This window comes from Drosophila ananassae, assembly GCF_017639315.1.
Source record: "Drosophila ananassae strain 14024-0371.13 chromosome 4 unlocalized genomic scaffold, ASM1763931v2 tig00000256, whole genome shotgun sequence".
NCBI classification, from domain to species: domain Eukaryota; kingdom Metazoa; phylum Arthropoda; class Insecta; order Diptera; family Drosophilidae; genus Drosophila; species Drosophila ananassae.
Window position 1 is genome coordinate 482039 of NW_025319050.1, and position 72089 is coordinate 554127.

Consider the following 72089-nt stretch of genomic DNA (forward strand, 5'->3'; position numbering starts at 1 on the left):
AACAGGAAATTCTCAGTAAGATGTAATGCTGCCATGTCCGATGATTACATCATCAGTGCCGGAGTTCCAGTCTACGTGTTAGGACCAACAGTCTACCTTATCTACATTGCGGACATCCCATCGAGCATGCAACTCACCACATCCACTTTTGCTGATGACACAGCGATCCTAAGCCGATCGAGATGCCCCAAGCAAGCAACGGCGCAACTTGCTAAACACCTGGTTTCAGTGGAGAAATGGCTATCCGACTGGCGAATCAAAGTTAACGAACAAAAATGCAAACACGTAACGTTCACACTTAACAGGCAAGACTGCCCCCCACTTATTCTAAACAACACAGTGGTTCCGGTAGCAAATGAAGTGACATATCTTGGCGTACACCTCGATAGACGTCTTACTTGGCGCAGCCATATTGAAGCCAAAAGAACTCATTTAAAGCTCAAAGCCAGCAACCTCCACTGGCTTATCAATAGCCGCTCGCCCCTTAGCCTGCACTATAAGGTACTCCTATACAACACAGTTCTGAGACCAATCTGGATGTACGGCTCTCAGTTGTGGGGGAATGCCAGTAACAGCAGTGTGGACATAATGCAAAGAACACAGTCGAAAATTCTCAGAACCATCATCGGGGCACCGTGGTATGTTCGGAATGCAAACATTCACAGGGACCTTGACATACCACTCGTCAGAGAAGAGATAGCACAAATTACAACAAAGTACTACAACAGGCTATCAGTACATCCAAATCATCTCGCGAGAGCCCTCACGCGAATTTCCAGCAGTTCCCGCCTACGCCGCAACGACCTTCCAATCCAGCGCTAATTATTAGGACCATGTAGTCTCTATTCAGTTAAATTAAACTGTTCGTTAACGTATTATTTTAAGATTTGCAACATTATTGTTGGACTCATAAAGAGAAGATCCAATAAATAAAATCAAGCTTACAAAAAAAAAAAAATTTTAAATAAATTAACTAAAATCTGAGAAGATATACTCCATATTTTTTAGGGTATTGACCAAATATATGCAGACTCCAAAAAGCAAAGTTGCCAATCAAATACACACACATGTATAAGTAAATGCAAGCTTCACAGGAGGCTGCACAAAATGGGTAGCTGCACTTACAGGACTATATCTTGAGTTAACGGATTTTGCCAGATATGAGCGATATATCAAAAGTTGCGTCATCTCAAAAGCTATCTCCTCGTGCAATATAAAGGATCAAACGAGCAAATTTTGAAAAATAATTTTTATACCCTTGCAGAGGGTATTATAATTTTGGTCAAAAGTGTGCAACGCAGTGAAGGAGACATCTCCGACCCTATAAAGTATATATATTATTGATCAGGATCACCTCCTGAGTCGATATGAGCATGTCCGTCTGTCCGTCTGTCCGTCGGTCCGTCTGTCTGTTTCTACGCAAACTAGTCTCTCAGTTTTAAAGCTATCGAGTTGAAACTTTCCACACACCCTTCTTTCCTTTGCAGGCAGTATATAAGTCTGAACGGCCGGGATCGGTCGACTATATCCTATAGCTGCCATATAACTGATTGATCGGAAATGCCATAACTTTGGTATTTTTTAAGTTGGAGGGTTGAGACTTTCCACACATGTTATATTTGACCAAAATATCTTGTGTACAAAATTTCATAAGGATCGGCCGACTATATCCTATAGCTGTCATAGAACGATCGAAATTGGCATAACTTTGTTGTTTTTTAAGTTAGAAAGATGGGATTTGGTACAGATTCAATTTTGGGAAAAAAATCTGATTTGTCGAATTTCATAAGGATCGGCCAACTATATCTTATAGCTGTCATATAACTGATTGATCGGAAATGCTATAACTTCGTTGTTTTTCATGTTAGAAGCATGGGAGTTTCAATGGATTCCTCTTTTGGCAAAATAATTCGATATGCCAAATTTCATAAGGATCGGCCGACTATATACGATCCGCTATATATCTAATAATACAAGATGCGTAGCGCCACCTAGCGGACTGCGACTCAACTGCAAGGGTATATTAACTTCGGCTCCGCCCGAAGTTAGCTTTCCTTTCTTGTTTTTCTTAAAAAAAAGTGAAAAGTGAAATAAAACAAGAAAGGAAAGCTAACTTCGGGCGGAGCCGAAGTTGATATACCCTTGCAGTTCAGTCGCAGTCCGCTAGGTGGCGCCACGCATCTTATATTATTAGATATATAGCGGATCGTATATAGTCGGCCGATCCTTATGAAATTTGGCATATCGAATTATTTTGCCAAAAGAATAATCTGTACCAAATCCCATCTTTCTAACTTAAAAAACACCAAAGTTATGCCAATTTCGATCGATCTATGACAGCTATAGGATATAGTCGGCCGATCCTTATGAAATTTTGCACACAAGATATTTTGGTCAAATATAACATGTGTGGAAAGTCCCAACCCTCTAACTTAAAAAACACCAAAGTTATGGCATTTCCGATCAATCAGTTATATGGCAGCTATAGGATATAGTCGACCGATCCCGGCCGTTCCGACTTATATACTGCCTGCAAAGGAAAGAAGGGTGTGTGCAAAGTTTCAACTCGATAGCTTTAAAACTGAGAGACTAGTTTGCGTAGAAACGGACAGTCTCTCAGTTTTAGTCTCTCAGTCGGACAGTGTATCTTATGTACAAAATTTCATAAGGATCGGCCGACTATATCCTATAGCTTTCATACAACGATCGGAATTGGCATAACTTTGGTGTTTTTTAAGTTAGAAAGATGGGACTTGGTACAGATTCTATTTTGGACAAAATAATCTGATTTGCCAAATTTCATAAGGATCGGCCGACCATGTACGATCTTCTATATATCTAATAATATAAGATGCATGGCGCCACCTAGTGGACTGCGACTGAACTGCAAGGGTATATCAACTTCGGCTCCGCCCGAAGTTAGCTTTCCCTTCTTGTTAATATCTTTCTTAATTATAAAATTATAAATTTTTTAATTAACAAAGTTTTTTTTAATTTTTGGACGTCAGCTTAAGGTATTTCAAAAAGATGTAGAACAATAGTTGTCATATGTGTGTAACAAACATTTTCCAATTTTTTTTCAGGACTGTTAAGAAAAAAATAGTGCAAATACACAAACCGACAAACCGACGCAAACTGGCTTCATTTTGAAGAAGAAAAAAAATCGAATTTTTCGAATAACTTCTGAATGAAATGTCGATTGAGGTACCAAATTTGTCCACCAGACCCACTTTAGTGATTAAAAATTTTTTTACTTTCACCCTAATTTCTCCCAAATCAACTTTTGGAATATGTTTCGACAAAAATTATCTAATTGAAACAATACTTTTCGATTGGTATATAATTCATTTAGATCGGTTGCCTTCAGAAAATTTTTAATTCTTCGTCTATATATAGAGTTTCCTCGCGCACGCCAAGGCATGCAGGTCGTCACCTCGTGGACTTCCGTCCATAGTGATTTATATTTTTATAATTCCACCAAAAAACTATCAATAATTTAATTATAAATTCATAAATTAAGTAGTTTTATTTATACGGAGACATTCGGTTATTAACTCTGTCAAATTTTCAAAGTTTTGAGCAACGAAACTGATACGAAATGGCATTTACATAAATATATTAGATTATTTTATAATCAGGATGAAAATTGATGTTGGTACCTTCAGACGAACATGAAAGGGATGGCGATATCGGAAGTAAAAGGCCTTGACGTATGACAACATCAACACCTGATCTTAAACATGCATTTTTTTCGTGTCCCATATTTATATTAATTAATCTAGATTCTCGTGTCTGACGGTTTAAATTCGGTGGGATATTGTTCAAATCTGAAGCAATTTTACTGACAACTGAAAATCCTGTATAATTCTGTGGGTATTTTTCATTAGTTGCATGGGTAACAGCTATTGCCGCAGCTGTAGCCTTTGACAAAAGGTCAGAAGGCAAATTAAAAATTGAAGATCACTGAAGACGCGGCCAGTAATTACTTCCCGTTAGATCCGATACGTTTTGCGCTGAAATTTGAACAGGCACCGAGACGCCTGCAGATATGACACCTGAAACGAATATGTATGAGTTTCTTAATAGCATATATTTCCACAACTTTAGTCAGTCATACCTGTATTTGATGAGACCATTGATGAACTATTTGAATAAACGGCATGCTGAGGTGGCTGTTGATGCGCAGCTGCTGGATTACAAGTGGGATTTCTGTGATGCGTTGAAGCATATGGAGATCCTAACGATAATGGATCATGAAACATGTAAGGATACGCGTCCCTTTGCTGCAAGCATGTGGGTGTCATTGATCCTAAGGGTGAGCTGTGGATTAATGAAAAATGACTACATCATATAGCTGTATTAGGATCGAGTAAAATTTAAAATATCCTATAAAATATATATATTCTTGATCAGGAACTTTGGTGTTTTTTAAGTTAGAGAGTTGGGTTGAGAGAGTTTCCACACATGTTATATTCGGCCAAAATATCTTATCTACAAAATTTCATAAGGATAAGGGTCGATTATATTCTATAGCTGGATATAGGCACAACCTTACTATTTTCAAAGTTGCTTGATTGATTCGAAGGTGAAATTCTCATAAGGATTGGACAACTATAAACGATCTGAAATATTATAATAATAATATAAGCTGCTGCTTAACTGCAAGGGTATATCACCTTCGGCTATCACCTTTAGCTTTCCTTTTCTTGTTTTGTATGGAATACAATAAAGATCAGGTCTTTCCCAGCGGCTTCAAAATTACTGATGAAAACCTATAGATCAAGGAACACCTTCCGGTTAGTAGACCAGTGAAGATCCTCAGAACCACAAGTACAAGAACCACTGAACCACAAGCAAAACCTGTATCTAAACAAAGACCGACTGCCACCTCCACGTTCGTTATGACACCAGCCAATATCCCAAAGTTTGACGGGGACAATCTGCAATGGGCTCGATTCCACGACAACTTTACAGAATTGGTCCATAATCAAGACCACAGTTATGTAAAAAATTTCGACATTTGGAGAGTCATGTACCTGGAGAAGCCAATTAATGTACCTAATCCCTATAACGATTGGCGAACCATGCTTTCGCAATTCTTTCGAAAACATATTCAACCTATCAAACCATATCGCTAGTGGAGCGCATATGTCTAAAGATAAACACTGAACTACAACCAACCCATCCAGTTTTCCAAGATCATCATACAGCGGACACTCTCAGAGAACATGTTTCCAGGTCTCTTCTCTCGAGCTACACTGGTATTCCGGAATATCTGCCAGGTGCCAAGTATGCAAGAATGTATGCCGAGGACATAGCGAGACATCTGAAATGAACATGTAAGTGACCCACCCATACACACTCTCATCCCATCGAGTTTACCAGTCTGACAAAACACACTCATGCAACAAATTTCATTCAATGGCCCTAATCTTTCCAAGTTTCCTTCAGTTATTTTCATCGCAGCCCCTTCTTGAGCTTGTAGCTTACGGCTCTACGCTGTATCTCTGCGGGGAGCATACATCCCAACAAAATCAGCCTGTGCCCACTAAGGATTCTGCCTGTATCTCTCAAGACTGCCTCGCTGCACAATCAACAAAATGATCATATGCCATATGTGGTGCTGACAGCTCTTCTGCTCAGGTCCCATTTACTTCTTAAAAATCGGCGGAATATCCCAACCATACTGACTAATCCATCGTTCAGATTGGCAAGGTGTGCTGCGAAGCATAACCGATCACCAAAGGTCACGTCTAGGTACTTCACCTGCTTCCATACCTTATGTTGGAAGCATCGAGCCTCCAACAAAAATTGGGGAACAATGCTGCGCAATTTTTAATCTACCAAAAATTCTAAGCCACCGTACGAAGCTTATTCTTGAGGACCAATCGCAGTTCATGCGATTCATACACCATGCTTCCACTTACAAGTCTTCAATTTACAAGTTTTCAAGAACACCTTCAATTTTTAGAATTAGAAAATGTAGCTATTGTAGTGAAAACCAAACAGCTAAACAAAAAACAAGGGTATAATAATATCAGCTGCGGCTTTAGTTAGCTTTTCTTTCTCATTACAAATAAAACTATTAAGATTTACAAACATACTTATAATTTTCCGCCATTGTAGCAATGGGTTGCGGGATAGATGGGTACATTGTATTAAAACCAGTGTTCAGTGGAATTCGCGGTGCTACCGATTGAATTGGTGGACTTTCTGAGCTCGTATGTGCAGAATTAGCATCCCCGCCTAGAACCTATGAAGAGATAAGTTAAGCCATCGCTCAATACGGATGAATGAACAATATATAACATACGCTTGGTCCATTAGGTGTTTCACTAAGGTTATTTGTGGTAATGACATCTGATGATGGTCGTTCCGAACCGGAAGCTGTTGAGTTTATGATACCTGGTGTAGAATTGTTAGAAGTTGTCACAGAGGACGATGCTCCTCCGGAAGTGTTGTTTGCTACAGTACTAGATCGAACACTGCTATTCCCAATGTTATCCACTGATCGCCTCTGCGTTCTCATTTTCTCCTCACGGCGCCATTTTGCTCGCCTATTTGAAAACCAAACCTAAAATAGATAACAATTTTTAAAATTCGTTATATTTATATTTCTTTAAAATATATATATATTTTTTTTTAATTGAAACAACCCAAAAAATACACTAAAAAATAATATTAAAATTTATTTTAATATTTAATATTAAAAGTTTCATATGCAAACGGAATATTCACAAAACGGAGAGTAATTTTCATGAAAAAAACAAAAAGTTTCCCGACTTCCCCGGGGTTTCTTTTATAAAAGTTATTTTTAATTTAACTAACCTTTAAATGTATAGATTCTCAAAATAAAATTCTTTTGGGTACTTTTATTTGTTTAGGAAGTAAGAATGGAAAATAATCCACACCTAGCATAAACAAAAATTTATAGCTCTTTAAGTTGTTGCTAAATTTTTTATAAATATATATTAGCTGTTGTAAAAGTTTGGTATAAAAACTATTTAAATCAAGAAAGGGAATCTAACTTCGGGCGGAGCCGAAGTTGATATACCCTTGCAGTTTGGCAAATCAGATTATTTTGCCCAAAATGGAATCTGTACCAAGTCCCATCTTTCTAACTTAAAAAACACCAAAGTTATGCCAATTCCGATCGTTCTATGACAGCTATAGAATATAGTCGGCCGATCCTAATGAAATAAGATTTGTACATAAGATATTATATATAACATGTGTGGAAAGTCTCAACCCTCTAACTTCAAACAACAAGGTTATGGCATTTCCGATCAATCAGTGATATGGCAGCTATAGGATATAGTCGACCGATCCCGGCCGTTCCGACTTATGTACTACCTGCAATGAAAAGAAGGATGTGTGCAAAGTTTCAAGTCGATAGCTCTAAAACTGGGAGACTAGTCTGCTTAGAAACCGACAGACAGACGGACAGACGGACATGCTTATATCGACTCAGGAGGTAATCCTGATCAAGAATATATATACTTTATAGGGTCGGAGATGTCTCCTTCACTGTGTGGCACACTTTTGACCAAAATATCCCTCTGCAAGCGTATAAAAAAAAACATTTTTAAACGTGGTCTACTGCGAAATTTCATTTTTGGAAGCGGTAGAGGCCAAAATGTTGACCCACACTTGTAAACAGCTGAGCAACAGTCAAATGTAGGATAACAGAAGCTGTTATATAACACAGCCACACAAAAAAATATATTTTTTCGGGTCTGGAGGTCAGACCATGTTTACGATTTGTTTTCGGAGTCGCTGAATCCGAATCCGGAGATGCCACAAGCTAGTGGAAACGTGAGTCAACGAGAGGAATCGGTGACGTCACAAGCAGCAGCTATTTCACAACTGCAAAATGAAATAACCGAGCTGAAGAATATGATGGCGCAGTTGGTGAGCATGCAGAGGCCAAATGCAGATGATGGAGTTAATAGGCAGCAACGCACAGAGGAAATCAGGAGGAATATCACAGGAGACGATATTCCTAATCTACAAGCTAGAAACAACGTGAGACAAGCGTCGGTAATGGAAATCGCAGACACTTTGCCAGAGTTTGATTCAGGAGACGAGAACGCTATATCAGTGAACCAGTTCATCGATCGTGTCAACAAAGTGGTTGGTGCGTATCATTGGGACGAGACGTTTTTATTATTGACAATTTATACAAATATCAAGGCAGCGCAATACTTTTCATGCAATCACGGAAAGTTGCCAAACTGCAAAGGTGATGCGCTTAGGAGCAACAAATCAAGACAAGTTATTCACCAAAATAGTCCGAATAAATTCAAAGAGCTATAACGCATTTATAGATACGGGTAGCCAAGCTAGTATCATTCGACAGTCAGTTGCGGAAGAATTGAATGCAGATCGGCATGAGTGCTCTATGAGGATTAGAGGAATTTGTGGAGGATCGTGTATTCTTTCTAAAGAAGTCGTTACCCAGATGGAAGTTGAAGGGAAGACCATTGATGCCTAGTTATACGTAGCAGATGACAAGTTTTTGCAAGAAGACCTATTGCTGGGACAGGATATCATTATTAGCGCCCAGATATCCCTAAAGTTTACGGCAGAGGACGCTGAAGTCAAGCAACCGATGCAGCAACCAGAAACCATTGGAAGCGAACGTGGTACTCATAAGCTTCTTGTTAATATGCAAAACGATCAGGAAAGAAGTCAAATGAGTCAGTTGTTGAGCAAATTCGAAGATGTCTTCTCTACAGGATTGCAAAGAATAGGAAAAACAACCATTGTCCAAGCCAAAATAGATGTTGAGAGCAACCAAGTAGTTTCCCAGCCACCATACTGAATTCCCGAGCCAAAGAACGAAGTTGTCGCCAAGATGTTGAACGAGTTATTGCAGGAGGATATGATCCAACAATCTACGTCAGAGTATGCTAGCCCTGTGGTACGCATCAACGGCCGACCAAAAAGCCGAACGGTAGTGACCGACTATGTGTTGATTACCGCCGTCTGAACAAGTTGTTAAAGAAGGAGAATTTTCCGGTCCCGAATATCGAAGAGCGTCTTCAAGAGGCGAAACGATTTAAGAATTTCACCTCACTGGATTTAAAAAGCGGATATTACCAAATTGAGATAGCACCTGGAAGCCGAAAGTTTACAGCATTCATCACCACGGATGGACTTTACGAGTTTAAGCGACTCCCGTTTGGGCTAAAGAATGCCCAAGCAATTTTCAATCTTCTCATGGCAGAATTACAAAAGCGAGTGCATAAGGGAGATACGATTCACAACATGGACGACATTCTTATTGGTAGCAATAATTTCGAGGAGACGTATGCCAAGCTAGAGAGAGTCCTTACAGTATTGCGAGAGTGCGGACTAACTCTAAATCTGGATAAATGCAAGTTGTATGAACAGTCTATTACGTTTCTAGGACATCAAATTCACGATGGAGGTATCAACCCGGGAGAAGTAAAGACGAATGCTATTTCCCTGTTCCCCACACCGACCAATGTCACCGAAGTACGTCAGTTTTTAGGACTCACAGGATATTTTCGGAAATTTGTCGCCGGATATTATATAAGAGCCGTTACGTATGCTGTAGCGAAAAGCACAAACATTCAAATGGGAGCAGCGCCAAGAGGATGCGTTTAACGAATTGAAAAGATGCCTAAGTCAAGACCTATTATCACAATTTATCGCCTAAATTCAGAACATGAATTACACACAGATGCCAGTGCTGTGGGTTTGGCCGCCGTACTGATGCAAAACGAGGAGGGGCAACAAAAGCCAATTGCTTATTTTAGTCGAGCAACATCAAAGTCTGAGAAAAATTAGCACAGTTACGAGCTGGAAGCTCTAGCCGTCGTCGAGTCGTTGGATTTAAGTATTATGTTTACGGTAAAAATGTTAGAGTAGTTACCGATTGTAATGACCTGAAGTCTTCAATGGATAAGAAGGAACTTATACCCCGAATTGCACGATGGTGGTTAAGGATTCAAGAATATGACATCGAGATTGTACATCGCGCCGGAATACTGATGTGCCACGTTGATGCTTTGAACCGAGCACCTTTTAAAAGCGCACATGAAATGGAGACTGCCTGTCTGAAGATTTCCTGATAGACGAAGCTGACTGGTTATTCGCAATACAATTGCAAGATGAGAAGATCCAGAACATCGTAGCTGATATGACAAGTGGGAAGCAAACCGAGAACGATGAGTACGTAATAGAGCAAGATCGCCTATTTCGAAAATACGACAACAAGTTGCTATGGGTACTCATGGATCACCTCGGACCTTTTCACTTCGAAAGTCGAACCGTTCGTAAGGTCGTAAGGACACCGAGAGCCAACGGTCATGCAGAGAGAACGAGCAGAATTATTTTGTCCATGCTACTGCCTTCGAATGAGAACGAATAGCGATGGGACGAAATGCTACGATCTATCCAGTGGAGCATTATTACCTAAATTAAATAATAGCTAACTAAATGTTCCCCATTTCAGCTTCTTTATGGATAAGAGCCCAGAGATATTTTAAAGAACACACTGACCAGCGTTATCCAGAATCAAGAGCAGATGCTGATGACAGATGTCGAGTTGGATAAGCTACGAGCAGACGCTGCAACTAGAGTCAACGATCAAAGAGCTGCAGCCAAGAAACGGTATGACGCAAGACACGCTAAGCAAACACCATATAAGCTAGGAGATATTGTGCTGGTGGAGAACGAGCCAAGCAGCACGGGTACTTATAGAAAATTGGAACCTCGCTATAAAGGACCTTTTATTGTCAACAAGGTGTTGCCAAACGACAGATATGTAGTGAAAGATATTCCCCAGGCCCAACGAAAGCAGAGACATTATAAGTCGGTTTATGCATCCGACAAGATAAAGCGCTGGTGTGAACTTCCAGAAGATGACCAAGATGACGACGATGACTGGAAGGACGACCCCACCTACGAATCTCGCGAGGACGCTGAAAATTTTTTCAGGAAAGGCCGAATGTAAACAGCGGAGCAACAGTCAAATGTAGGATAACAGAAGCTGCTATATAATTTATCGAATAGTAGAACGAGACTGTTAATAAAGCTGCGAGTAGTTAGTCTTAAGCAAGAAATAGAACAGAAACGACGCATAAGTTAAGATCAAATCTTGTATTGTGTAAAACTATATCTAACATATCCACACATTAATAAACCTATGAGACCACTAAAGAAAACCATCCTCTCACACTTAATATGCGTGGGTACCATTGTCAACGTGCCAATACCGATAACTCTTCACACGTTTAAAAATCAAAAAAGCCAGTAAGGAATCACAACCAACATAAAAAAGTGAAAAAGATAATACAGGTTCAACGCCCCTTATATATAGGTGTTAAATCAGCGTGAAATTTGCAGATCAGCAGTCAAAGAAGTCGCAAAATATAGCCTTACAAAAAAATTTCAGCTGTAGTTAAATCTGTTTTGTTTTATGTTGAATTAATCAGCTAATCAGCTTAATATTTGCTTATTTAATAATAAACTCATATTTTTTTCAAATAAAAACTCTAAGCTTCGGCGCTCGTCCGAACAAAAACGAAGCGTGTAAAAATGAACAGTAGTGCGGAAGCGAGTGTCAAGAAATTAGAGATTCGAAAATTTTAAGTTGGCGCCTTAGATGATTCTAAGCATTTTCTCAAAAGTGAGCTTGTCGTAAAGATAAAATTCAATTGCACAAAAGAGCGAGAGCAAGAGAGTAAATACGAAATTAGTAAATACGAATAATAAGAAATTAGAGATTCGAAAATTTTTTCTGCAACCGCTCGACTCTATTGGAACTTATTTTATTTGCGAGGCTCCAAATAATAGAGGCATATTCCAGCCTCGACCGGACCGGCGTAAACACTGAGCTTCGCGTACGGGCTCTTGAATTGGTCTGTGTGCCTCTTCACAAAACCCAACATGGCATACGCCTTAGGCATTATAAAATCTGAATGGCTGGAAAATTTTAAATTTGAGTCAAAAAAGACGCCAAGATCAACCACCTCCTTGAGCTGCAGGTTATGGTTGCCAATTGCATAGGAAGTACATAAGTCTAGCGCCCTCTTACTGCAACGAATGAAATGACATTTAGCTAAATTTAGAGGAAGAAGATTGAGGGCGCACCAAGAAGAGACTCGGCGCAAATCATCCTGCAGTAGATAGCTATCTCTAATGCAGCTAATGGCTTTATACACTTTAAGGTTATCCGCGTATAACAAAAAGTTCGAATAAAGAAAGCAAAAGGAGATGTCATTGATGAAAATGATGAATAGGAGCGGCCCCAAAGCCTCCCTTGCGGCCAGATGAGGCAATAAAGGGACTCGAGAGGGCATCACCAATGGGAACGTGGCATGGTCGGTCTGCCAAATAAGACTCCAACCAACTTAACATGGAGGAATGAACACCTAATCTGAACAATTTAGCAATTAGGGCTGCGTGGCAAACTTTATCAAAGGCTTTAGAGAAGTCCGTATAAATGGCATCAACCTGACATCGGCGTTCAAAGGTTTCCAGGCAGTGCTTAGAGAAAACCACTAAGTTGGTTGTGGTGGATCGCCCAGGCAAGAATCCATGTTGATTGTGAGAAATAAAGTTACGAATCAAAAATGTTAGCTTTTTGGTGACTATACGCTCAAGTAACTTGGCAATATTACATATCTTGGCGATAGGCCGATAGTTAGTGACGTCTGCCCTGCTGCTACCTTTATGAATAGGCGCGATCGAGGTAATTTTCCATCGAAAAGCAAACTTACCCGATGATAATGATAAAGAGTACAGAAGTTGCAGAGGTGTGGTTAAGGATGCAATACAACTTTTAATGAAGAATGGGGAGATACCATCTAAGTCAGGTGTATGCGACTCATTAAAATGACTAGAGGCCTCAACAATGTCACAATCTAGTGTGTCCAAGCTTCCAACCTCAAGAAGAGGCAACATTTTTTGAAGAACCTCCTGCTCATCCCAGGAGACCTTCGGCTCAAGGTTTGAGGCAAAATATTTCGCAAAAAGTTCAGAAATGCCCTTATCGGAGTTAGCTTCCAAACCTCCATAAGACATGGAAGAAGATATATCAGAGGATGATTTTTTCCCGTTCACAAATCGTCAAAAAGCTTTAGGGTTGGATATGAGGCTCGCTTCAACATCAGTAATATATTGGTTGTATAAAAATTTATTGAGGAATTCAAACTCCCGCTTATATTGCCGGTACAACTCACCAGCCATTTGTTCCCCTGTCTTTAAAAATCGCTTATAAAATTTGTCCCTTCTATTCTTTAAGTTTTTTAGACCCTCTGTGTACCAAGGCAGATTGCACGACCTTCGAACCCTAACGAGCAATTAAAAACTTAGTATAACACTCATCAATCGTGCCACCCGAAAAAAGGGAACCCCAATCAAAACTTACAATAGCGTTATTAATAAGTGAAAGGTTAGACTTATTAAAGTGATAATAAGAAATAGGTGAGGGGGAAGGTAGAAAACTATAAAATTCAATGTGTATCAACAATGGCTTATGGTGCATATCACACGGACTTAATGGTACATTACAAATTTCTACTTTACTATGAACGACATTATTTAAAAATATCAGATCCAGAATTTTCGATACATCATTATAAATATTATTTACTTGGGAGAGGCCCATGCTAAAAATATCATCCAAGACAACGATTTCATGCGATTGGAATGCGCTGTTTGGTGGGATATACGATCAATGATGATAAAAGGGACCTGAATGCCCTGGATTTGGACGGGATTTGGTCCGCATTCCAGATATATTTTGGAAGAAAACTTTTAAGCTCTTATTAGAGCCCAAGGCAGCACGATCCATGCAGTCCACTGTAGAAATTGGGCGGCAGTGTGGTATATGTGAAGGCACTGGCAGGGTCCTGATGCTAGAGGCCCCATATCCCAAACGCATAGCTTCCAAGATAGCCAACGTGGACACACATAAATTTTCCTTAATCTCCAGATTGGACCTATGAATGTCCAGTCGCCCTGCGAATCCAGTGACAGGTAAAGATAAAGATATAGAGCTTATATAGTTTTAAGCATCCACTCGTAGCGATGCTCTACGCTCCAGACCAAGATGTAAACAAACATTTCCCCCAGACGCCGAAAAGTGAGCACGAGTGGTCAGTCTCACAGTGGACAACCCATCCAAGAATGATAAGATAAACAGAGAGGGGCTCACAATAAGACGATAACGAACCATTTGTTGTTGCTGGAGGTCGAACAAGCGAAGATAATATGCAAACAGCCCACCTTGGGATCAGCTGCTGTTGTTGGAGCAAATAGTGCATTAACGGGAGCAGAATATCGTAGGAAGTGACATCAACAGTTTCCATAACTGCCAGCGCGGAATGTTGTTGGCGGCTCAGGAGAGGGAGAATATGATGACCAGTCGAAGAATATGAAGAGGGAAAAATAACGGCTCCAGTGGCGCCGCTTACTGGGGGTTTTTTGACGCTCCAGGGTTTGATCGAGGGAGTCTCGCAGGGAGGTCAATAACCTTAGCAGGCTCTCTATGAAGAAAACGAGTGACAAAAATCAACATTGAAGACAGCGGGGAAATGTTGCTCGGGAACTCCCAATTTAAAGTTGACGAATTTTAGAGCGTTGATATCAGCATCTTTTTTAACCAATCTAGCACAGGCTATATCACTGGGGTCCAGGTGAAACTTATCAGCGACATATTTGCACAGTGCCTCCGGTTGGGTAGCCGTGGCAAATTTACCAATGTGCAGGTATTTTAAGGTGGAAAGAACTTGGAGCTGCGCACAGCTGGGTGCATGTCCAACAATACGCCTGTTTGGGTTATTCCTCTTATTTCTTGGGACAGCCACTTTTGACCCAGTGGGGATCTGGGCCAATGAAGACTTTTTATTTTCAGCATTAGTAGAATTAGTAGGGGGTGTCACAATTTGAGACCCCTCTGAAGCATCCATGGGTCCAGACGAGCAAGATCCAATTTTGCATTAATGGTCATGTAAAAAGATTCCAGATCCAAAACCTTCAAATTTTTGAATGAGAGTCGTTTCCAATGACGCAACTATCACATTGCCACAGTAATTTTGGAATGTTTATTAGAAGTTTTATAGAGCACCTCAGAGCACCGAACGGCCTCACACCCACGAAGCTGCGTAGCAGTAACTTCCCCACTGCACTCCGAACAAACGAGCGGCGACATTAGCAGAAAATAAACGTCCGAACGCAAAGAAAGCTACTCTGAGGCTAAAATATGAAGTGAGGACCTCAGCAGGTGATCCTGATCAAAAATATTCACTATTTTGCACACCAAAACCAAAAACCCAAACCAAACCAAAATTATAGAACCCTCTGCCAGGTTATAAAAAAACAAGAAAGGAAAGCTAACTTCGGTTGCATTATACTCTATAATAATGTAGTTAATATAACGTTAAATCGTTATATGGGGGCAAGAGCACAACTTTCGAAGAATAAACTGGCACAGAAACGAGAAAAACAACGAAAAAGGATCACAAGAATATAAACGAAGTACCAACGGAAATTTGTGTTTTTTGTGACGAAACATGGTTCCGTTCGCATGTAAGTGGATTAAACATTCTCGCTATGTCTTCTTAATTTCTCATTAACGTTGGCAACGATTTCTATTTGTCAAGAAAATTTTCCAGTCCGTCCGGCAAATATAACTATTGTCGCCATGCCAACTCTTTAGGTCTCTTTAGCTCCCACTTCCCAGAAATCCCGAGTGCCTAAAAGGACTCATCTCCTTCGAAAAGCGCCTTATTTCTTTTTCTTATGAGAGTCTCTTTCATGAGCATAAGTTCTCTCGGCTTTGAAAGGCATTGCGGTTTTCGAGGGGCAGTATTAAAAATTCCAATTTCAGTTCCGGACATTGTGACTGCGCTTCCGCGCTCTTTCGATTCTACCCAAGTCACCCATTTCACAATTTATTGACAGAATCTATATAACCCGAAACTGTTGACAGAATCTGGTCCTTGAACTGTACGGTACTACAGCACATTTTAATAATCGAATTTCATTGCGCATGTATTTGATCGCGAAGCAGAAGAGCAACTTCTTCAGCAGCAACACCTATCTTAAAACGCTGCAGAGCTCGAAGAAATTTGAAGTCGAGGAGGCCATGAATCATTATTGCAAAATAATGATAGTGTATTGCATTGACACCGGGAGAAGGCCATCGCTCAATAAGCTTAACGCTTGTTGCCGAACATGATGATGGCTTCGGTCTGCACCTTCCCTTTGGGAGGCTGAAAAAAAGAAAGTAATAGCTATGATTTGACAATTCGGGTTGTCAATGTTTTTCTCTTTCTTTCTCATAACTCATAAGGGTCGGCCGACTATATACGATCTTCTATATATCTAATAATATAAGATGCGTGGCGCCACCTAGCGGACTGCAACTGAACTGCAAGGGTATATCAACTTCGGCTTCGCCCGAAGTTAGCTTTCCTTTCTTGTTTAGGATAAAATACTCACAATGATCGGTAAACTATAGCCGATATACTGCAAGGGTATATCAACACCAGCTCCGTGCAAAGTTAACTTTTCTTTCTTTTTCTTGAAAAAAATATCTTTTTAACAAGAAGTCGAATCAAGATAGTTCAATCAATCGACGCATATTCAAGAGTAGAATGTTAATAATAAACAAGAAAGGAAAGCTAACTTCGGGCGGAGCCGAAGTTTATATACCCTTGCACTTGAGTCGCAGTCCGCTAGGTGGCGCCACGCATCTTATGTTATTAGATATATAGCGGATCGTATATAGTCGGCCGATCCTTATGAAATTTAGCATATTGAATTATTTTGCCCAAAGAGTAATCTGTACCAAATCCCATCTTTCTAACTTAAAAAACACAGAGTAATCTGTACCAAATCCCATCTTTCTAACTTAAAAAACACCAAAGTTATGCCAATTCCGATCGTTCTATGACAGCTATAGGATATAGTCGGCCAATCTTTATGAAATTTAGTACATAAGATATTTTCAAATATAACATCAAATATAACATCAAATATAAGATCAAATATAACATGTATGGAAAGTCCCAACCCTCTAACTTAAAAAACTCCAAAGTTATGGCATTTCCGATCAATCAGTTATATCAGCTATAGGATATAGTCGACCGATCCCGGCCGTTCCGACTTATATACTGCCTGCAAAGGAAAGAAGGGTGTGTGCAAAGTTTCAACTCGATAGCTCCAAAACTGAGAGACTAGTTTCCGTAGAAACCGACAGACAGACAGACAGACAGACAGACGGACATGCTCATATCGACTCAGGAGGTAATCCTGATCAAGAATATATGTACTTTATAGGGTCGGAGATATCTCCTTCACTGCGTTGCACACTTTTGACCAAAATTGTAATACCCTCTGCAAGGGTATAAAAATGCTTTAGTCTTAACAAAGATTTTACTTTAGTCATGCCGTCAAGCAGACACGCACCCCTCTGTGAAAATTGAAACTTAAATATAATGACAAAAGGGGTGGTGAAACAGCATTACTATATTTGTATGCTTAAATATTTTCTTGATGACATTTATGTCTGAGCGGTACTGTTTCCGGTGCTACTTGAACCAACATGTTTCCACTTGAGTTCTTAAACGTAGTTCGGTTTCGCCCTCAATAATAGCAGAGAAAATTTTATGAGAAAAGTCGCAGGAGTTTCAAGTGTTTTCACAGTCAAATTGTTTTTATTCACTTATATAAATAATTAAGGCCAAAGCGCAAAATATGTATCTCACACCATGATTAAAGCATTTATTACAAATAGTACAGTGGCCTTGGGGATGAAAGGTTGAGGGTTGACTTCTCAAAAAAGTATGTGTGAGTTATCGTTAGCTGATTTTCATGCATAAAATGGTAACGGGACATTTTGTTTATTTTTGTGTATAAATTAAATTATGTCGGGCACATATGTACATATATTTTGAAATCCATGTTAGGGAATCGGATGCAAATTCTGGCCAGGTATTTAACTTTGGTTGGCTGTTTAGCAAAAAAGTTCCGCCTTTAAGTGAGTGATGTTTCATTGTTTGCAATGAAACTTGGACACTGATGCAACAGGCATAAAACATATGGTGTACTCGAATCTTGCCAATTAATCATTGTTATTACCTATATTTGTATCCTATAATTTTAATGGTTGTTTGTATAGGTTATACCTATAAGTATAAGTATAAACATGTAAAAATAGATCAATCGTCAATCGTGTTCTCCCGAAATTTCAACAGATGGGGCCAATGTGCAGAGATGCATTTGCAATGTATAGTTTTGCTTGAAATTTTACAAATGTAACGCTAATGCTAAGGGAAAATGATTTTCCTTTATATATTCATATATTGTTATACCCTTGCATCATAATTTTGGTCAAAAGTGTGCAACGCAGTGTCTTAATTAAGACTTAATTAAGAATTAATCATTGTTATTACCTATATTTGTATCCTATAATTTTAATGGTTGTTTGTATAGGTTATACCTATAAGTATAAGTATAAACATGTAAAAATAGATCAATCGTCAATCGTGTTCTCCCGAAATTTCAACAGATGGGGCCAATGTGCAGAGATGCATTTGCAATGTATAGTTTTGCTTGAAATTTTACAAATGTAACGCTAATGCTAAGGGAAAATGATTTTTATACCCTTGCAGAGGGTATTATAATTTTGGTCAAAAGTGTGCAACGCAGTGAAGGAGACATCTCCGACCCTATAAAGTATATATATTCTTGATCAGAATCACCTCCTGAGTCGATATAAGCCTGTCCGTCTGTCCGTCTGTCTGTCTGTCCGTCTGTCCGTCTGTCTGTCGGTTTCTACGCAAACTAGTCTCTCAGTTTTAAAGCTATCGAGTTGAAACTTTGCACACAGCCTTATTTTCCTTGCAGGTAGTACATAAGTCGGAACGGCCGGGATCGGTCGACTATATCCTATAGCTGCCATATAACTGATTGATCGGAAATCCCATAACTTTGGTGTTTTTTAAGATAGAGGGTTGGGACTTTCCACACATATTATATTTGATCAAAATATCTTATGTACAAAATTTCATAAGGATCGGCCGACTATATCCTATAGCTGTCATACAACGATCGAAATTGTCATAACTTTGTTGTTTTTTAAGTTAGAAAGATGGGATTTGGTACAGATTCTATTTTGCGAAAAACAATATGATCTGCCAATTTTCATAAGGATCGGCCGACTATATACGATCCGCTATATATCTAATAATATAAGATGCGCGGCGCCACCTAGCGGACTGCGACTGAACTGCAAGGGTATATAAACTTCGGCTCCGCCCGAAGTTAGCTTTCCTTTCTTGTCCTTTATATATTCATATATTGTTATACCTTTGCATCATAATTTTGGTCAAAAGTGTGCAACGCAGTGAAGGAAACATCTCCGACCCTATAAAGTATATATATTCTTGATCAGGATCACCTCCTGAGTCGATATGAGCATGTGCGTCATATACTGCTAAGATAAACACCAAAACTTTACTCCATATATTTTGATATTCAAGAAAGTGAAATAATTAAAAACCTTACCAAAGATGTTAAGTATATTTCGATAGTTTCAGTGGTTCTGAAGTATTATGACGTATTTATAATTTAACAAGGATTTGGAATTTGGAACGTTAGTTTAAAAAATTTAACTATCAATTTGCCCCAAATTCAATTAAAAATTATTCAAATAAATAAACAGATGAGAGGCCGACCCTTATTTGAGTTTCACTATATAGTAAATTATAAAAACAAAAAAATGTTGATAAAGCCCCAAACTTCTATCTTCAAAAATACCAAAGTTGTGGATCGTTCACTTATATGGCTGGTAGAGGATATAGTCAACCAATCTTGGCTCGATCGACTTATATACTGCGTATAAAATAAGGAAGGATATGTGTAAAGTTTAACATCGATAGCTTTAAAACTGAAAGACTAGTTTGGGCAGAAACAAATAGGCAGACAGAATGATAGACGGACATTCTAGTATCGGCTTAGGAGGTGATCCTGATCAAAAATGTATATAGTTTACAGGGTCCTTCACTGAGTTGCACATGTTTGACCAAAATTATAATACCATCTGCAACGGTATAAAAACGGGAAATTTGTTTTTAGTATTTTTAGTTCGTTAGTTAGTTTGTTTAGTTAGTTAGTAATCGACTAGCATTCGATAGAATTAGGATTAGTGATTAGTAAATTTAATCAGACGAAAATAAAAAGCTCCAATGTTCCCAATAGTAGCTCAAATTTTAAGAAAATTTTAAATATATCTATTTTTTCCAAATACAAGTAAAAAGTAATATTAAATAATAAAAATATGGGAAGGATGGGATGGGACTTTTTATGGATTCTAATTTGGGCAAACGCAAATCAGATTATTTTGCCCAAAATAGAATCTTGCCAAATTTCATAGGGATCGGCCAGTTGGAAATAGTTATATCCAATAGCCGCCATATAACCGAACGATCGGAAATGGCACAACTGCAAGGGTATATCAACTTCGGCTCCGCCCGAAGTTAACTTTCCTTTCTTGTTTTTAATAAAATTACTAAATCAATTCGAAAATACATATAATAGTCTTGTTTAAATTTATGGTTTTAGTCACATTAAATAAATGAAATGTTTTTAAGGTGAAAGATCTACAAGAAACAACTGATATCAAATAATACAAGAAAGGAAAGCTAACTGCGGGCAGAGTTGAAGTTGATATACCCTTGCAGTTAAGTATTAGCTTAATTTATTAAATATGTATCGGATCGTATTTGGTTGGCTGATCCCTTTGAGAATTTTACTACCAGTTCAATTACAGTCATATCAAATCAAGTAACTGTCATTTCCCATCGTGCAGCTGTAGGATATAGTCATCCAATCCTTTGGTAGATCGAATTAGTTTGCCTATAGTCCATAAAAGTCCATAGAAAGTAAAAAACCAAAAAGTTATGGCATTTCCGATAGTAAATACGAGGTGTAATCAAATAATTGGACAAAACCATTCAGTTTGGACAAAGGCTGAATAGTTAAAGAGTAGCATTGTTGAACGTGAATGGACCAGGTTGCCTTCCCAAGTTTTACCTCTTTGAATAAAAATTAGTTCAATAAAAGGGTTTAAATTATGTTAACTCAATTAAAAAAATAAAGGTTTTTTAATTACATAAGGTTTTTTTTTTATAATTGAAGAAATTTTTGGATTTATATTAGGGATTTTTTTTGTTCTTGCAAGAAAACAAGAACAAGAAAGGAAAGCTAACTTCGGGCGCAGCCGAAGTTGATATACCCTTGCAGTTCAGTCGCAGTCCGCTAGGTGGCGCCACCCATCTTATTTTATTAGATATATAGCGGATCGTTTATAGTCGGCCGATCCTCATGAAAATTGGCAGATCAGATTGTAAAATAGAATCTGTACCAAATCCCATCTTTCTAACTTGAAAAACACCAAAGTTATGCCAATTCCGATCGTTGTATGACAGCTATAAGATATAGTCGGCCGATCCTTATGAAATTTTGTACATAAGATATGTTGGTCAAATATAACATGTGTGTAAAGACCCTCTATCTTAAAAAACAACGAAGTTATGGCATTTCCGATCAATCAGTTATATGGCAGCTATAGGATATAGTCGACCGATCCCGGCCGTTCCGACTTATGTACTACCTGCGCGGAAAAGAAGGATGTGTGCAAAGTTTCAACTCGATAGCTCTAAAACTGAGAGACTAGTTTGCGTAGAAACCGACAGACAGACGGACAGACGGACATGCTCATATCGACTCAGGAGGTGATCCTGATCAAGAATATATATTCTTTATAGGGTCGGAGATGTCTCCTTCACTGCGTTGCACACTTTTGACCAAAATTATAATACCCTCTGCAAGGGTATAATAAAAATTTTTGGAAAAAAAGAGAAAGAGCAATTTTTTTTCTTGAGTTAATTAAGTTGTTTTTGGTCGACTTTCAAGTGTGTTTGTACATGGTTTAAGTACGAATTTCTTGGTGTTTCTCTGAGTGTATATACAACCTATATATTACATATGGGGTTGTCGGTGGTATTACGTTTATTGAATATTAGAAATTGATCCTTGTCGGAATTATAAAAAGAAAAGAAAAAAAATAAAATGTAAATTTACAAACGGTATATATTTACGTAACCTTGTTTTTTTTCGAAAGTGTCAACTCACTCACTTTTTTATTGTTTAGTTGTTCACTTACTAAGCACTAACTTGCCTAATGTTTATTGCTTAATTGTTTAATTTAGCTGCTTAGATTGCTCTAAGTTATTCAGATAAATGTGGTCTTAAAATATTTGAACTGTTGTTTTCTTAAATCCTTATAATCATATTTCGCTTGAGTATTTTCGCTAGAGTATTAAAATGAGTTTAACACTCCTAATGAGTATTAAAAACAACAAGAAACAACTGATATCAAATAATACAAGAAAGGAAAGCTAACTGCGGGCAGAGTTGAAGTTGATATACCCTTGCAGTTAAGTATTAGCTTAATTTATTAAATATGTATCGGATCGTATTTGGTTGGCTGATCCCTTTGAGAATTTTACTACCAATTCAATTACAGTCATATCAAATCAAGTAACTGTCATTTCCCATCGTGCAGCTGTAGGATATAGTCATCCAATCCTTTGGTAGATCGAATTAGCTTGCCTATAGTCCATAAAAGTCCATAGAAAGTAAAAAACCAAAAAGTTATGGCATTTCCGATAGTAAATACGAGGTGTAATCAAATAATTGGACAAAACCATTCGGTTTGGACAAAGGCTGAATAGTTAAAGAGTAGCATTGTTGAACGTGAATGGACCAGGTTGCCTTCCCAAGTTTTACCTCTTTGAATAAAAATTAGTTCAATAAAAGGGTTTAAATTATGTTAACTCAATTAAAAAAATAAAGGTTTTTTAATTACATAAGGTTTTTTTTTATAATTGAAGAAATTTTTGGATTTATATTAGGGATTTTTTTTGTTCTTGCAAGAAAACAAGAACAAGAAAGGAAAGCTAACTTCGGGCGCAGCCGAAGTTGATATACCCTTGCAGTTCAGTCGCAGTCCGCTAGGTGGCGCCACCCATCTTATTTTATTAGATATATAGCGGATCGTTTATAGTCGGCCGATCCTCATGAAAATTGGCAGATCAGATTGTAAAATAGAATCTGTACCAAATCCCATCTTTCTAACTTGAAAAACACCAAAGTTATGCCAATTCCGATCGTTGTATGACAGCTATAAGATATAGTCGGCCGATCCTTATGAAATTTTGTACATAAGATATGTTGGTCAAATATAACATGTGTGTAAAGACCCTCTATCTTAAAAAACAACGAAGTTATGGCATTTCCGATCAATCAGTTATATGGCAGCTATAGGATATAGTCGACCGATCCCGGCCGTTCCGACTTATGTACTACCTGCGCGGAAAAGAAGGATGTGTGCAAAGTTTCAACTCGATAGCTCTAAAACTGAGAGACTAGTTTGCGTAGAAACCGACAGACAGACGGACAGACGGACATGCTCATATCGACTCAGGAGGTGATCCTGATCAAGAATATATATTCTTTATAGGGTCGGAGATGTCTCCTTCACTGCGTTGCACACTTTTGACCAAAATTATAATACCCTCTGCAAGGGTATAATAAAAATTTTTGGAAAAAAAGAGAAAGAGCAATTTTTTTTCTTGAGTTAATTAAGTTGTTTTTGGTCGACTTTCAAGTGTGTTTGTACATGGTTTAAGTACGAATTTCTTGGTGTTTCTCTGAGTGTATATACAACCTATATATTACATATGGGGTTGTCGGTGGTATTACGTTTATTGAATATTAGAAATTGATCCTTGTCGGAATTATTACAGTTGATAAAGTTTTATTCTGAGGAAAAAACTATCGAGGAGCGTTTCATTTCTCACCAATGGAGTTCGATAAAAACATCCTTGAAGCTATGGAACTATTTTGAAGCCTGATGAAACACAGCTTTCAGAAAACCATATGTCAAGTCGAACAAGTAGGACCGGAGATATCAAATTTAGCACATTTTCCAAAAAACCCCACTGCAAGGGTATTAAAACAGAATACAATTGAACAGAACAGAAAGACAAACCTGAATACGTGCCTCTGGCAAACCAATTTTATCCGCAAGTCTCTCTCGGGCAAAAACATCCGGATAGTGAGTTCGCTCAAATTCTGTAAAGTAAATTTAAAAAAAAAATTATTTTAATATTGTTGAGTTTCTCTAAGGCTGAAAAACTTTATTCCTAAACTGACACAACCAAACAAAAAAATTAATCTAACTTCGGGCGGAGCCGAAGCATAGGTCGAAGCAAAAATATCGAATCTAGTCAGAAATAAGAATGTAAGTATCAGTTTAATTACACAGGCCAACAGAAAAAAATCGCCACGCATAATTTCACCTGCTCCATAACCATTAAGCACCCCTGAAACAAAGTACAGAACAAACATAGGTATAGTTTCCGCGGTACACCTAAGAGAAGAAATTGATCAAATTTTACCATGTATTGAATTATGTAGGCTGTGTAATGGCGATGACCATCATTGTTTCTAGTACATATCATTTTTGAAATGAATGTGTACCAAGCAAAATTATAAAATGGTTTCTAACAGTTACCATATCTTTAGAATACTCATCCAAAGTTAAAATCTCAGATTTTCTACATTAATTTTTGGTCTTCTATGATTTTTCCCCAATCATTTTTCTATGGAAGATTTTTATTTTCTTATTAAAATCAGTAGATCATACCATGTTTAAAATTTGGATTTACGGAAAAACTCAAATAATTTTATTAAATTTATTATAGGTGGTTAAACAATATTTTCTTCAATTAAATTGGAGTTTTTAATCTGATATTTTCAAAAAGTCATGGCTGAGAGGAAAAAAAAGTTTGAAATTGTCGGCCTGTGCTATTTTATGGCAGCAATAACCGAGATTCTGGATTGAAATGCAAAAAAATACGTTGTTGATAATATTTTAAAGTGCCAGAGAGTGACAACTGAGGTGGTAGTGAGTAGACTTCTGGTAGTGGAGTGAGAAGGGTAATAAGGTCGAACCGAGCTTGAGAATTTTGCTTTTTACACCTTTGGTGGATATACTAATTGGGTTCAGATGAATGCTTTGAAGAAATCATATCCCATCTTTAAAAGTATCTATATTCTTCATCAGTGTGAAAAGTTTTCAGATCAGACAACTATATTGTTAGTCAACTCCCTAATTCTTCATGATATTGAACTTTGATTACATATTTAAAGAGAGGGATATTTTGATTATAAACAGTTATTTTGCAAATTTAGATTGAAAATTTAGATTGAAAATGCAGATTGCAAATATCAGATATAGTTTGCCGATTCTTTCATATACAACACAGTTCTTATAAAAGAATTTTTTAAAAAAGTTCCAAGTTTCCATTTTCAATAAGACCAAAGTCATCATATTTCCGATCGCAGCTTAGGATTTGGTCGTCCAATCCATATGAAAGTTCAAAGTTCGGATCAGATGACCCGAAACACATAGAAAGTCCTATCTTCCTAAAAAGAATGTCAAAGTTTTGGCATTTTCGATCGCTCAGTTATATGACAGCTATAGAATAAAGCCGGCCGTTCCGACTTATAAACTTCGTACAAAGAATGTGAGCAAAGTTTGGAGTCCTTAGCATCAAAACTGAGAGACTAGAAATGAAATGAGGAAATGATTATATCGACTTGGGAGGTGATCCTGATCTCATATTAGTGATCACTTATTTTAGGAACGCAGGAGCTTCCTTCACTTGCTTTACACTTTTGACCAAAATTATAATGTAATAGCTTCTGCAAGAGTGTGAAAATTTAAAAAATTTTAGCTTAATATTTGGCAAAAACTTGATCTGAGTGGTACTATAGGAGTGTATATGCCAAATCTGATATCTTCATCTTATATACCCTCTGGGATATCCGAATTTAAAAAGTAAAACAAACCAGTATTGAATCAAAAAGAAAACTGTCATAGCTTCTCTTAAAATCGACCGATTTAAGTGAATATTTTCAGATATATGTATATAACCCATTCGGATGGTTTTGTATGCAGTCAGTTAGCTTTTTTTTTAGCTTTTTATCTTTCTATAGTCTATGATCCTAGCGTTTTCACAGACAGACGGACATAACGGATATATCGAATAGGCTATTTATGCGATCAAGCATGCGATGGATGCCTTATGAGGTCTGACTTGATTCATTCTTCCTTTTACATACGAGTACATTCACACGTATAAAATGTATCCTTATACTATTCAATTACACAATGCAACAGTGATTTTGAACTTTTAAAGTGACACAGTAGGAATTGTTTATCTGGTCGAGTATAACACAAAACCGTGTATGAAATATTTGTAACACCCTAAAAATCTTGATTTATTGTTAAGAATCCGGTTTTCGGGACATTTTTGAGCTTAAAAATTCCTGAACGAGTTACTCGACCAGATAAACAATTCCTACTATGTCACTTTAAAAGTTCATTCACTTTTGATTTTTTTGTAGCACTGTGTTACCGATTATAACAACATACATATAAAACAAGAAAGGAAAGCTAACTTCGGGCAGAGCCGAAGTTGATATACCCTTGCAGTTGAGTCGCAGTCCGCTAGGTGGCGACACGAATCTTTTATTATTAGATATATAGTGGATCGTATATAGTCGGCCGATCCTAATGAAATTTGGCGTATCGAATTATTTTGCCCAAAGAGGAATCCATTGAAACAGCCATCCTTCTAACTTGAAAAACATCGAAGTTATGGCATTTCCGATCAATCAGTTATATGGCAGCTATAGGATATAGTCGACCGATCCCGGCCGTTCCGACTTATATTACTGCCTGCAAAGGAAAGAAGGGTATGTGCAAAGTTTCAACTCGATAGCTTTAAAACTGAGAGACTAGTTTGCGTAGAAACGGACAGACGGACAGACGGTCAGACGGACAGACGGACATGCTCATATCGACTCAGGAGGTAATCCTGATCAAGAATATATATACTTTATAGGGTCGGAGATGTCTCCTTCACTGCGTTGCACACTTTTGACCAAAATTATAATACCCTCTGCAAGGGTATAAAAAACCCTTATGACGAAAAACAATTTTCTAACAAAAAAATGTGTCAGAAAGGCGATTTCTATAGAATAAAAATTATAACACGGTGATGAGGTATAAGATGAGGCTGCGCTAATTTTTTTTTTTAAATATATATATTTTGTTTAAAAATAGATCATAAAAGTGGTTACCTTTTTCCAGGCTATCAATTTGTTCATTTGTAAAAGAAGTACGATTACGCTGTAACTTCCTTTTAAGCCTTAATCGCATTTGGGAATCCTCGTCACAAGATGAATTGTGATCAGAAATTCCGTCTGATGTACTGTCGTGAGAGTTTGTATGAGAAACATCAGTTGAATATTGTAATTCTGTAATATTTTAAAAGATTAGATATAATGATACAAGAGAACATCAAACTAATATAAGAGTCTACGTTAGACGTTGGTTTGGCCTTTGCGTAAATGAAAAATTTAAAATATTTAACTAGGTGGGTTCCCTAGGTGTGTTTTCAAACTGAATGATTGATTTTATCAAAACATTTTCCAAAAGTAATCTGGCTTGGGAAAAATTTGCGTAAATGTAAAACACGTTTAATTCACTAAACTAGATTCATTGAACTATACTTCTACTCTTTGCACACATCCTTCTTTTATTTGTAGGCGTATATACGTCAGAACGGCCGGGATCGGTCGACTATATCCTATAGCTGGCATATAACTGATTGATCGGAAATATTATAACTGTGGTGTTTTAGTTAGAAGGTTGCGACTTTCAACACATGTATATTTGGCCAATATATCTTACTATATCCTCTATCTGTCATAGAAGGATCGGAATTGGCATAACTTTGGTGTTTCTTAAGTTAGATGGGTCTTGCTACAGATTCCATTTTGAGCAAAATAATCAGATTTGCCTAATTTTATAAGGATCCGCCGACTATATCTTATAGCTGCCATATAACTGAACAATCGGAAATGCCACTATCGGCTCCGACGTTAACTTTCCTTTCTCGTTAAATTAGAAATTCAATCCATTTATAGATTATCAAAATTTTCCCATGCATGGCCCATGGAAGACTTCCAAGATTATTTATTATTTTTCCTCTAAGTGAATACAATCGTACACATGCGTTTTTTGAAGTCATTTTCCAAATTACATTCAACCCTCCAACATTAAGCCAATCGCCCTATCGAAATTTTTTTGTCACAGATGATCAAACATAGCAACTATTTGCCCCAATTTGTTGGTCATTTGTTGTTTGCCCTAAAATCTAATTAAAGATGCTATTAAAATAATTTTCTGTTTTCTTTGATTGTTTTTACTTTGTTTACTCTTAATGAAAAAACAGACATATGTTATAATGCTTAAAAGCCTCCACCATTTATCACTGTCGCATTGAAAATATTTTACTGCTGCAAATTTTCATTAAATAGCAAAGCAAATTACTTAAAGATACATTTTAATACATTTCTATTCACATATTATATGTATACTTATGAATGCTATTTTTTCCCAAATGCGAATTTTATAGCTTTTGACAAGTACTATAATTGGTACTATTATAAATTCTATTATAACAAGAAAGGAAAGCTAACTTCGGGCGGGGCCATATACCCTTGCAGTTGAGTCGCAGTCCGCTAGGTGGCGCCACGCATCTTATATTATTAGATATACAGCGGATCGTATATAGTCGGCCGATCCTTATGAAATTTGGCATATTGAATTATTTTGCCCAAAGAGTAATCTGTACCAAGTCCCAACCCTCTAACTTAAAAAACACCAAAGTTATGGCATTTCCGATCAATCAGTTAAATGGCAGCTATAGGATATAGTCGACCGATCCCGGCCATTCCGACTTATATACTACCTGCAAGGAAAAAAAGGATGTGTGCAAAAGGATGTGTTGCACACATCCGGCTTTTGTTTGCAGGCAGTATATAAGTCGGAACGGCCGGGATCGGTCGACTATATCATATAGCTTCCATATCACCGATTGATAGGAAATGCCATGACTTTCGTGTTTTTAAGTTAGAAAGATGGGATTTGTTACAGATATCATTTTGGGCAAAGTAATCCGAAATCTAACTAAGGGCGGAGCCGAAATTAATATACCCTTTGCAATTGAAAAAGATATTATATTATTACGTATATATCGGATCGTATAAAGTTGGCTGGTCCTTATGAGAATTTCATTATCAAATCAATTTTGTAATAAAAATGTTGGAAATCTGTACTAAGTCCCATCTTTCTATCTTAAAAAACACCAAAGGTATTTCAATTCCGATGACAGCTTTAGGATATAGTCGGCGGATCCCTTTGAATTTTGTACATAAGCTATTTTGGCCAAATATAACTTTAAATATAATATATCTTTAAAACAAATTTTTTTTCAGTGTATTTTTTTTGTCTACTATTAAGATTTTTGGCCTTTAAGAAAGTGATATAGATATTTAAAAAACCTTTTCAACGGTGTAAATCACGTTTTCATATCTTTCTTGATTATAAAATTATAAATATTTTAATTATTAAAGTTTTTTAATTTTTTAACGTAAGCTTAAGGTATTTTAAAAAGTGGTAAAACAAAAGTTGCTCATATGATAGTTACAAACATCTACAACTTTTTTCAGGATCGCCAAGAAAAATATAGTGCAAACAGACAACCAGACAAACAGAGGGACAAACTGCCTTCATTTGGAAAAAGCTGTAAAAATAGAATTTCTTGAATAACTTCTGAAAAATGTATCGGTTGAGGTACCAATCGACGCGTATTTAGGAGTAGAAGGCGAATATATATATATATAGATCCCCAAACAAAAGTTTTCAATACTTTTGTATGTTTTGGACCTAACAACTCAAAGAATCTAAACTTTGAAAGGTTAAATAAAGTTGGGGAGCAATATACCGGTTATCGAATATTCTGGAAACTCGACTGTAGCCGTCCTTTCATTTTATATCCTTGTAGAGGGTATTATAATTTTGGTCAAAAGTGTGCAACGCAGTGAAGGAGACATCTCCGAATGTATATATATTCTTGATCAGGATCACCTCCTGAGTCGATATAAGCATGTCCGTCTGTCCGTCTGTCCGTCTATCCGTCGGTTTCTACGCAAACTAGTCTCTCAGTCCTTCTTTCCCTTGCAGGTAGTACATAAGTCGAAACGGCTGGGATCGGTCGACTATATCCTATAACGTCAGCATAAGTGATTGATCGGAAATGCTATAACGTTGTTATGGTGTTTTTTAAGTCAGAGGTTAGGGACTTGATACAGATTAAATTTTGGGCAAAATAATCCGATGTGCCAAATTTCATAAGGATCGGCCAACTATATCCTATAGCTGCCATAGAAATGAACGATCGGAATTAGTATAATTATGGTGTTTTTTAAGCTAGAATGTTGGGACTTTCTGCGGATTCCATTTTGGCAATATAATCCGATCTGCAAAATTTTATAAGAATCGGCCGAAAATATCCTATAGACGCCATATATCTGAACGATCGGAAATGAAACAACCTTAACTGCAAGGGTATATCAACTTCGGCTCCGCCCGAAGTTAGCTTTTCTTTCTTGTTTTATACCCTTGCAGAGGGTATTATAACTTTGGTCAAAAGTGTGCAACGCAGTGAAGGAGACATCTCCGACCCTATAAAGTATATATATTCTTGATCAGAATCACCTCCTGAGTCTGTCTGTCTGTCTGTTTCTAGGTAAACTAGTATCGAGTTGAAACTTTGCACACATCCTTTTTTTTGTTTTCAGGCAGTATATAAGGCCGGGATCGGTCGACTATATCCTATAGCTGTCATATAACTAATTGATCGGAAATGCCATAACTTTGGTGTTTTTTAAGTTAGAGGGTTGGGACTTTCCATACATGTTATATTTGACCAATATATCTTATGTACAAAATTTCATAAGGACCGGCCGACTACATCCTATAGCTGTCATAGAACGATCGAAATTGGGATAACTTTGGTTTTTTTTAAGTTAGAAAGATGGGATTTGGTACAGATTCTATTTTGGAAAAAAAACAATCTGATTTGTCGAATTTCATAAAGATCGGCCGACTATATCCTATAGCTGCCATATAACTAATTGATCGGAAATGCCATAACTTTTGTGTTTTTTAAGTTAGAGGATTGGGACTTTCCAAACATGTTATGCAAAATATCTTATCTACAAAATTATAAGGAGCGGAATTGACTGTGTAATAATAATATAACTATTTTTTTTTAAGTTAGAAAGATGGGACTTGGTACAGATTGTGCGATCTAATCCGATCTGCCAAATTTCATTAGGATAAGCCGACTATATCTTATAGCTGCCATATAACTGAGTAATCGGAAATTGCACAACATTGCTATTTGTTAAGATGCTTGGGACTGTTTCGAACATTTTTATTAAAAAATTTATTTGATGGTGAAATTCTGATAAGGATCTGCCAACTATATTGGTCCGATATAGATATAATAATGTAAGCTTCTCCCTTACTGCATGGGTATATCAACTTCGGCACCGCCCGAAGTTACCTTTCCTTTCTTGTTTCAATTTAACATTAATGGCCTTTGTGAGAGACATTATGAGTGTTGGCAAGGTGAACCGCTTGGCCAGATAATTCCTGAGGTAGTTGTTCCTAACCTGCAGTTGTTGCCCCAGCGTCACATTGGCGCATTTGCTGGGATTTATACCAATGTTCCAATTTTTGGCCCATTGTTCGAATCTTCCAAAGTATTCTTGCAGCGCATACGTGGCCGCGAGAATGAATTTATTTTTCACTAGGATGGTCAGTTCACACTGATGTTCAGTATCCGAGAAGCAAGACACCGTTTGAATAACACTGTGCGACAAAATTTAACAAAATCGTTGTTTAAGTTCCTTTTTTGATTGTTTTCGGTTAAGGGGCATTAATTATACACAAAAATATCTATGCCACCTTTTAAGGGATAAGATTTCTCTTTTTATGCACATTCAAATGTCCAAAAAACGCCTGTTTTGGCATATTTCACGGTCTTATAATTACATATTGGGAAAATATTTTTTTACCGTTATAAGCGTTTATGCAAGTTCAATGTCTATTATTTAAAATATATTAAGCAAATATACCGTTAGAATTTTAGGACAATGATTAAAATTTTTTTCTCCCAGCTCTATACAAAAAAGCGACTATGAAACTTGCTACGCGAGGCTTCCTCTAAAACAACCAAAAAAATGTGGAAAAAATTCAATTTTGTATTCTTATATTCTTATTTTGTTTAGTAGAAGTCAAAAATAAGAAAAAATCAACTTAAACATTTTTTTGTCGCATAGTGTAATTTAGCTATTGAAGGTAATAGGCTGATAGGTCTATAGGAATCTAAGTTGTTTGGGACTTTCCAGCTTATGGATCAAGCAGATTCTGGCCTTTTTTCCATTACTTCGGAAAGTATTCTAACCTCAACACGGCGTTAAAAAGAGAAGAGGACAGCTTTGAAAAGCAGCGTCTTTAATGTGTTGTTGTTAAGTCCATTTCCCCCTGGGGCTTTCTTGGGCTTTAGCGACTTAATGTGGGTCGAAACTTTCCAAATCTTTATTGCTTGTATTGGATAACACATATGTCCGCGGCGGTCTATTCCTTCCTGAACCTCATTTTGAGTTAAAGCTGGAAAAAACTAAAAACAACACGCTGTCTGCAAACGCTGCAGCGCAGTCACTTGGCGATCTGGCCCAAGAACTATCATACCTGCTGATGGGAAACTTTGGGGACTCCTGATTTTTGAATTTCCTCGCTATCTTCCACAGTGAATGGTTTATTGAATCATCTAATGAGATGCCTTTTAGTAATGAATCAATTTTGCTTGTTTCGAGTCAGTAGTTTGTGAACCTTTGGAAATCCTCCGATATATTCTTTTGAAAATGGGGTTTCTCGTTCGACAAAATTGTCTTCGTATCCTTCTCTTGAGTATTAGCAAGGTAACGATCGTAGATGGGAGATTAGATTGCGGTAGTTGGTTTTGTGGAGAGGTTCTTGAAGTGACAACTGGAGCAGCAAAGTGAATTATATTTAGGAAGATGTCGTTGGCATCCTCTATATCACTCAGCAATGGAATTTCTAACCGGCCTTTTAGGGTTATCGTGTTAACCGTAGAGTTATATTTGGCTAATAAACGAAGATGGTCCGAGGAGAGTTGAACTGTGTTGATGCTCAGCTCAATGGGATGGATAGCATTTAAAAGAAAGAAGAATCGGAGTGAAGCTGAATAATTTCAATTCTTCTGTGCGCGCAGCAATTCCGTGAGCATTTCATAATCCAAGGCTTATATTGTGGAGGTTCATACTTAAGAGTTCATAAATTTTGAGCTTAGTTGTCTAAGGAACTAGGTAGAGTCTTGAAGGTCTTTAAAAATGGCATGGAGAGTATCCACCTTAGCTGTTAGGGCTTCTATGGCTGCTTCAATCTTGATTTTTGTTGTTTTGGGTGTCTGTGGGGGGTTTGTTATTTGCAAACCTGTGCGAAGAGTATCTGCATAGAAGAGATTACCACGAACAATAGCCGCGGGAACAAATTGATTCCCTCTGTAATAATTCGAGCGTCGAAAATTAGTGGGTATATTGATTTTCGGCTTCCGTTTTTCCGAATTGGCTTTATAAACTTGGCCAAACTGCGTGATCCTACTGACAATTATTGCAGGTGAGGTAATCATCTGTTGAAATTTTGCCAAGTGCGGTGGGATGATGAAGGCACACTTGCCGCATATATACGGGCGTCGACAGTAGTTTTTGGTATGACCAAAACCTTGACATTTATGGCATAAGATGCTGTTCATTTTTTTTCTTGGTATTTTCTTGGTATTCCTTTTCATGGTATTTCTATGCCAGTTGTCGTCCGATAGTTTTAATTTTCAACGCTTCTTTTTTGTTGTTCCTGCGGACAAGGCAGTGGCGTAGATAGCTTTTTGATATGGGGGATATGACTCAGAATAATATCCTGTTTTTTAGTAAGTTTTATTTTACACTGCGATAATAATCCGCAATCTGCGATAATAATAATAATAATGCTGTACTGCACAGTCATCGCGTAAAAATGTGTTTCTTTTTCAATTTTGAGATTATATCATCTTATAATTCTCAGACCCAAGGGGGGGGATTGATCCCCCTGATCCCCCCCCCCCCCCCCTATATACGCTACTGGGACAAGGTCAATGAAAAAGAAGTGGTTGGGAATTGTTTCTTCGACTGATGGATTATACACACTTAGGACTTCGTGTCCGCATTTCTTGAATCTTTCTTTCATTTGCTACAAGGTATAGAGTTAGCCAAGTTATGTACTATATCTCGGTACGCTTTGTCATCTTAAAGGTAACTAATAAAATGCGTTACATTGTTTTCCTTTACCAAATGCACAATACTTCGGATAAAATCATAAAGTTTTCAGGACCTATGATACTTTCTCTGTCACATTTTCGATGAAAATTGGAGGAGGTTTATTGAAATGGAGCATACTCCTTCAATAGTCGTACTAGTGACTAAATAAGTACTACATCCAGCAGTTAATGTGGTTACTGAACATGCACTTTCGGAATAAGAATCAAGCCAGTTACTAACTGGTATGTTGACCTCATTGGGTATGGTTAGTGCGGCGCACAATTCCGCAGGCAAAAACTCTCGTATTTCCAACATGAGCAGTTTCGACTGGATAAGATTAAAATGGACACTATTTATGTCACAAAGTAGGTGTAACGCTATCAGCATTTTAATAGCGGCCGAATTAAATAGACGAGGTTCAATTTCGATTTAAATATTTATTATGGGTCAATTTAACACCAAAATAATATCAAAACAATCAATATCAATATCAAAACAAAAAACTGCATCAAACGAGCTTAGGTGCAGAACGTCTTTCTAAAACTCCCAGAAGCGCATGCGCTACAAGTAACACCAAAGCGCATGCGAAACTGGGAGATAGACAATAATAGATAATTATAATAAGCCACAGCTGCTAAATATTTTATAATTATTGTAAGCCGCTTTATTTGTACCTGCTTGCCATCTCCCCATTAAAGGGCCTTTAATAGAAATCACAAGAGGGTTGGAGCACACGAAGGTCGGAAAGTGGATTTTTCTGTTTTTCCCGTGCTTCTACTTCTTCTATTGGTCCATCCAGCCTCGCTAACACAAGGAGATTGCGGTTCCCGTGGAAGTCCACCACGTACAAAAACTATCCAGCCAAATCGCGTATTCTGGGCAATGGTGAGGCAGGCACATAGCTGAATTTGGCAACCGCCAACAGGCCGAAGAACAGGATGGCTCCAATCAGTAAGTTTAGAGGCTTCGGTTTGTGGAAAATTTATCAGGGTTGGCCAGATTTATAATGCCAGGTATCTTTTAACTAGAAACATATATGTTAAAGTTGGGCTGATTTTCTGCGACACTCGGTCACGAAAATTTAAATTGACCGGAGCTGGAGGATCTCTTTGATATGAGTCTGAAAGATTAAATGTCGATACTAAACCGATTTCGAAAGAGATCAAGGACTACATCATAGTTAGCATCATTTATTTTCAGCGCTTACCGGATGGGTGTCAATGGTTATTTGCAGACCTGTATAGCACCTGGATGTGGAAATGCACCTCAGTGTCCAGCTGGGTGAGCTTCCAGTACAAGTCGCTTCCAATGTTTCCATGAAGGTAATTTCTACTCTTTTGGGCAGAATTCTTTCTCTGCTGGCGGCAACAGATGGACTAGCTAGGCTTCCAAGCTCCATTCTTATTAATTTGGGAAGATATCAAGGCTGTTAAAGCAGCAAAAAATAATCATCACGCGGCGTTTTATTGCTCAGACTACACGGCAGTGCAAAGATCTCAATGCGAGATCACGACGGGGTCGCTAATGCTACGCTATTAATTATTTTTGAATGCGGGCGAATTGATACAAAAGGCGCAGTTTAATTACAATTTTTATATTACATTATAATAAGCCGCTTTGTTTGTAGCTGCTTGGCCCACAGTATTCATCCCAGTGAGCTGAGCATCAGCACAAAATATCAACTCTTCTTGGACTGTCCTAATCTTAATAGCCAAATATACCTCTACGGCGAAGAGCAGAACCGCAGTAGGCCGGCTTCTTTCGTCTGATGCTAATTTGTCATGATACACTTGATCTCAACCTAGAAATTTTATCACTAGTTATTTTGTTGCCACTCCCAAAAAGAACCCGCAAAACCAACTAGAAGGCTACAACGAAGAAAATTTTTGTTGAACGAGCGACCCTGTTATCAACTGGATATATCGGAGGATTTTCAACCGGGTGACAAAAATAGTGACTCATTTCCAACAAAGGCAGACCGATCTCTAACAAGGCAAGGCATCTCATCGGTAGATTCAACAAACCATTCATTGTGGAAAATAGCGACAAAATTCAAACAATAAAAGTACCAAAAATTTCCCATCAGAAGGGATAACGGTTCTTCTGCAAGATCGACAAATGAGCGTGCGAAAGCATTTGCTAACAGCCTCCAAATCGTTTTCAGGAGTTTAAGTTTTTTCCAGCTTCGACGCAAAATGAGGGTCAGGAAGGAATAAATCGTCCCGAACAAATGTGTCGTCCTAAAGTACTTTCCGAAGCAATGGAAAAATTTGACTTTTATGGACCTATCAGCCTGTTAACTTCAGTGGCTGAATTATTCGAACTGTGCCTTGTTTCTGTTCCTTGCTGAACAAAACCACTCTGTACCAACTTATTTCTGGGACGATTTGAGCCCAAGGAATATGTGGACATTAAGCAAGCCTTCGATAGAGTCTATGGCTTCTTAATAGTCGGAACAAGCCTTACAAATAAGGTGTTTATATACAAAGCAGCAATTGCTCGATAAAATTGGAATTATTTTACAATTATTAGACAATTGGAAATTTTCGGCAAAAACTCCGCACCTCACACATGGAAATGATCGTGGACTCAAACGAACTTGTCAGGTTTGTACGCAAACTAGTCTCTCAGTTTTAAAGCTATCGAGTTAAAACTTCTCACCCATCCTTCTTTTCCTTGCAGGTAGTATATAAGTCGGAACGACCGGGATCGGTCGACTATATCCTATAGCTGCCACATAACTGATTGATCGGAAATGCCATAACTTTGGTGTTTTTCAAGTTAGAGGGTTGGTGCTTTCCACACATGTAATACTATATTTAGCCAAAATATCTTAGGTAAAAAATTTTATAAAGATCGGCCGACTATATCCTATAGCTGTCATAGAACGATCGGAATAGGCATAACTTTGTTTTTATACCCTTGCAGAGGGTATTATAATTTTGGTCAAAAGTGTGCAACGCAGTGAAGGAGACATCTCCGACCCTATAAAGTATATATATTCTTGATCAGGATCACCTCCTGAGTCGATATGAGCATGTCCGTCTGTCCGTCTGTCTGTCTGTCTGTCTGTTTCTACGCAAACTAGTCTCTCAGTTTTGGAGCTATCGAGTTGAAACTTTGCACACATCCTTCTTTCCTTTGCAGGCAGTACATAAGTCGGAACGGCCGGGATCGGTCGACTATATCCTATAGCTGCCATATAACTGATTGATCGGAAATGCCATAACTTTGGTTGGGACTATCTAATAATATAAGATGCGTGGTGCCACCTAGCGGACTGCGCTTCAACTGCAAGGGTATATAAACTTCGGCTCCGCCCGAAGTTAGCTTTCCTTTCTTGTTTTTTTTAAGTTAGAAAGATGGAACTTGGTACAGCTTAAAAGCTTAAAATTCGTAAAAATTATTCATTATATTTTCTTACCACGTTTTTGAATATCCTCTCGATTTATTGGTCCAGATAAATTAGTTGGTGTTGCTACAGTCGCTGACGCTGGTGGCAAGGCTAAGTGAGTCGTCGTTGAATTGCTAGGATACCAAGCCCATCCCCCAGTTTGACCATTAAACATTCGCAGCTTTTCGTATACAGATTCATTTTGTTGCTGGGCTTGCTGCTCTTTCTGAGAGGCCAAGTTTCTCAATACTCGGTTAATAGATGAAACCTGAAATCAATCCCAATAATATGAGTTTACGTCACACAAAACACGAATTTTGTTTCAAATTACAAAAAAACAAGAAATAAAAGCTAACTTCGGGCGGAGCCGAAGTTGATATACCCTTGCAGTTAAGGTTTGTGCCATTTCCGATCGTTCAGTTATATGGCGTCTATAGAATATAGTCGGCCGATCCATATGAAACTCGGCAAAGGTGAGAAAAGGTGAGAAAAATTCGTATAATTCCCGGGAAAATCCTCAAACAGCATTTTTATATTTCCCATACAAACGTTTTCTAAATAAAATGGAGACTATAATAATAGTAGGCGCCGGTATGTGATACATAGTTTGACAGCTACTCATTGTTCTCTGCTCAGTTAATTTTATGTGACAAACCAATATTGTGTTCACTGAAAAATTATGAAAAAAATTGGAAAAAATTTTAATTTGAAACCATTAAATCAATCACGTGCAGTGTGGAAATTATTGAACCGCACTGATGACCAGAGACAGACAGATCAAGAAAATAGTCGTATTGCTATGTCAGAATTGCGTTCTTTAGTGAGTGACAATGTAGGAGATAGGCTTAGAATGCAACGAGTTCGTGCACATCAAACACAACAACAGCAAGCTAGACATAATGAAATTTAGGGAATCCGCAGACGCAGTGCTCCTGTGATTCTTGAACGAGCTGCATTCCACTATGATCCGGCAATTGATTATTGTGCCGACAAATCAATAACAATTGGGGAAATGAAAACAATTTGTAAATATTGTAAGGCGTTAAAGTGCACTGGTGAATCTACTGGATTATGTTGTGCTGAAGGCAATGTAAAATTGCGACAATTGGTCCCACCACCACAATCTTTACGCTCTTTAGTTTCCACAACCTTACGCTCTTTAATACAACAACAAGTTGGTACTAAAATATATATATCGGAAATAATTAAACAAAATATAGTTTATGAGAAAGCTTTAAATTAATTAACAGACTGTATTTTAATAGTGTGTGTCTGTGAATATCAAATTTAAATCTTATAAATAGCCAGTATTTCAGAAAACTCTGTTTTGTAAGTAAGCAACATGATGTATCAAAAATAATAATAAAACTTCATGTTTTATTCAATAAATGAAGTTGAATAAAATTTAAAATTTACTCTTTAATTTTTGATTATTATTAATTAATTATGATTATTAATTATCTATTGCTATTCAATAAAGTTCATATTAAATTATAATCACTCAATGTTGTCAAAGAAATTTAGGTGTGTTTCTAACGACAAAGGGTCGTTAATCAAATCGATCCAATCAAATTATTCTTCGCGTGCGCTTTGGGGGATCTAATGTCGCGTTTCGAAATTAAACGAAAATGAATCCCGATCTCGAAAAAATTTCAGAGTCACAAATTGTAATAAGTCATTAGTAGTACTGTTTTTTAATACTGTTAATTAATTTTTTTGGTCAGCTCCGGTTTTAGCTATCTTCAGTTCTTACTGTATCAGATTAATTTTTAAGTTTGAAAAATTTTAAATTTTGTCATAAAAGAAGTTTCTGAACGCAACAAAAAACAAGAAAGGAAAGCTAACTTCGGGCGGAGCCGAAGTTTAAATACCCTTGCAGTTAAGTCGCAGTCCGCTAGGTGGCGCAACCCATCTTATATTATTAGATATATAGCGGATCGCATATAGTCGGCCGATCCTCATGAAATTTGGCAAATCAAATTCTTTTGTCCAAAATAGAATCTGTACCAAATCCCATCTTTCTAACTTAAAAAACACCAAAGTTATGCCAATTCCGATCGTTCTATGACAGCTATAGGATATAGTCGGCCGATCCCGGCCGTTCCGACTTATATACTACCTGCAAGGAAAAAACGGATGTGTGCAAAGTTTCAACTCGATAGCTCCAAAACTGAGAGACTAGTTTGCGTAGAAACCGACAGACAGACGGACAGACGGACAGACAGACAGACGGACAGACGGACATGCTTATATCGACTCAGGAGGTGATCCTGATCAAGAATATATATACTTTATAGGGTCGGAGATGTCTCCTTCACTGCGTTGCACACTTTTGACCAAAATTATAATACCCTCTGCAAGGGTATAAAAAACAAGACAGGAAAGCTAACTTCGGGCGGAGCCGAAGTTGATATACCCTTGCAGTTCAGTCGCAGTCCGCTAGGTGGCGCCACGCATCTTATATTATTAGATATATAGCGGAACGTATATAGGCGGCCGATCCTTATGAAATTTGGCAAATCAGATTATTTTATCCAAAATAGAATCTGTACCAAGTCCCATCTTACTAACTTAAAAAACACCAAAGTTATGCCAATTCCGATCGTTGTATGACAGCTATAGGATATAGTCGGCCGATCCTTATGAAATTTTGTACATAAGATATGTTGATCAAATATAACATGTGTGGAAAGTCCCAACCCTCTATCTTAAAAAACAACGAAGTTAGGGCATTTCCGATCAATCAGTTATATGGCAGCTGTAGGATATATTCGACCGATCCCGACCGTTCCGACTTATGTACTGCCTGCAACAGAAATAAGGGTGTGTGCAAAGTTTCAACTCGATAGCTTTAAAACTGAGAGACTAGTTTGCGTAGAAACAGACAGACAGACAGACGGACATGCTCATATCGACTCAGGAGGTGATCCTGATCAAGAATATATATACTTTATAGGGTCGGAGATGTTTCCTTCACTGCGTTGCACACTTTTGACCAAAATTATATTATAACTATATGTATAACAACAGCTGGCAGTACGAAGTCGACCCGGCAGACTAGTTAGCTAGTATATACATAAATAATAATAATATAAATATATTATATTTATATTATATGTACATATATATATATATATATTGTCTGTTGGCATCAAGGTCATTTACATTTACACAAATTCCAGCCAAGTCAAAATACTTTTGGATAAAATCGATTTAATGAAAACAACACCTTGAATTTGGTATATTACTCATTCAGATTGAACGCACACAGAAACATTTTAATTCTTCGGATATATTTAGTGTCATGCGTGTTTCTACCTAGCGGACTATCGTCCGCTGTGGTATTTATATAAAATAAAAATATTATAACAAAGGAATGCTCCTAAGATTGGCCAACATTATGCATTAGCTGCCTGAATGATACATAGGTCTGAAACATAAATCCTTATAGGGATTATATAATCTTAGGGGATCTTATAGGGATCATATTGAAATAGCTAGTTAACTGCATAGATTAATCAGTTATATGGCATCTACAGAATATAGTCGATCCCGGTCTGACCTCATACTATACTACCAGCTCTGAGTTTACTTCTCTCGGTCCATTGCGCGGATTGGCTGAAATGGTCGTTAGCCAATCATGCTTTTGTAACGAATCAAAAGGGTGCGTTTAAGATGCACTCTGCTACAATATTTGACACGTTTAATACAATAGGACACAATTGCTCAGCTTGCCAAATTTTATATAAGAATATTTTATTAAATATGTAGTTACATCAAATAAATTATTCAGCGTCGCTCTTTTTTTCCGTTTGTGTCAGTCTGCTTCTAAGCAAACTTGTCTCACAGTTTCAAAGCTATGGACTTAAAACTCTGCACACATGCTTCTTTCGGTCGGGATCGGTCGACTATATCCTATAGCTATATCCTATAGCCAAACATGTTAAATTTGTCCAAGATATCTTATCTGCAAAATTTCATAGGTATCGGCCGACTATATCCTATAGCTGCCATATAACTTATAACGTCTTTTAAGCTAGAATGATGCGACTTTCGTCAGATTCTATTTTGGGCAATCTAATTCGACCTGCCAAATTTCATAAGGATCTGCCGACTATATCCTATAGACGACATAGAACTGAACGATCGGAAATAGAACAACCTTAACTGCAAGGGTATATCAACTTCGGCTCCGCCCAGCTTTCTTTTCTTGTTTCCTTGCAGTCGGGACGGCCGTGGTCGCTCAACTATATCTGGTCCTTTTTATTTGGTACATTGGTGTTTGTTAGTCAGGATCGGCTGACTATATCCTATACCTGCCATATAACTGAACGATCGGAAATGGCACAACCTTGCTATTTTTAAAGATGCTTGGGGCTGTTTCCAACTTTTTTATCAAATAATTGATTTGATAGGGAAATTTTCATAAGGATCGGACAACTATATACGATCCGATATATATATAATAATATAAGCTGTTACTTAATTGCAAGGTTATATCAACTTCGGCTCCGCCCGAAGTTATTTTTTTTTATTTATTGAATATAACAATTAACTGTTATTTATACAATTATTATTAAAATTAATTATAATTAAGAATTAGGCCAATTATTCTAATAGAAAAACAATCAATTTAGATTTTATTACATCTAGGAATAATTCAGGCGAAAATATATGTGACAATAGGTTATAGTTTTTACAGATAACGCGAAAAGGATCATGATCCGCAAAATTAGATCTGCAAATTGGTTAGCTTTCCGTTCTTGTTATACCCTTGAAAGGGGTGTTCTAATTTTGGTCAAAAGTTTGCAACGCAGTGAAGGAGACATCACCGACCCTATAAAGTATCATATTCTTGATCAGGATCACCTCCTGAGTCAATATAAGCATATTCGTTTGACTGTTTCTACACAAACTAGTCTTTCAGTTTTAAAGCTATCGACTTTTTAACGATGCTTGCAACATTTTTATTAGAAAATTGATTTGATGATGAGATTCCCATAAGGATTGGCATATTGTAACTCTATACTACATACAATCCTAACTTCAAGGGCACATCAACGTCGGCTCCACAGGAAGGTAGCTTTTCCTTCTTGTTTTATTTGATATTATGTTGCTATATTGGAGCTAAATTATTCTAATGAAAAACAAGAAAGGAAAGCTAACTTTGGGAGGAGCCGAAGTTGATATACCCTTGCAGTTCAGTCGCAGTCCGCTAGGTGGCGCCACGCATCTTATATTATTAGATATATTGCGGATCGTATATAGTCGGCCGATCCTTATGAAAATTGGCAGATCAGATTGTTTTTCACAAAATAGAATCTGTACCAAATCCCATCTTTCTAACTTAAAAAACACCAAAGTTATGCCAATTTCGATCGTTCTATGACACCTATAGGATATAGTCGGCCGACATACATAAGATATTTTGGTCAAACATAACATGTGTGGAAACTCCCAACCCTCTAACTTAAAAAACACCAAAGTTATGGCATTTCCGATCAATCAGTTATATGGCAGCTATAGGATATAGTCGACCGATCCCGGCCGTTCCGACTTATATACTGCCTGCAAAGGAAAGAAGGATGTGTGCAAAGTTTAAACTCGATAGCTTTAAAACTGACAGACTAGTTTGCGTTGAAACAGACAGACAGACATACGGACAGACGGACAGACGGACATGCTCATATCAACTCAGGAGGTGATCCTGATCAAGAATATATATACTTTATAGGGTCGGAGATGTCTCCTTCACTGCGTTGCACACTTTTGACCAAAATTATAATACCCTCTGCAAGGGTATAAAAATTATCCTTCCGATTGTAGTAGCCCGAAAGGCTATGCTTGGCCATATATACTTCAAAGGGTTAGAAATGTCGCCTATACTGATTTGACTGATTTATGACCTCCACATAAAATACTTGAGAAAGAAAAGAAGCAGCGAAGGCGAAGTTGATATACCTTGCAATTAAATGGCCAATTTATTTTTAAGAATTTATATTGCAAATATTTAATATAGTTAACCAATCCCCTTCAAGTGCCCAATTTTTTTATATATGGCTCACATTCTTTTTATGTGTACAAATGTCCATATATACATACATATATGCGTGGGTAAGCGAACACAGTCATTAGGAAACATGGAAAATACCACTTTAACAGTTGATTTAAGTGTCGCCACGTGTGCATGCCACAGGCTGTAAATTTGTTCAGAATTTACTTTTTCTTTATTTACATTGAATAAAATTTTCCTTTGACTGTAATGAATTATACGTCCTTCTTATTTTTGAAAGAAAAGATCAAAGAACATCTAAAAAATCTATTCTTTTGGAATGCATTTATTTATATATCCAAGCAGGGTTAAGATTTTTATATTACATTAAAGGAATCATCTCCAACACTGTACAAAATATATTTATATGTATTTAATCAGTACAACGAGTTTTGAAAAATAGAGCATGTCCGTCTGTTTCTATGCATTTTTCTCGGAGACTATAAAAGCTACAGAGTTGAGATTTTGCATCAAGTCATGAATTGCTAGACAACTATATCATAAAGCCGATATAGGAACAATCGAGTCAACTTCCTTATTTTTCAAGATATTGACATACGATTTCACTTTTGAAGACAGATAACTTATCTGTCTTTTATGTGTACAGTTTTACTTATCTGAGATAAGTATAAACTACTTAAAAATAGTTTTTTCCGGATGATATAACATGTGTAGAAAGTCCCAACCCTTTAACTTAAAAAACATCAGTTATATGGGAGCTATTGGATATAGTCGACCGATAGAAAGTAAACGTTGAAAGAATTTACTCCATATTTTCACCCAGCAGTACTGAAATTCCTGGCCCCGACTTTTTTAAGGAAATTAAAGGATTTAAGGAAAAACTCGAAATAATTTTATTGAATTTATTATAGGTGGTTAAACAATATTTTCGTCAATTAAATTGGAGTTTTTAATCTCATATTTTCAAAAAGTCATGGCTATCTAAAACTGTTTCTAAAACAATCTGATTTGTCGAATTTCATAAGGATCGGCCGACTATATCCTATAGGTGCCACATAACTGCCAAATATAACATGTGTGGAAAGTCTCAACCCTCCAACTTAAAAACTCCAACTTAAAAAACACCAATGTTATGGCATTTCCGATCAATCAGTTATATGACATCTATAGGATATAGTCGACCGATCCCGGCCGTTCCGACTTATATACTACCTGCAAGGAAAAAAGGATGTGTGCAAATTTTCAACTCGATAGCTCCAAAACTGAGAGACTAGTTTGCGTAAAAACAGACAGACAGACAGACAGACAGACAGACAGACAGACAGACAGACAGACGGACAGACAGACATGCTCATGTCGACTCAGGAGGTATTCACGACCCCAGTCAAGAATATATATACTTTATAGAGTCGGAGATTTCTCCTTCATTGCGTTGCACACTTTTGACCAAAATTATAATACCCTCTGCAAGGGTATAAAAAACACCAAAGTTATGCCAATTTCGATCGTTCTATGACAAAGGTTGCTAAATATGATTGCTATGATGCTAAAAGGTATAGTCAGCCGATCCTTATGAAATTTGGATAAGATTCCCAAAATGAGATCCGTGGAAAGTCCGATCCATCTAACTTGAAAAACACGATCCCAGTTGTTCCGGCTTATATGCTGCCTGCAAAGAAAAGAAGGATGTGTGCAAAGTTTCAAGTCGATAATTTCAAAACTGAGTGACTAGTTTGCGTAGAAACATACAGACGGACGGACAGACGGTCTTCATAATGTAGCGTAGGCAATACTATTGCAGCAGACGAAAGATGCACCATAATAAACTGTTTTCTGCGCTGCAACAAATTGCCTACCCCTATACCTGCTTGTTATGGAAAATGAGGGTGGTGGGCAAACTGCTTTATATTGTGGTTTATGTCACATGCTTTAGAATATTTTATTATTATATTATACAAGCATATATACATATACAAATGATGTATAGTAATAGATATAATAAAATTTATTACATAGTAATAGAATTTTCATTAATATATTTAATTACGTGAATATCTTAGGAAAGAATAAAAACTTACACTGGGAATGTTATCACTATTGCAAACTTGTTCTGATAGAAGCCGATCCCGAATTTCCCATGCAAATATGCTTGGACATTCCCTTTTATAATCAGAAATTTTCTGAACAACTGGTGTTGTGGCTACCCGTGGTTTTGAACCACCTATCGCACGGGGCTTTATTGATCCTGTTTCATAATATCTAAAAAGAAGGAATGTAAGAAAACTTCAAAAATGTGAAAGTTAAAAATTATGATTAACTTATTTACAACAAGAAAGGAAAGCTAACTTCGGGCGGAGCCGAAGTTTATACACCCTTGCAGTTGAGTCGCAGTCCGCTAGGTGGCGCCACGCATCTTATATTTTTAGATATATAGCAGATCGTATATAGTCGGCCGATCCTTATGAAATTTGGCAAATCAGATTATTTTGTCCAAAATAGAATCTGTACCACGTCCCATCTTTCTAGCTTAAAAAACACCAAAGTTATGCCAATTCCGATCGTTCTATGACAGCTATAGGATATAGTCGGCCGATCCTTATGAAATTTTGTACATACGATATTTTGGTCAAACATAACATGTGTGGAAAGTCCCAACCCTCTAACTTAAAAAACACCAAAGTTATGGCATTTCCGATCAATCAGTTATATGGCAGCTATAGGATATAGTCGACCGATCCCGGCTGTTCCGACTTATATACTACCTGCAAAGGAAAGAAGGATGTGTGCAAAGTTTCATCTCGATAGCTCTAAAACTGAGAGACTAGTTTGCGTAGAAACCGACAGACAGACGGACAGACAGACAGACGGACAGACGGACATGCTTATATCGACTCAGGAGGTGATCCTGATCAAGAATATATATACTTTATAGGGTCGGAGATGTCTCCTTCACTGCGTTGCACACTTTTGACCAAAATTATAATACCCTCTGCAAGGGTATAAAAATCTTATGATAAATGATTACTCTGGCATAGAACCAACCAAAGTCAAGAACAAGTACAAATACAAGAAAGGAATGCTAACTTCGGGTGGAGCCGAAGTTTATATACCCTTGCAGTTAGGTAGCTGCTTATATTATTATTAATATATCGGATCGTATATAAAAGACATCAAATCAATTTTCTAATAAAAATGTTGGAAAAAGCATCAAGCATCTTTAAAAATAGCAAGGTTGTGCCATTTCCGATCGTTCAGTTATATGGCAACTCTCTCCTTACCCTAGGATCACCTTCTGAGTCGATATGAGCATGTCTGTCTATTTCTACGCAAACTAGTCTCTCAGTTTTAGAGATATCGACTTTGCACTCAACCTTCTTTTGTTTGGTAACCTTAGGTAATTTAAAAAAATTGTTGAACAAAAGTTGCTTAAATTTTAGTAACAAACACACCCAAACTTTTAAAAAATTTAAAAAAAAAACTGGAAATTAAAGCTAACTTCAGGCAGAGCCAAAGTTGATATACCCTTGCAGTTAGGTAGCAGCTTATAGTATTATAAATATGTATATATATCGGATCGTTTTATTCTATGGTATGACAGCTATAGGATATAGTCGGGCGATCCTTATGCAACTTTGTAAATAAGATATTTTGGCCAAATATAAAACATTTAGATCGGTTGCCTACAGAAAATTTTTAATTCTTCGGCTATATATAGAGTTTTCTCGCGCACGCCTAGGCATGCAGGTCGTTACCTCGTGGACTTCCGTCCACAGTGATGTTTGAAAGTCCCAACCCTACAACTTAAAAACACCAAAGTTATAGCATTTCTGATCAATCAGTTATATAGCAGCTATAGGATATAGTGGACCGACCCCGGCCGTTCCTACTTCTATACTGCCTGCAAAGGAAAGAAGGATGTGTGCAAAGTTTCACTAGATAGCTCTAAAACTGAGACTAGTTTTCGTAGAAACGGACAGACGGACATGCTCATATCGACTCACGAGGTGATCCTGATCAAGAATATATATCCTTTATAGGGTCGGAGATGTCTCCTTCACTGCGTTCCACAATTTTGACCAAAATCATATTACCCTCTGCAAGGGAATAAAAATTGATAAGCAGATGGCTAAACTCGACAACTTTTCATTTAAACCAAATAGGAAAGGTAACTTCTGGCAGTGCCAAAGTTAATATACCCTTGCAGTCCTACTCAACTTATATTTATACCCTTGCAGAGGGTATTATAATTTTGGTCAAAAGTGTGCAACGCAGTGAAGGAGACATCTCCGACCCTATAAAGTATATATATTCTTGATCAGGATCACCTCCTGAGTCGATATGAGCATGTCCGTCTGTCCGTCTGTCCGTCTGTCTGTCTGTCTGTCTGTCGGTTTGTCTGTCTGTCGGTTTCTACGCAAACTAGTCTCTCAGTTTTAGAGCTATCGAGTTGAAACTTTGCACACATCCTTCTTTCCTTTGCAGGTAGTATATAAGTCGGAACGGCCGGGATCGGTCGACTATATCCTATAGCTGCCATATAATCGGAATTGATCGGAAATGCCATAACTTTGGTGTTTTTTAAGTTAGAGGGTTGGGACTTTCCACACATGTTATGTTTGACCAAGATATCGTATGTACAAAATTTCATAAGGATCGGCCGACTATATCCTATAGCTGTCATAGAACGATCGGAATTGGCATAACTTTGGTGTTTTTTAAGCTAGAAAGATGGGACGTGGTACATTATTATTATATAATATGGGATCCAATATAGAGGGCCGATCCTTATGAGAGTTTCACTATATAATCAATTTGAAAATTCCCCAAAAGTCCCTTCTTTTTATTCTTCTAGCTTCTATCTTAAAAATTGCCAAGGTTGTATCATTTTGGATCGATCTAGATATTTATATGGAAGCTATGGGATAAACCGGGCCGGTTTACTTATATGCTGAATCCAATTAAAAGAAGGCCTTTTCTGAGTTACGAGTTCGCGCAGAAACAGACAATCAGATAGAAAAATGGAAATGCTTATCTCGACTTAGAAGGTGATCCTAGTCAAGAATATATATACTTTGAAGGATCTGAGATGTCTTCTTTACTGCGTTGCAGACTTTCGACCGAAATTAATATCTACAAGGGTATAAAAACACGGAAAAATTTATTTCTTCTGCACGGGATAGTTTACGCATCAATCGACGTGTATCTAAGCGAATTAGGATTAGTGCTTAGAAAATTTGATTAGAAACAAGAAAGAAAAGCTAACTTCGGGCGGAGCCGAAGTTGATATACCCTTGCAGTTCAGTCGCAGTCCGCTAGGTGGCGCCACGCATCTTATATTATTAAATATATAGCGGATCGTATATAGTCGGCCGATCCTTATGAAATTTGGCATATTGAATTATTTTGCCCAAAGAGTAATCTGTACCAAGTCCCATCTTTCTAACTTAAAAAACACCAAAGTTATGCCAATTTCGACCGTTCTATGACAGCTATAGGATATAGTCGGCCGATCCTTATGAAATTTAGTACATAAGATATTTTGGTCAAATATAACATGTGTGGAAAGTCCCAAACCTTTAACTTAAAAAACACCAAAGTTATGGCATTTCCGATCAATCAGTTATATGGCAGCTATAGGATATAGTCGACCGATCCCGGCCGTTCCGACTTATATACTACCTGCAAAGGAAAGAAGGATATGTGCAAAGTTTCAACTCGATAGCTCCAAAACTGAGAGACTAGTTTGCGTAGAAACCGACAGACAGACAGACAGACAGACGGACAGACGGACATGCTCATATCGACTCAGGAGGTGATCCTGATCAAGAATATATATACTTTATAGGGTCGGAGATGTCTCCTTCACTGCGTTGCACACTTTTGACCAAAATTATAATACCCTCTGCAAGGGTATAAAAACCAGAAAATATTTTTTCTGGTGATTCAGAAGTTCCCATTTCTAGTTCCAATTTAATGAAAATTTTTCATAATTTGATCCAACGTTTTTCCAAATTTGATTTCTTTTTTCAAATTTTTTTTGCTAAAAATTATCTAACTAAAAAGATTCCTTATGATTTTTCAGTGTATCATTTATTCAGATAGGAAGCACACAGACAATTTCTAATTCTTCGCCTTTATTGGCACCAGCGAAGGCCGTGTCTACCAATGATACGGCTTCTTAAAATATGGATAAATCTCAGTTTGTTTCTTTTCTCATTAAAAACAAGAAAGGAAAGCTAACTTCGGGCGGAGCCGAAGTTGATATACCCTTGCAGTTAGGATTGTTCCATTTCCGATCGTTCAGATATTTGGCGTCGTTGGGATATAGTCGGACGATCCTTATCAAATTTGGCAGATCGGATTATATTGCCCAAAATTGAATCCGTCCCATCATTCTAGTTTAAAAAACACCAAAGTTATGCTAATTCCGACTTATATATATACTTATACTTATGAAATTTGGCAAATCGTATTATTTTGCCCAAAAGAGAATCTGTACCATTTTCCCTGTACCCCATGCATGCAAAATAATTCGAAATGCCAAATTTCATAAGGATCGGCCGACTATATACGATCCGCTATATATCTAATAATATAGGATGCGTGGCGCCACCTAGCGGACTGCGACACAACTGCAAGGGTATATCAACTTCGGCTCCGCCCGAAGTTAGCTTTCCTTTCTTGTTTTTAATATATATATGGCAAATGATACCCAATTTTAATATACCCAATGTTTAATAAAATATTTAAATTTATATGTTTTTAAACTTATAAACATAAACTAAACAAAATTATGATACCCTCGTATAATTTTGTCCAAAAGACTCTCTAAATTTTTAAAGGGTTAAAACTTTCAACGGATTCCATTTTTAACAACGTAACCCGATGTGCCACATTTCATAGGGATCAGCCTACTATATCCTGTAGCTGTCATACAACTTAATGTTCAGAATTGGCAGCAGCAAAGCCGTCGAGAGGAATTTAACTGTGCTTTTAAGGGCTCTACCGGGTCCTGACCGGGCAAGAAACTTCTGGACTAGGAGTGATTTGGGGTATAATTTCCCCTTCCCCCATTATCAAACATTGATATTTTATTTGATATTTAAGATTTTAAATTTTAAAACAAAGATTTTATTTACCGTATGCTACTTTTAGAAATATAGATTTTAGTTGGTTAAATAAAACGGAAAACATAGAGCTAAGATGATTTAATGTTGAATTCTGTGGCTGGCTTTTTTATAGCAGCCATCTTTAAATAACTTGTCTTGGACCTTCGATACTTTTGTGTTGTGAAAATGTGTCGAAATAATCTTTAAGAACAATACTTAAATTAAACCGTTTTTGAGTTATTGGAACATACCTTCCCAAAATTTTGCTTACGCAACCATTGGAAACTTGCAGTATTCTTGAAATATCACATGGACGAGCGCCGGAATGTGCCAGTTCCACAATTTTTTGACGAGTAGAGTCAGGCAATGGCCGGCCATTGACATAGACACCGCCCAATTGGTTAATGCCACTGTGACCCGCCGTGGAGCAACCAAAAATTGCACTCTGGCTAACCGATGAGTGCGGATGCCCGTGCATAATGTGTTCAGTTGTAAGCATCATTATTTAAATTTGAAATTAATATTAAGTCGATTTTAAACCTTTAAAATTTTTTTTTCGTTGTCAGATTTTTGTACTTGTGTATGTATTCGTCACTTAGTTATGAATCACTAAATTATCACTAATAAAATTGAATATCCGTTGATTTTTAAGTGAATTATCAATTTGGCGGGAATTTAATCGTATCCCATTATTTGTACTGTTAAGTTTATTAACTTTCACTTTGAATGTTAGTTTCTTCTTATCCGAAACCAAATTAAAAATAACAAATAACATATGGTGTATTGGTGGCAGAAATCATCTCGAGGTCGGCAGGTGCTTGTAGGAAAGCCGGTGCCGCGGGTGGCGACCTAGTTTATTTATTCCAGAATAAATTGCATTCAAAATTATCAAATTTTTGCTATCGGTTTTAGTTGGGTCTAAAGAAAATTTCCTTTTCTAACTGGTTTCAGTGGCGAGGCGCGCACTTAGCCAAGCGAAACGTTAATGAGCTCTCATGCGAAAAAATACTGGCAAGAGCAACGGCGAAAACATCGGTCAGCCATTTTAACAGTGATGTTATGTTCGTCCCTTTCTTTATACCTGGAGCTATCAAGTCTTGGTACCTTATTTATGTATTAAAAAGAGATAACTGTAACTGCTAAAAAAAAGAAATATAAGAACAACGCCAGGCGCAGTACATGACGAATGAGCACTAGGCTGAAAAGAGATGGCTATAGTGTGTTATAGGGAAAAACTCCTCCCCATTCTGTTCAAACACTTTAAAAAGAGTTCGTTGGTTGGTTAATAAAATGAAGAAAACTTTAACTTTATGAGCCCCACGTCTCATATAGATTTAGATATGCATATAAAACGCCTTACATATTAAAACATGCATATGTATATCCGTCTGAGAATTCATATTCACATAAATATGCTTATTTGTTTAAGATATTAAGAATGTGGAGAATAGTGGAAAAAAATTTTTTTTTAACAAATTCAAGCAAAAAAATGTTTGAATCAATATAATTTAACTTAGAAATTATGATTACATAATTTTATAATTATAAATTACAAGTAACTCAAATAAAAAAATATTTACACAATTTATATTATATTATATTTTATGTTTATTAAAAAATGGTGCGTCTTATGACAATACATATAAGAAAAGTATAATTAGTGTAATATATAAGAAAAATTGCGTACTATTCATTTTATTAAGTTTCATAATAAAGCTTCTGTATGGTTATATTTTTATTTTTTGATTACGCCTAAACTTTTCATACATGCAGCAGCCTGTTCCCACCACCAAGCATAAGTACGCAGGTTCTTACAACCACCCTCAAAATTCTGGCAATAAGCTTACTCGCACTCAACATGCTGCCCGACACGTTTTTGGGATTTTTGAACTCACACGGACCAACGAACACCCCTTTCCACCGAAGCCGTTTTCCATTATTATAGTGCGGGCATCCAGTCGGTTGGATTCTTCAAAAGAGTATATTTCGGAACAGAGTTTTGTCATTCCTATTGCGTGTGTCAAAAATTTCATGGAGCATTGTAAAGGTGACGAATCTGATTTTCTTGGAATGTGTGAAGAATTGTGAATTTCTTTTATTTTCCAGGGTGTGCATTTTACAAAATTAAGTCACTGAAAAAAAAAATTAAAACTCCAAAATAATTACTTTAACCATGGGCATATGTAGCTTTTTATGTGACTTCCTGTTTAATTCGTATCTGTCCATGAATTTTTCCATGTATGACACACATCAAGCCTACTTAAACCAAAAGTTAAGTCTATATAATCTTAACCACTATTACGACCAGCGACAATAATTTCATTTTTACCTGGTACTTAAGTGTATCAACAGTAAGAATTATGGAGAATTCTATGCAGTAAATGAGTATATTGTACTCGTGTAAATGCATGCAACTTTCTGATGCTCCAAAAAATATATATATATTATAATCGTTATAAACATCCCAGTTGTTTTAGTTATGCCTGTCTTTCCGCCTGTATGTACGTTGTACCGAGTGTATTTCGCAGACTAAATATTTCAAAGTCGGAGAATCTATTTTTTACTTTAACTATTAAAATACCCACGAAGATCCATTTCTCAGATTTTTGGAAAATTTTTTAAAAAATACTACAATTACAAAATACTACTGCCGCAAAACTCAAAATACTATTTAAAATTTTTTTTATTATTTTTTTTCTTTTTTAATCATTTTATTTGTTCAGTTGGGCATTGATTTTGATACATTTTCCAGAGTTGTAGCATCAATTTAGTCCCATTTCAAGATTAATGCCTTTTTGGGGTCATTTATCTTATTAAACTGGCAGCCATTCTCCTTAACTTTTTTCTAAGCCCTATTAGGCTTAGATCCGGGCTTATCGCTAGCACATAGTATCTCAGGAACGGAAACCAGACTCTATCCATTTTTTAAAGGTTAGATAAATCATAGAACAAGAAAAGAAAGTTAACATCCGGCGGAAATGAAATTGATATAAATGTGCAATTTTGAGTGTAGTTGGCCTTCAATACCAGACCATTCATACTCAAATGAATATTGAAAAATGCTATAGCTACCTTTTAACTGAACAATATTAAATGCCATATTTTGGTGATTTTAAATATAACAAGAAAGGAAAGCTAACTTCGGGCGGAGCCGAAGTTATTATTCCCTTGCAGTTAGGTAGCAGCTTATATTATTATATATATATCGGATCCTATATAGATGGCCGATCCTTAACACAATTTCACTATCAAATCAATTTTCTAATAAAAATTATGGAAACAGCTCCAAGCATCTTTAAAAATAGCGAGGTTGTGCCATTTCCGATCGTTTAGATATATGGCAGCTTTAAGATATAGTCGGCCGATCCGTATGATATATGGCAGATCGGATTACTTTGCTCAAAATGAAATCTGTACCAAGTCTTATCTTTAACCTTAAAAACACCAATGCACCAAATAAAAACACCAGATATAGTCGACCGACCCTGGCCGTCCTGACTGCAAGGAAAAAAAGGATGTGACCAAAATTTCAACTCGATAGCTCTACAACTGAGAGACTAGTTTGCGTAGAAACAGACAGACAAACGGAGGGGCAGACGGACATGCTTAAAAAACACTAAAGTTGTGGCAATTCCGATCGATCTATGACAGCTTTAGGATATAGTCGGCCGATCCTTATGAAATTTTGTACTTAAGATATTTTTTTTAAGTAATAAAGATGGGACTTGGTACAGATTCCATTTTGGGCAAAGTAATTCGATTTGCAAAAATTCCATAAGGATCAGCCGACTATATGCTATAGCTGCCATATAACTGAACGAGCGGAACGGGCACAATCTTGCTATTAAATATGATTGGAGCTGTTTCAAACATTTTTATTAGAACATTGATTTGGTAGTGAAATTCTCATAAGGATCGGTCAACTATATACGATTCGATATATATATAATAATATAAGCTGCTACCTAACTGCAAGGGTGTATCAACTTCAGCTTCGCCCGCAGATAGCTTTCCTTTCTTGTTTTTAGAATAATCTATCTTTATTATTATGCAAGTTTTTTCTGACCGTTAATTTATATGGCAGTTATGGGATATACCCAGTAATAGGTTCCGAATTAAATAATAACCTAGTGGTAAAAAAATGCTTCTAGCATTTTAATGAATTGTTTCGGCTAAAATACCAATCTGAATAATGTGCTAAAACACGAAGTTGAACTGTCGCCCGCCCCTCGTTCTGAGTATGTTCGAATACTACAACGTGGATGCTACGTAACGGCAGCATAAGAAGAAGCAATGCTTTTCGTAATACTAAAACCAATTGGTAAAGCTAGGGTTCAGAGCCCACAAATTTAGGTGGAACTTTTTGTTTGGTAGTGTTCCTAAAGCTTCCCTTTTTCTTTTCCAGTTGAGTAGATAATTGCTCATTGAAGTGTCTGTACTGACTTCAATCCAAACGATTCGTGGCTCAGCTTCAGCCCCTGATGACTACGACGACCATCCACCGCTAAGTCGTCACTGCAATTGTCGTCGTGTGGATCCGTTAAGCTAGGGCGCATCACTTTGTTTCGTAAATTATTTAATTTATTTTATGTTTATTGTTGCACTTGATGTGTAAAATAATTAAAGAAAGAATTTCAAACAAAATTTCTATGAAAAAAAAAAATTCAAGGGTTAGTTGAATACAAGAATAATAATAATAATAATAATAATAATAATAATAATAATAATAATAATAATAAATACTAATAATAATAAAAATATATTTGAAATATGCGATATAGTCAGCCGATCTATCAATATCAGACTAAATATCAGACTAGTTGAATACAAGAATAATAATAATAATAATAATAATAATAATAATAATAATAATAATAATAATAATAATAATAATAATAATAATAAATACTAATAATAATAAAAATATATTTGAAATATGCGATATAGTCAGCCGATCTATCAATATCAGACTAAACAAATTTTATTGTTGAAAATAGTCCCAAGATTCGATTTTTAACAACACTTTCAATCCTTCAGTTATATGACGGATATGGCTGCATTAAATACAGCCTACAAAGCTTGTAGCCAAGCTGAGACTGAGATAATATCGTATCAGGAGGCGATTGTGACCGAGTGTATGTACATATATACTTTATAGGGTCAGAGATCTCGCCTTCACTGATTTGCACACATTTGTCTAAAACTACAATACCCCCTGCAAGAATATAAAACAAGAAAGGAAAACTAACTTCGGGCGGAGCCGAAGTTGATATACCCTTGCAGTTAGGTAGCAGCTTATATTATTATATATACATCGGATCATATACAGTTGGCCGATCCTTATGAGAATTTCACTATCAAATCAAATTTCTCATAAAAGTGTTGGAAACAGGCCCCAGAATCTTTAAAAATAGCAAGGTTACGCCATTTTCGATTATTCAGTTACATGGCATCTATAGGATATAGTCGGCCGATCGGCAGATCGGATTAAGTTGCCCAAAATGGAATCTGTAACAAGTTCCGACTTATATACTGCTTGCAAACAAAAGAAGGTTGTGTGCGATAAGTCGATAGTTTTAAAACTGAGAGACTACTTTGCGTAGAAACCGACCGAAGGACAGTGGGACATGCTCATATCGACTATGGAGGTGATCCCGATCTAAAATATATCTACTTTATGGGGTCGGAGATGTCTCCTTTACTGCGTTACACACTTTTGACCAAAATTATAATACCCTCTGCAAGGGTATAAATATAGAATTGCACTATGTGTACATATGTAAGTACATATATACATATACATACATATGTTTGTATGTATGCGTACACATATCATTGAACATCCTTGGTCGAAGTACATTTTGTTTAAATTAAATGTATGCATTGGAAAAGCCTTATTTATGTTTATTTCATTAAATTAGCATTATTTAAAATGTATATTTTGAAATCACAATTTTAAAAATTAAAAATAAAAATGTTATCAGAAACCTAAGTACATGACGGAAATTATCAGACGGATGAGAAAAACTTAAATAGAATAGTAAATAACATTGAGCTTGCTAATTTAACTTCATCAGTATAGACACGCCCACTTTTGATATTGATGTTGAAGTGACACAAATGTGTGTGGCTCACCAGCAATCACGCACGCGTCCACTGAAGATACCCCAGCCCAAGTCAACACACAAAAAAGGGTCAGGATCAGGGGTAGAATCAAAATACGTTTGTAGCTCTAGGGATGTTGACTGCATAAAGGACGACAAGGAGATAGATGAAGCGGGGTTGAATGCTGGGTAGGGGTGTCCCTTTGATTGTTTTTTGGGATTTTCATTATTTCATCTCAATGGTTTTGAATTCACAAAAATTGCTGAGACATTTGTTATACAATAATTTAATTTGCTATTCGTTCAAAACTAAGATAAGATTTAAATTATAGTAACGGATGTTGATTATTCAATGGAAAAGCTAAATTAATAAATCGACTCATTTTCGCGTGGCAATTAAGATTTTAATACCAAATTAGTACAGGATATGTGTGCCATAATCCAGCAAAATAGTATCTATGTCAGATCTCCGCGGTTCTGACATATAACGGAAAAAAGTTTGAAGTCGATAGATTTAAAACTAAGAGACACATTTGGTCAGACGCTCCGACGGCCGGACTGACATGCTTATATCGACTCAGGAGGTGATCCTGATCAAGAATTTATATAATTTATCAGAGATACTATGTCAGAGATGTCACCTTCACTGCTTTGCACACTTTTGCCCAAAATTATAATACCCTTAAGGCTACAATCATGAAATAATCATTATTTGCAGTCCCCTTTTATAAGTTTTAATTATTTTTAAATGAAGCATCGTTTTTGTTTATACCGGGCTATGTTAAGCAAAATATAACTCCATTAGAAATGTATTTCCTTTACATTAGTTCTCCTATTTTTTGACTATTTTGACAACCAAACCTATCAAGTTGATATTTATCTTTTGTGATGGATAGGGTTCCAACTTCTTCGTCAATTTTAACAGTTGTAATCGTTTCATTGTGATATTTTCCCAAACAGCAGGTGCAGGGTCTGCGATGACAGCATATCGCAGTAGATTCATCAGAATTAAAAACAAGAAAGGAAAGCTAACTTTGGGCGAAGCCGAAGTTGTCATACCCTTGCAGCAGCTTATATTATCGAATCGTATATGGTTGATCCTTATGAAAGTTTCACTATCAAATCAGTTTTCTATAAAAAATGTTGGAGAAAGCCCCAAGCATCTTACCAATGTTGTGACATTTCCTCTACCTCTAACTTAAAAAGAACCAAACTTATGCCATTTCCGATTAATCAGTTATATGACAGCTATAGGATATAGTCGACCGATCCCGGCCGTTCCGACTTATATACTGCCTGCAAACAAAATAAGGCTGTGTGTACTTCTTAATACTTTAAAGGGTACTTATACTTTAAAGGGTCTGAGATGTCTCCTTCACTGCGTAGCACACTTTTGATCAAAATGTAATACCCTCTGCAAGGGTATAATAAAAAAAAGAAAGGAAATCGTAGGGATCGAAGTTTATCTACGAGTTATCTACAAGCGATCGGAAATAACATTTTTTTGGTGTTTTGAATATAGAAGCTTGGGGCTTCTTTCCATATTATTTTTAATGATAATAATTTAATGATAATGAAATTCTCGTTAGTATCGCAATATCTGATGATTTAGATTTTAAATAACTTTGTTTAAAAAATAAATTTTAGAATACACACAAACGAATCTATTAGCAGACTGTATCTTGAGAAAGCGGAATATCCCAGGTACAAGCGATATATCCAAAATTGCGTCATCTCAAGAGCTTCATATCTCCAAACAAAACATAAATAAAATCGATATAGCCCTTTTAAAAAAAATGTATTTTCAGGGTATATAACTTTTTCTACTATTTAGACGTTTGGTCTTAGGAGGAATACATATTTTAAATAAAAGTTTGTGAAATACATATTTAAAAAACCTTTCGACATCGAGGATGCTTAGATATCTTCTTTATTTGTAAAGTTATAAGTTTTTGAATTCATACGCTTTTTATATTTTTAATCTTAACTGTAACTTTTTATACCCTTGCAGAGGGTATTATAATTATGGTCAAAAGTGTGCAACGCAGTCAATTTCATAAGGACCGGCCGACTATATCCTATAGCTGTCATAGAACGATCGAAATTGGCACAACTTTGGTGTTTTTTAAGTTAGAAAGATGGGATTTGGTACAGATTCTATTTTGGAAAAAAAAAAACAATCTGATTTGTCGAATTTCATAAGGATCGGCCGACTATATCCTATAGCTGCCATATAACTGATTGATCGAAAATGCTATAACTTCGTTGTTTTTCAAGTTAGAAGGATGGGAGTTTCAATGAGTTTCCAAATTTCATAAGGATCGGTGAACTATATACGATCCGCTATATATCTAATAATGTAAGATGCGTGGCGCCACCTAGCGGACTGCGACTCAACTGCAAGGGTATATAAACTTCGGCTCCGCCCGAAGTTATCATTCCTTTCTTGTTTTAAATAAATTTTTAAACTAATGTCGTTCAAAAAATAATAACACCCCAAAATTTTTAAAATATTTATGTATAACACCTCATTGAATAAGTTTTTTATTAAATAGTGTGTAAATCATTGATCATTTAAAAAAATACATGTATTAAGTCTCAAAAGACAGAATAAATAAGTCTAGCTTTTGTGTATTTGGTGGGGTTTTATTGAATATACCGTTTCCATTTTGCACTCCTTTGTTATCGTATTATTTCTTTAATCCAATCCAACAAGTGTTGTTGACAGCATCACTTTCCGCATGTCATTTGTGTCATTAATTTTGGAGTCAAAGCAACCGCATTGTGAAAAGTAACAGCTGATCTGCCTTTTCTTTTCGCTTTTGTCCTCGATATGCTTATTTAAGCTGGAACTAAATTTCGACATGTCATAAAAAATTTTTCAGCATAGTGAGAGTATCATTTAAAAGACATAAACATTGTTTTTATTTGCTTCTTACGGGTTTATACCAAAATAATTTATTTAGATTTTGAATTTATTATCTAGAAATAGAATATTTACATAGATTACCAGAAAATTTCATTTTTTTGTTTCGATTCCTTTAAAATTACACAAATTTAATTTTCCAATTTGCATATTTTATGGATTAACAATTTAACATGGGAGACTACATTTGGTTTAAGTGGTTTTCTATAGTTACCGTAGAGCTACAATAGGAAAATGCCAAAGCAGAAGCCAATATTGACAGTTAAAACTCGATTCGATTTGTATTTCCTAATTGTTTTGATTCTAAAAATTTTTCTTTAAACTTTAATTTTTATACAAATTTAAATGTTCTTTCAAAAATAATTTATTATAAAATATGTTTACTTTACAATAAAGATTTATAGGTCTTATTAGGTTATATAGTTTATACTATATAACATTTCAAACGGCTCAGTTGATAAAAATTTAAATCGGAAAAACAAAACGAATTTAAGATGTATGTCCGACTATTTTTTTTTATTAAAAAAAAGTATCTTCTGCTTTTTTAAAGCTATTTGAATTTTTCCTGGATCTATTTTTTTCCCCGACACGGCATATTCCTGGCTTGATTTCCATAGATCCGGTCGAGCGAATCTATTCTTTACATGCATACACAGTATTGTAATATAAAATAATATCCACGTAGATGAAGTTTGTGTCAAAATTTTTCTCCTCCAAAAAATGGAATGTTACTAAATAAAAATATTTTGCTACTATCTATGAGAATCTATTTGTTGAAAGGTTATACTCGGCAAACTCGACTATAGCCGACCCGGCTAATGCCAATATTTATTATATTATTGTTATATTACACCGGTCAAGAAGAAAAAATTTTTTTTGCGCATGGGTTTTAGTTAATTTACATTGATTATATAAACAAAAATATGTAAAAAAATGCGATTACAATTCGAAAATATTTGCTTTTTGAGAAGTTATAGCGATTTATTATTAATGTATTTTCATTGATGTGATTATAAATTATATTACACATAAAAGCAAGTTCAGAACATTTTTTTGTTCCTATTCTTATTTCTATGTGTATAAGAAATAACAAGAAAGGAAAGCTAACTTCGGACGGAGCCGAAGTTGATATACCCTTGCATTTGAGTCGCAGTCCGCTAGGTGGCGCCACGCATCTTATATTATTAGATATATAGCGGATCGTATATAGTCAGCCGATCCTTATGAAATTTGGCATATCGAATTATTTTGCCAAAAGAGGAATCCATTGAAACTCCCTTTTAACTTGAAAAACAACGAAGTTATAGCATTTCCGTTCAATCAGTTATATGATAGCTATAGGTTATAGTTGGCCGATCCTTATGAAATTCGACAAATCAGATTGTTTTTCCCAAAATAGAATCTGTACCAAATCCCATCTTTCTAACTTAAAAAACTACAAAAAACAACAAAAAAACAACAAACAGACGGACAGACGGACCGACGGACAGACGGACCGACGGACAGACGGACATGCTCATATCGACTCAGGAGGTGATCCTGATCAAGAATATATATACTTTATAGGGTCGGAGATGTCTCCTTCACTGCGTTGCAAACTTTTGACCAAAATTATAATACCCTCTGCAAGGGTATAAAAATAAGATATGTGTAACCCGTGCGCAAAAATGCTGTAGACCGGTGTTATATATGTAATATATTATTATTATTGCCAACTATAGCTACGTCCAATATTTCTATGTCCAATGTTGAGAAGGTTGGTAAAAATGGTAACTGTTTAAACGTATTTATTCAACCAATTAACCACTGGTATTGTTTATTATCGTGAAAAAGAAGTGTGGATTTTTTAGATTAATAATCATATCCTCAATGTAAATCCACACGAAGGCTTATCTTGAATGGCTTACCTATAATCAAATCTTACACATTTACGTATGTGTGTATTACCTTGCATGTTCACATGTGCTTACGGTCATTCATATACATATAAGTATATGAATTAGCGTATATTTTATATATGTATATACTAATATATGAATGCAAGAATCAAATATGTGGCTCTGTCTTATGCCGTCATATGCCCAACAGTCAGTACATATACATTACATATACATATACATACACATATACATATACATATGCATATACATATACATATACATATACATATACATATACATATACATATACATATACATATACATATACATATACATATACATATACATATACATATACATATACATATACATATACATATACATATACATATACATATACATATACATATACATATACATATACATATACATATACATATACATATACATATACATATACATATACATATACATATACATATACATATACATATACATATACATATACATATACATATACATATACATATACATATACATATACATATACATATACATATACATATACATATACATATACATATACATATACATATACATATAAATACAATGAAATTTATTAACGTATTTTTCATTTTTATAACGAGTAGTCTTTTTTTCATTCATAATAAAAATCCTGATTTTGCCTTTATTTAACAAAATCATAAAACATCGCGTCTGAATTCCATTAGAACCAATCAGTGTTCGACTATTCTAACACTTGGTAATTGGCAACCTAGCGAAAAACGTTCTATAACAATAAAATTGTTAAAAGCGCAAAACGCCGCAAAGTGTGTAATTTCTCGAGCGCAAAGGCAGGGAATGCTTCAGCCGCTGACGGCAGCAACAGAAACCAGACCATATTTGAATTCATCTATGGCGTGTTTAAGCAGTTTGTCAGCGGCACGTGGCGAACGCCTGTTCAAGGCGGCCTTTTGAGCTTGCTGGCAGCAGCAGGCGGTGAATAGAAGAAATCGTTAACTGAACGAGAGCTGTAACATCGATTATAAAAGAGGATGAAGGCCGTGTGCCAATGATGATGTAAAACGTCAGGGGTATTCAAAAACAGCAACTCCATCCACCGCACCACCCTCACCGTTCTCGCGGCTGGATACGAAGTGCAGTAAATACAGATTTAAACGCGCGCCCCAGTTGGTCACTTTGCTGGTTGATGTCAAGGAGACGTAATACTATACAATCACTCGAAGCTTAATAGCTGTATTTATTTAATATAAAAAATAAATTTTAATTTTGTAAATACAGAACAAATATTTAAAATTGAAGGTTAAAAAATAAAATTTTAAACTTACAATTATTTTCTATTTAAATAAGTGTATATATCTTTTGCTTCAATTATATAAGTTATATATATTAGTATACAGCCTACCTACATATTATGTATATATATATTCGATGCAATTACTTAAAGAGGACGAATTTTTCCTTTTAAGCAAATATTACGAATCAGATTCTGCACGCTCCTTTGTTAATTTCCCGTGCACACGCTCATTTTACCCTTACTATTGCCACTGATTACGGACCAAGGACGTAGACGAATTAGTTCTATCGTCCCTTTGAGAAATGTTGATAGCGAAAACACCTCCTTCGTGATGGTACGCAGTTATTTAAAATTATATTTCCGTATCCGGATAATAATACGAAACGCGTGTTTCTACTGCTGCAAATATATATACATATCTACACACAGGTCTCCTGAAGACTTAGTAGGATTTTCCAAAATGTATCGCTCCAATTTTTATGAGGAGTTATTCCAAATGACTTCCAGATTTATAATCTGAAAACCGTTAAATCGTACCTGATCCGCTTTTCCAGAAATCGTATTTTAAGGCTTTTAAAAATTTTTGAAAAAATTAGTTTTTAAAAATGTATAACCCAGACCCGAAATAATCACTTCGCATCACTTTAGGTTTGCAAGATATTCTAACCTAAAAGTGCAATGCAATGCTAGCAGATAGCAGCAGATTTCTCTCCGTATTGTACGTATATATAAATATATGCAGTTGAAAAGAAACATGTTTCAGACCTGTAAATTCGCGTAATTAAACTGTTTTTGGTAAGTCTTGTTGTAGTCGCAATTATTTCCCCGCGAATTATCTGGTGTTTTTTTTTTTCAAAGGGTGCCACGAAAGTGGCACTCTGGGAAAAAGAGCTAAGTTAACGAGCGTTAAACGTGTTGGTCCTGTTGTGCATTGTTCCCAACATTAAAGAAACTTATGATAAAAAATTGTTGCTTATTATAAACGGACAGCAGACAGCATCAGCCATGTATCCTTGTCCATACTGTTTTATTTCTCTCACTGATCTCAGAAATTGCAACGTACAAAAAGAAAACGATGACTGCGATCCAAGCTGTAGTTGTAGCTGTAATGTCGAGAGTTTGGAGAAAAACAATGTTTTGAAATTAAAAACATATGGAGACTTAAAGAAAGATTTTAAAAAATTTCAACTGTGTGGAAAAAATAAAAAACATGCTAAACAATGTCATAGTACTGTGAATCCCCCTTTTTTTATTGAAAATGATAGTACAGCCATAATAGAAAAATTCAATATTCCAGAATTGCATATTCTCATGGGATTTGTCAATCATATTTTTTGGAAGGATTTAGTTCCTCTTTTGGGAAGAGATAATGCGTTGATATGGCCCCAAAAATTGAATCTGATTTCGAAAAATGATCATGGTGATTGTTTAGGGGGCAACGCCAGTAGAAAACTTCTAAAAGAGGCGGACAAGCTCATGGATCGCAAAATTTACAAAAATGTTGAATCTCTCAGTATGGTGCCTTTCACAAATGCTTTCAAAGCTATGAATCAAGTAGTTGATCTTTGTTTCACATGCAGTAAAGCACGAAAAGGATTAAAAACTAACTTGGAAAAGTTGAGCAAATCTCTTGATGCTCTGAATATAATCGAAGAAATTTCTGAAACCTTAAAAATACATACATGTTCTGAGATCACACATTGAACAATGCATTCAATTCATAGAGCATGGAAAAGGACTGAGAGATTAGTCGGAACAATGTGGAGAATCTCTTCACCGCAAATTTTTGATCAATTTGGAAAAGTATAAAGTCAATTCTATTCAAAGTGAATCGTATGGATCTTACCTTCTTAAGGCAGCTGTAGAGCTTTCATCGCTTTATATTTAAACTGAAAATTACGTGAATTCGCACTTAAACATTGCAAGCCAATTATAGAACACATCCATTTAAAAAAACAAAACAAGAAAGGAAAGCTAACTTCGAGCGGAGCCGAAGTTGATATACCCTTGCAGTTAAGGTTGTTCCATTTCCGATCTTTCAGATATATGGCGTCCATAGGATATAGTTTGCCGATCCTTATGAAATTTGGCAAATCGAGTTATTTTGCCAAAAAATGAATCTGTACCAAATCCCAATTTCTCAATTAAACAAGAAAGGAAAGCTAACTTCGGGCGGAGCCGAAGTTGATATACCCTTGCAGTTCAGTCGCAGTCCGCTAGGTGGCGCCACGCATCTTATATTATTAGATATATAGAAGATCGTATATAGTCGGCCGATCCTTATGAAAATTGGCAGATCAGATTGTTTTTCCCAAAATAGAATCTGTACTAAGTCCCATCTTTCTAACTTAAAAAACACCAAAGTTATGCCAATTTCGATCGTTCTATGACAGCTATAGGATATAGTCGGCCGATCCTTATGAAATTTTGTACATAAGATATATTGGTCAAACATAGCATGTGTGGAAAGTCCCAACCCTCTAACTTAAAAAACACCAAAGTTATGGCATTTCCGATCAATCAGTTATATGGCAGCTATAGGATATAGTCGACCGATCCCGGCCGTTCCGACTTATGTACTGCCTGCAACAGAAAGAAGGGTGTGTGCAAAGTTTCAACTCGATAGCTTTAAAACTGAGAGACTAGTTTGCGTAGAAACAGACAGACAGACAGACAGACGGGCAGACGGACAGACGGACATGCTCATATCGACTCAGGAGGTGATCCTGATCAAGAATATATATACTTTATAGGGTCGGAGATGTCTCCTGCGTTGCACACCGAAGTTGATATACCCTTGCAGTTGAGTCGTAGTCCGCTAGGTGGCGACACGCATCTTTTATTATTAGATATATAGTGGATCGTATATAGCCGGCCGATTCTTATGAAATTTGGCATATCGAATTATTTTTCCCAAAGAGGAATCCATTGAAACTCCCATCATTCTAACTTGAAAAACAGGCACACCTGTCTGTCTGTTTCTACGCAAACTAGTCTCTCAGTTTTAAAGCTATCGAGTTGAAACTTTGCACACACCCTTCTTTCTGTTGCAGGCAGTACATAAGTCGGAACGGCCGGGATCGGTTGACTATATCCTATAGCTGCCATATAACTGATTGATCGGAAATGCCATAACTTCGTTTTTTTTTAAGTTAGAAGGATAGGACTTTCTATGGATTCTAATTTGGGCCAACTTATTCGATCTGCCAAATTTCATAAGGATCAGCCGTCTATATCCTATAGCTGCCTTATAACTGATTGATCGGAAATGCCATAACTTCGTTGTTTTTCAAGTTAGAAGGATGGGATTTTCAATGGATGCCTCTTTGGGCAAAATAATTCGATATGCCAAATTTCATAAGGATCGGCCGACTATATACGATCCGTTATATATCTAATAATATAAGATGCGTGTCGCCACCTAGCGGACTGCGACTCAACTGCAAGGGTATATAAACTTCGGCTCCGCCCGAAGTTAGCTTTCCTTTCTTGTTTTTTTATGAAATTTATCTCGTTTTATTCAGAATTAATGAGACAACATTGATATGTGGCATGAATGACAGAATTTTTTTAAGTTGTACCGAAAACTGGCGTCAAAATCCGAAAAACACGAATAAAAGGCGAAAATTTCAGTTTAAGGCGTAAAAATTTTGTCCTTTTTGTTTAACAAAATCGAAGATATATTTTTTTTTCAAAAGCTTAAACATTTAACTATTGAAAAACACAGGAAATTGTGAAATCGGTTTAAAATAACGCGTTCAGGAATTTTTAAGCGCAAAAAAGTCCCGAAAAACGGTTTTTTAACCATAAAGCAAGATTTTGAGGGTGTTACAAATATTTCATACATGGTGATATACTCGATTCAATAAAAAATTCCTACTATGTCACTTCAAAAGTTCAGAATCACTGTTGCACTGTGTTATCGTTATATATTTCAAATCTATAAAAATATTTAGTTTGGGTGTTCTATTATACCATATTTAAAAACCTCAGCATGATTATATGTTTTATTCATGTTACATATGACGGTAAACTAGGATGGGAGAAGGATGGGAGTTTCAGTGGATTCCTCTTTGGCTAAAATAATTCGATATGCCAAATTTCATAAGGATCGGCCAACTCTATACGGTCCGCTATATATCTAATAATATAAGATGTGTGGCGCCACCTAGCGAACTGCGACTCAACTGCAAGGGTATATAAAAACAAGAAAGGAAAGCTAACTTCGGGCGGAGCCGAAGTTGATATACCCTTGCAGTTCAGTCGCAGTCCGCTAGGTGGCGCCACGCATCTTAAATTATTAGATATGTAGCGGATCGTATATAGTCGGCCGATCCTTATGAAATTTGGCATATTGAATTATTTTTCCCAAAATAGAATCTGTACCAAATCTATGACAGCTATAGGATATAGTCGGTCGATCCTTATGAAATTTTGTACACAAGATATTTTGGTCAAATATAACATGTGTGGAAAGTCCCAACCTTCTAACTTAAAAAACACCAAAGTTATGGCATTTCCGATCAATCAGTTATATGGCAGCTATAGGATATAGTCGACCGATCCCGGCCGTTCCGACTTATATACTGCCTACAAAGGAAAGAAGGGTGTGTGCAAAGTTTCAACTCGATAGCTTTAAAACTGAGAGACTAGTTTGCGTAGAAACGGACAGACGGACAGACGGACATGCTCATATCGACTCAGGAGGTGATCCTGATCAAGAATATATATACTTTATAGGGTCGGAGATGTCTCCTTCACTGCGTTGCATACTTTTGACCAAAATTATAATACCCTCTGCAAGGGTATAATTAATATGATGTAAATATATAATACTGTCAAACTGGTGTAACCAATTACTATAACGTCTGAGCTTCCCTTCGTTTATTAAGGCTATAATCGAGTTTCTCGATTATATGATATTCGTGACTCCTACTTGATACTCGCAGACCCTTCCTAAATAAATGTTCCTTTTAGATTAAAATTTATTGTTTCCAAATATCTCTTTTAAAACATTCAAATTTTTGGAGTGAAAAAAATGTAGCTATATTATACACTATGAATGATTTACTATGCAAAATCATATAGCTACTATTAATTACAAATATATTTATAACACATTAATACATAATAGAGTCGAAAACTTTTTTTTTCCACTTTACATATACATATTTTAGCAGTAATACAAAAAACGCATGCATGTTACAAGTACCGGGTTTAATAATTGGACATTCAACCTATAAGGATTATTGTGTGTACATAAATGTTTTGTGTCTACATATGTACATACATGATGTATGCTCTAAATGTCTTAGCAAAGGGTCACACATCCCGCCCATTTACTATGCATCACAAAGGAAAGCAATTTTAATCATGCTCAAATATACACAATGCATCTTTTCATTGTTTATTTCAAGGGTAGACTCAGCTCCTCGCACCCCTAAGTAGGGTTGACTGACGAACCATTGAATGCATGCCAAGCGCTGAGATTGGGTTGGGTGTTTAGTGTAACAATTTTGACCTCTTTTGTTTGTTACAAAACCTTTTCGGCATCGGCTGCGGTTTTTAATCTGAAGACCCAGAAAATTTTGTTATCTAAGCTATATTTCAGAACAGTACGCTCACTATCAACTTCAATTGTTATAAATCTTTTTTGTTTGTTAGACCCCACCTCAATCACGGCGGATTTTGTGGCTCACGACTTTTCTTGATCCAGACTTAGCTATGCCCCTACCAATAACAATGCCGTTTGCAGTGATAGAACAGTTTCGGTGTCAAAACCATAGTTAAAGGTTACATGAGTGCGAGTAGTACAACGATCTCTATTCGATGCCCTCAGCAATGTCTCTATAAAGAGTATCCATATCTATACACAAGATTTTACCAAAGTGAAAATAATTTAAGATAATAGTTTACACAAAAAAAAACAGAAATAATTTTCTTAAAGTTTATCTTGGGTATAGCCTATGTCAAGAATAGTGCGATACTTTTTTCAATAAAATCGCATATCATTAAATTCTAGCTGCCAAGCCAATGTTATTCTTTACAACACGTAAAATTTTTTGTAAATTCACTCAGCTCCAGTGACGTAGATGACAATCCGTAAGCGGTAGTGATCTCGAGGCAGTTACCTAACAACGTAGCCGAACAATAAAAAATTTTCTGAGTGCATCCATCTGAACAATTTATACATCAATCGAATTTTCTAGGTCTTCATAATCCCTATTAAATTTGCCTGAAGACATTTAGATTAGGAGGATTCTGATAAAATTTGGTTAGAAAAACTTTTGATAAAATAAATTGGAGAACAATTTTCACATAATCTTTAATCACATTGTACTCCGATTAAATTGAATACGATTGGTAACTAAAACATCTAACTCCTACATTTCGTTCCGAAAGTATTAAAAAACAAGAAAGGAAAGCTAACTTCGGGCGGAGCCGAAGTTGATATACCCTTGCATTTGAGTCGCAGTCCGCTAGGTGGCGCCACGCATCTTATATTATTAGATATATAGCGGATCGTATATAGTCAGCCGATCCTTATGAAATTTGGCATATCGAATTATTTTGCCAAAAGAGGAATCCATTGAAGCTCCCATGCTTCTAACTTGAAAAACAACGAAGTTATAGCATTTCCGATCAATCAGTTATATGACAGCTATAGGATATAGTTGGCCGATCCTTATGAAATTCGACAAATTCGACAAGTTGGCCGATCCTTATGAAATTCGACAAATCAGATTTTTTTCCCCAAAATTGATTCTGTACCAAATATCATCTTTCTAACTTAAAAAACAACAAAGTTATGCCAATTTCGATCGTTCTATGACAGCTATAGGATATAGTCGGCCGATCCTTATGAAATTTTGTACACAAGATATTTTGGTTAAATATAACATGTGCATCTCAACCCTCCAACTTAAAAAACACCAAAGTTATGGCATTTCCGATCAATCAGTTATATGGCAGCTATAGGATATAGTCGGCCGATCCTTATGATATTCGGCAATTCAAACTATTTTTCAAACTATTCAAACTATTCAAAAATGGAAGCTGTACCAAGTCCCATCTTTCTATCTTAAAAAACAACAAAGTTATGCCAATTCCGATCGTTCTATGACAGATATAAGATATAGTCGTCCGATCCTTATGAAATTTTTGTACATACGATATTTTGGCCAAATATAACATGTGTGGAAAGTCCCAACCCTCTAACTTAAAAAACACCAAAGTTATTGCATTTCCGATCAATCAGTTATATGGCAGCTATAGGATATAGTCGACCGATTCCGGCCGTTCCAACTTATATACTACCTGCAAGGAAAAAAAGGATGTGAGCAAAGTTTCAACTCGATAGCTCCAAAACTGAGAGACTAGTTTGCGTAGAAACCGACAGACAGACAGACATAAGGATCGGTTTACTATATCATATAGCTGTCATAGAACGATCGGAATTGGCATAACTTTAGTGTTTTTTAGGTTAGAACAAGAAAGGAAAGCTAACTTCGGGCGGAGCCGAAGTTTATAAAATAATGTTAGGTAATACTGTGGCGGCGTGTTCACCCACAATATTCTCCACCCGCACGGGTCTTGCAGGGGGTTATGGTTATAACGTTGCTGCCCGCAACGATCGGTCACTATCTTGGATGCCTCTGCAACTGTAGAGTGATGCAGAGTGCGGATCAGGTCCAGGTGGTGGCCACGATCAATGGTGATGGTGCTGATAGCAGGGTCTTAGCTTCAGCTGTTCCGACAAAGGTGTGGGATAGTGCGGCAACGGAGATGCCCGCAATATCTCCCGCCTACACAGGTCTTGCAGGAGGTTACGCCATGGCACGTGCTGCTCACGGATTTGTTGACTCTGGGGAACTGTTGTGGCAAGTGGCTGCCCACAACGGCCGGTCACTCGGCAGGTGCCTCTACAGTCGTGTAGCACTGGAGAGCACCGATAAAGACCAGGTGGTGGCCACGATCAGTGATGATGATGCCGCTGAACTTTTTCCAGTAAGCTAATAGCAGGGTCTTAGCTTCAGCTATACTGTCGCGGCGGTTGACAAAGATGAAAACACCAGTCTCAGATAAGGTGCCTTTATTATTCGGTTGTCAGCCCAGAACTGACTAACTTAAGAAAAAGCTTAATCAAAAACCGAATTCGCACAGATCACGGCCTGCCCACCAGCGCCCATCGTAAGACTTCGTGTGCCGTCCGTCGTCCGCTCTAAGCTCAGATCACCGGTGCATTGTTAACTTATATACCCTTGCAGTTGAGTCGCAGTCCGCTAGGTGGCGCCACGCATCTTATATTATTAGGTATATAGCGGATCGTATATAGTTGGCATATTGAATTATTTTGCCAAAAGAGGAATCCATTGAAACTCCCATCCTTCTAACTTGAAAAACAACGAAGTTATGGCATTTCCGATAAATCAGTTATATGGCAGCTATAGGATATAGTCGGCCGATCCTTATGAAATTCGACAAATCAGATTGTTTTTCCCAAAATAGAATCTATACCAAATCTCATCTTTCTAACTTAAAAAACACCAAAATTATGCCAATTTCGATCGTTCTATGACAGTGTCGGGTCAGGCAACAGCCACTGCATAAATTCAATATAAATGTAATAATTATAGTTAAGCATATAATCATTTTTCTCATCGCTGTTATTAGTCGCAAGCCGACTCTTCTCGGCCGCTCGGCTTTATTTTATCTTTCTCATTAAGTTAACGAGCTTTCGCCCGTCTTATGCTAAAAGGCGGGCCCACTTGTACTCTCTATCTCAGTGCATACGCATTCTAAATCGGAGCTTTCTGGCACTCCGTTTCATATGCGAATAAATAAACATTTTATAACGTTTTGAAACAGATAATTCCCTTTTTTGTTATTTTGGAAAAAGGGAAAAAGTCATTGAAAAGGCTCAATGACCAAACACACA

The 72089-nt window shown here is 36.5% G+C and overlaps 2 protein-coding genes across 7 annotated transcripts; both read right to left on the reverse strand.

The window, feature by feature from the left end:
- Nucleotides 1-3495: 3495 nt before the first annotated feature.
- Nucleotides 3496-51935, reverse strand: LOC6504547 (paired box protein Pax-6). 6 transcript variants are annotated; one of them, XM_014903679.3, is made up of 9 exons: nt 51175-51934; nt 45893-46073; nt 37832-38069; nt 27259-27435; nt 24110-24180; nt 6314-6574; nt 6105-6253; nt 4118-4320; nt 3496-4055 (listed from the first exon to the last, which is right to left on the reverse strand). In XM_014903679.3, exons 1-9 carry the CDS (start codon nt 51423-51425, stop codon nt 3961-3963), a joined length of 1626 nt encoding a protein of 541 aa, XP_014759165.1. In that variant the 5' UTR covers nt 51426-51934; the 3' UTR covers nt 3496-3960. The 6 variants fall into 6 exon arrangements, with proteins under 6 accessions (XP_014759165.1, XP_044573949.1, XP_001967430.1 ...); XM_044718014.1 differs by having other exon boundaries at nt 4118-4341; XM_001967394.4 differs by having other exon boundaries at nt 24098-24180.
- LOC123258140 lies at nt 11743-13372 on the reverse strand. Its single transcript, XM_044718017.1, has 2 exons — nt 12124-13372; nt 11743-12066 (listed from the first exon to the last, which is right to left on the reverse strand). The coding sequence occupies exons 1-2, from the start codon at nt 12330-12332 to the stop codon at nt 11802-11804; spliced, it is 474 nt and encodes a 157-aa protein (XP_044573952.1). The 5' UTR covers nt 12333-13372; the 3' UTR covers nt 11743-11801.
- Nucleotides 51936-72089: the final 20154 nt, after the last annotated feature.

What these genes read in the sequence shown, in the direction of transcription:
- LOC123258140 (XM_044718017.1), bottom strand. Translation starts at nt 12,332, where the DNA reads ATGCCCTCTCGAGTCCCTTTATTGCCTCATCTGGCCGCAAGGGAGGCT. An exon ending in TTGCGCCGAGTCTCTTCTTG is followed by an intron (nt 12,067 to 12,123) that starts GTGCGCCCTCAA and finishes CATTCGTTGCAG; the next exon opens with TAAGAGGGCGCTAGACTTAT.
- LOC6504547 (XM_044718013.1), bottom strand. Translation starts at nt 51,425, where the DNA reads ATGATGCTTACAACTGAACACATTATGCACGGGCATCCGCACTCATCG. An exon ending in GTAAGCAAAATTTTGGGAAG is followed by an intron (nt 46,074 to 51,174) that starts GTATGTTCCAAT and finishes CCTTCTTTTTAG; the next exon opens with ATATTATGAAACAGGATCAA. An exon ending in AATTGATAGCCTGGAAAAAG is followed by an intron (nt 24,181 to 27,258) that starts GTAACCACTTTT and finishes TTTACTTTACAG; the next exon opens with AATTTGAGCGAACTCACTAT.